Source organism: Schistocerca piceifrons, chromosome 10 (assembly GCF_021461385.2).
Source record: "Schistocerca piceifrons isolate TAMUIC-IGC-003096 chromosome 10, iqSchPice1.1, whole genome shotgun sequence".
Lineage (NCBI taxonomy): Eukaryota > Metazoa > Arthropoda > Insecta > Orthoptera > Acrididae > Schistocerca > Schistocerca piceifrons.
The window spans coordinates 109,757,028-109,829,116 of record NC_060147.1 but is presented as its reverse complement, the minus strand read 5'-3'; the positions used below and the strand labels follow the sequence as shown (position 1 = coordinate 109,829,116).

At 45.3% G+C, this 72,089-nt stretch overlaps 1 long non-coding RNA gene and 1 other non-coding gene across 2 annotated transcripts; one reads left to right on the top strand and one right to left on the bottom strand.

The window, feature by feature from the left end:
* Window positions 1–17,078: 17,078 nt before the first annotated feature.
* Window positions 17,079–17,153, bottom strand: Trnas-cga. The gene has a single exon. It is a non-coding gene; the product is annotated as a tRNA-Ser (tRNA).
* Window positions 17,154–39,739: 22,586 nt separating this feature from the next.
* LOC124718789 lies at window positions 39,740–64,170 on the top strand. Its single transcript, XR_007005903.1, has 3 exons — window positions 39,740–39,794; window positions 42,508–42,635; window positions 64,063–64,170. It is a non-coding gene; the product is annotated as an uncharacterized LOC124718789 (long non-coding RNA).
* Window positions 64,171–72,089: the final 7,919 nt, after the last annotated feature.

The window sequence follows — 72,089 nt, the reverse complement described above, 5'->3', positions numbered from 1 at the left end:
GCGAATCGGTTCGTTGTGGGGATGGTCTCCGTTCGTCTCTTAGCCGGGTTGGCTAAGTCCTTGGCTAATGCGATGCTTCTGCGCCGTTTGTTGTGTACGACGTAAAGTCCCCCTCTGCGTGTAGGGAGTCGTTGTCGTTGTCTGCTGGAAAGGCCGCTGCCATTTCCGCGTCGTCGACCGTTTGGTGGGAGTGCTGTGATTCGACATCAGAGTCCACAGATGGAGATGCCAGACAGGTGTCGTTATCCTGCTCTTGTGTTTCCCGTGAATAGCGGATAAGGCGTTGTATGTCCTTCAGCGTTTCTTTGTCCTCCTCCCGACTTATATCGAGCCTTCTGGTGTAGTCCTGGCGGTCGTCTTCATTGCTGCGTCCGTCGTGATGTGATGTATGGCCGACGTCCGAATACGGTTTCGTCGTGTGGTGTGTAGTTTTCTGCTGTCGAATAGCGCCTGTCGATCGTCGTTCTATCCTGTCATGAACCGGTGCCGTAGCCTGGGTCGTCAACCTGGGATCCGTCCTGTGTGGAGCGGCCGCTGGAGCGTCCGGCGGGCCAGGCCCAACCGACCGACTAGCGGCCGACTCCAGCGCGTCCGAGGCGGCTGCCCCGGCCGCGCGCGCATCGTCCTCGCTCGTCGGCATCGCGAACTCGACCTGCTTTCGAGGCAGAATGAACAGTGTCTTGAAGGTAGGATATAGGATGAACATCAACAAAAGCAAAACGAGCATAATGGAATATAGTCGAATTAAGCACTATGGGACAACTGCTGAGGCCATCAGTCCCCTAGAACTTACAACTACTTAAACCTAACTAACCTAAGGACATCACACACATCCATGCCCGGGGCAGGATTCGAACCTGCGACCGTAGCGGTCGCGCGGTTCCAGACTGTAGCGCCTAGAACCGCTCGTCCCTTCCGGCCGGCCTTCTCGGTTACAAATAAAACAATAAGTATGTCATTGTTTTTGGAAATTCGACTCCTGCGAGGGTTAAATAGAGGATGAAAAGTTTTAAGAAAATATTTCGATAATTTAAGAAAATTTTAAAACTAAATGTATGAAAATTTGTATTTCACTTCTCTGTTGAAATTAAGAAATATGTGTTAGGAAATGAAAGTTTCTAAGGAAATACTACCACGATAACGGAAAAGGCATGATACAGGAAAACTTGAGCTCCAGCTACCAGAATCGCTTTCTCGTCGGAAGTATATTCCGAAAAGACCATGCTTCTATGGCCTTACATAGCGTGAAAAGTTTAGGTTTGCGGTTTGTCAACAACATAAAATTTCGGTTAAAGAAAAGAAAATCTCTGCTGATACAGTCTACTCGAGTGGACTCGTTTAAATCAAAAGACGATGGCTGATAAAGAAATTACTAATGGAAAATAACGAGTAGTGAAACGCAAATGAAGCTAAAGTAATGACGCAATTTGTTGCATCATATATCGATTACGATCTCACAAAAGTGAATAATATAACGTATTACGATCACTGCCCCGCCAAATGCCGCATTTGCGGTGTTTACATGGCACTAACGAGAACTGCCTTACCACGCGATCTACTGAACTGTTAGCGCCGTTGCATTAACAACCAAGTAACTAGCGCTAACACCGCTGTGCGGCGCTAGCTGTACATCCCAGCTACGACGACAAAGAAAATTATATCAGAGAGCTCACATAATGTAACTGCAGATATTATTTTATAATAAATCATTTAAGGGCTTAATAGGTAAGTGTCTCAGTTTCCTCGGGAATGTGTTAAGTTATTATCGATCATAAAATTAATCTGTGCTCATTCAGTTGGCGTTAGCTGTTGCCAATATAAAATCACCTTCAGTCAACTAGAGGGCATGGTTATGGCAGTCATAATCGTGGCTAATTCATCACATGGTAGTCATGGACGTTTATAATTCATCACTAAATTTTTGAAGGCGCATGCGTGCGTCCAACTATGTATTAAAACGAAATGGAATTCTCTGTTTTATGGAGCTTTGATCAATGTTATTGCTTGTGGAAGTAGAAAGTGCCCCCAACGGGGTTATGAATAGGAATGCTTCCTGTAAATTGTATGCTTTTTCTTTCCGAATCGCTTTTTTGTTGGTATGAACTGCACGCAATGTTCTCATTACCGTACACGCTCCTGACAGCCGTGCCACAGTTGTTGTTAAGCATTTGCAAATGTGCACGCTCCAGCTCAGCAAATCGATATGGCAGTCATAGTCGTTTCTAATTCATCACTAAATTTTTGGAGACTCATGTGTGCGTCCAACTATGTATTAAAACTGAATTGCAACAGCAAGGAACTCACGTGTTGTACGAAAAGTGTGATTCAAAATCTTTGGTGAAGGTACGTTTGTAAAACAAATAAATTACACTTTCGACGTACCTGGTAGCTTTCAAGAGATTTACATCCAAAGTTTCTGACACATACGCCCATTTTATTCGTTAGTGTTACTGCCCTCAGAAATTTAAGCCCCTGAAAAAACTTTTTTAGCTATTACAATGGTGTTTCACAATTCGTATTACACATTTACAGAGGCTGTGGAGGAGACTTGGTAGGTAAAGTTTTACACAGGAATCCATGTCCGGAAACGTCATCCAATGACGTTAGAGAGTGTCAAAGCTATAGACTCCGGCGCCTGTAAATGTATGCATATACAGTGTGATGACGTTACACACTTTCTAGAACAATGGAAAAGGATAAATGCATCTGTTTTAGGTAAGGGTCACTGTACTGGAAACGGAAATTATAAGCGAAAACCGTTCTGATACATATGACAATGGAGTACATGTACTGGCATTGATGTTGTTAAGATTGCGTGACAGGCAGAGGTGATAGCATGGACCAAAACAGGAAAAAAAAGAGCTGTAAACACGGGCTCTAAAGCTGCGAGAAGTTTTCGCTACTATGAACCAGATCTGCTCTATTGAATAAGGTATGCATTTTAGAGACCATGTTTACTGAACATTTCTTATTTTCGTCCATACTACCTTTTACGGCTTAAAGTCAAGAGCGGCACGCCAGTCGGGAACGACAGGGAAGAGAAGGCTGTGGGAAGAAGTCAGCCAATCGCACACTGACCGACCTCCCTTCCAGGACGACAACGCTCCAGCAGCGGCCCCTATGTGAAGAGGACATAAGCGCTGCGCCCGACCGATGACGGCCCACTTATATAGCAGCATCAACGATAGCCACTTGGATAGCAGCGTCGAAAGCAGTTCAGGACACACTTTTGTCATTTAGAGATCAGCAGTCACTGCAAAGACATTATTTCGTATGTCGCCCTTCGCTTGCAACACATCTGTGTAATTGCCGAAGTTAAGTATCTGCATTTGTCTTTTTGTAATAAAACTCATTAATACGAGTTGTTTGATTGTTTGTCCAGCGAACTGAGTAGGCAGGCTTCCTAGACACAAGACTACAATCTAAGCGACAGCAGCACCGTTACATGTATTTCACTATCAGAGGTATCGTAACAGTTTTCACTTATAACTTTTGACTCATTTGTTTCCAGTACAGGAATCCTTACCTCAACATGATAAGCTGATACATTTATACTTCTCTGTCATCTATCTCTCTATCTACCTATCTATCAAGCTTGTAACATCGTCGTGGAATCACCCTGTATGTACATACACTAATGACCCAGAACATTATAGCTCAAATGGCTCTGAGCACTATGGGACTTAACTTCTGAGGTCATCAGTCCCCTAGAACTTAGAACGACTTAAACCTAACTAACCTAAGGACATCACACACATCCATGCCCGAGGCAGGATTCCAACCTGCGATCGTAGCAGGCGCGCGGTTCCGGACTGAAGCGCCTAGAACCGCTCGGCCACCGCGGCCGGCGACCGTTTGCACTACAAGTGGTTGATGATATCGCTGTTCCTGTGGCAGACAACGCTGCGCGTAATTCTCGACTTCAGGCAGTGCGCGTGCTGTGTCACGACAGTTGAACATCCCGTGGTCCACTGTACGAAAGGTGCTTCGGAACATTCTCAAACGGTATCCGAAAAACATCCATATCGTACAGCAGCTTGCGCCACAGGACCCACAACGACGTGTTGACTTCGATCTGCACTTTCTTGCAAGGGGCCTGGCCCTGGAGCATGCTATGGACAGACGAAGCTCATTTTTCTCTGGTGGGTGAGGTGAACACACAGAATAGCCGAGTGTGGGGATCTTCACCTCCAGTTACTGTGCATGAAGTTCCTCTGTACGGTGAACGTGTGTGGCTACGTTCATCATTGGCCAATTCTTTTTTGAACAGACTGACGCTCAAGGACCAAACATGTGCAGTGTGACTGGCCAGCGTTAGTGGGATATGCTTCGCCAGCATGTCATACCCGCCCTACAAGAGAGAGACGCATTGAGTTCAACAGTTTTCATGTAAGATGGGGCCCTACTGCACATCGTTTGTGAAATTCACCTGCTTCTCCGAAACACATTAGGAAACGATCGAATTACCAGCCGATCCTTTCCAAATGCTTGGCCGGTACGATCACCTGATCCCACTCCCTGTGATTTCTGGTTGTGGAGCCACCTGAAGGACAGGGTTTACCAAGGGAACATTCACACACGTTCTGATCTGAAGCGCAGCATATCGAGAGAGCTAGCCAGTCTACCTACGAACATACTTCGTTCTGCCGTGCCGATTGCAATCCTGCCCTTCTGGAGACTGACGGGCGCCATATTGAATCTCTTTGTAGCAGTAATGGTACTGGTATGTAATGGTATGATGTACCGTAGCAGCACATTAAAAGTGTTTCAAATGGCTCTGTGCGCTATGGGACAACATCTGAGGTCATCAGTCCCGTAGAACGTAGAACTACTTAAATCTAGCCAACCTATGGACATCACACACATCCATGCCCGAGGCAGGATTCGAACCTGCTACCGAAGCGGTCGCACGGTTCCAGAGTGAAGCGCCTAGAAAAGCTCGGCAACGCGGCAGGCGTGTTTCAATTCAACCGATTCTGCATTATTTGTCTTCGACATGTCCTTGACATTAATGCTATAAAGTTTGGTCCTCGTACAGTAATTGGTTTCGAGTTATAACGTGTTGAATAAGAAAAGTTTAATTATAGTGGTGGTGGTGTGTTGGGGCTTATGGGCGCTCAACATCGAGGTCATCAGCGCCCTGACACACATTAAAAGGAACTAATGTGGACAGACTTAAGAAAACTAAAGCACACACTCAAAGAAAGCAGGAAAAGAAGGAAAATGCTACATAAGAAAGTAAAACCTAAGGAAAGGGGAAACATAGCAACAAGAATGTCACAGGAAATTGTTATTGGCTGGCCACTTACATAAAATATGGGCGAGCTTGTCACACAGTAAGCAAATTAAAATCCCCTCCCTAAAATCTTTGTAAAAACATTTGACAGGGCACAGAACTTTAAAACTTTAACCACATTCGTCCGAGTGTTGCCTAAAAGAGATGGCAGGTCCGCTGGCAAGTCAGCCGCGGCCCGCTGGTCAGAAAATAAAACACAATCCAATAAAACGTGGCGCACAGTGACCTGGACGCCACAAGCACCACACATTGGAGGGTCCTCTCGCCGGAGTAGGAAGCCATGCATCATAGGGCTGTGGCGTATCCGAAGCCGAGTGAGGAGAACCTCGTCCCGTCGACGGGGCTGAAAGGAAGTACACCACACACGCGTTGTGGGCTTTACTATACGGAGCTTATTGTCAGTCACTTCCAGCCACTCATCCTCCCACCGACGCATGACCCGTGAGCTCAACAGCGAGGTGAGTGCGTGCAAGGGGATAGCACACTGAGATACTTGTGGGGCGAGACACGCCTCCTTGGCTGCGAGATCTGCCCTTTCATTCCCAGCAATGCCGACATGCCCCGGAACCCAGCAGAAAACTACAACCTTCCCCAGTCGCTGTAGTCGGAGGAGGGCATCCTGGATAGTCTGGACAATTTTGTCTGCCGGATACAAACGTTGCAATGAGTGAAGGGCACTGAGTGAATCGGAACAGACAAGAAATTTAGGAGAGGAACAATGTCTCATGTGCTCCAGTGCCCGCAAGATCGCAAACAATTCTGCATCAACGACAGTAAAAGTCTGAAGCCGTCGGACCTTGAGGACACGATATGGAAAAACAACTGAGCAACCAACAGAATCCCCTTGTTTCGACCCATCCGTAAAAACAGTTACATAGTCGTAGTGCTCAGATAAGATGGCAGAAAATGCTGCATTAGAAACGGTGGCAGGAGTGCAATCTCTCTTGTACTGCAATAAATCTAAAATCACTCCAGGCTTCTTCAGTAACCAGGGTGGCAGGCGGTTAAAACCTTGGATTTGGGGTTGTACAGACTCCACACCGAGGGACTCTAGTACACGGATCCCAAACGGCAACGTAGCCCGGGGACGGCGGGAAAAAAGGCGGTCCAGAGGTGGATGGGCAACAAGACGTTGAGCAGGCGAGCTGGGAGCTGCAAGAAACTTACAAGCCTGGCGCACCAGCAGGAGCTGCCGCCGGATGGTAAGTGGCGGTTCGCCAGCCTCAGCACAGAGGCTGGGTACGGGACTGGTCCGATAAGAATTATAAGCGCCCGGTATCTGAGTCTGTTCGAGCAGCACGAGCATTTCGGAAACTGCACAACTTGTTCAGTGTTCGAGGAGTGCTGCGGTGTGTGTCTTCAATACGTGGGGAAACCAAGGTGAAGCTACGTCCAGACATCGCGGAGTTCAGTGGCCACCTCTCAGCACAGATGTCGGACGTCGTAGGCTGGGCAAACTGGTAAAATAGGACAGGCAGCGAACTGTGGTGGAACTGACAATAGACTTTAATGCTGCGCAGAGTACAAGTGTGTCTGAACACACAGTGCACCCAACATTGCTAACGATGGGCCTCCGCAATCGAAGACCCGTGTATGTGCCAATGTCAACACGACGACTTCGACAACTCCGGCTGGAATGGGCACTGGACGATGGCGAAGTACGAGAGCTTTGCACGGTCTGATGACGACACATTCTTCATTATGATAATGGGAGGGTACGAATCCGTCGCCTTCCAGGGGAACACCTCCTCGACACATGTTCTGCGCGATGGAGACAATCTGGCGGCGGTCCCGCTATGCTCTGGGGAACATTCGCGTGGGCTTCCATGGGTCCAGTAGGCACCATGACGGCCAAGCAGCATCGTACACTCGTTGCAGACCACGTACACCCCTTTATGACGACCACCTTTCCCGACGGCAGTGGCATTTTTCAACAACGTAATGAGCCATGTCATAAGGCCCGGAGTGTGATGGAGTGGTTCGAGGAACACAGTGGCCAGTTCCAGTTGATGTGCTGTCCCCCCCAAGTCGCCATATGTGAAACCAATAGAACACATCTGGGATGTGATTGAACGTGGCGTCAGAGCTCATCACCCCCTTCCCCGTAATTTACGGGAATTACGTGTGTGCAGATTTGGTGCCAACTCACTGCAGCGACCTACCAACGCCTCGCTGCTTCCATGCCACGTCGCAAGGCGTCCCAGATATGCAGAATAATGTTTGGTGGCCAGCGGAAGTGTTTAAACTCAGAAGAGTGTTCCTGGAGGCACTCTGTAGCAATTCTGGACGTGTGGGGTGTCGCATTGTCCTGCTGGAATTGTCAGACTGCACAATGGACTTGAATGGATGCAGGTGATCAGACAGGATGCTTACGTACGTGTCACCCGTCAGAGTCAGATCTAGACGTGTCAGGGGTCCCATATCAGTCCGACGGCACACGCCCCACACCGTTACAGAACCTCCACCAACTTGAACAGTCCCCTGATGACATGCATGGTCCGTGATTCATGAGGTTGTCCATAAACGTCCATACACGTCCATCCGCCCGATACAATTTGAAACGAGACTCGTCCGACCAGGCAACATGTTACCAGTCATCAGCAGTTCAATGTCGGTGTTGAGGGGCCCAGGCGAGGCGTAAAGCTTTGTGTCGTGCAGTCATCAAGGGTACACGACTGGGCCTTCGGCTCCGAAAGCCCATATCGATGATGTTTCGTTGAATGATTCATGGCCCAACATTGAAGTCTGCACCAATTTGCGGTAGGGTTGCACTTCTGTCACATTGTAAGATTCTCTATAGTCGTCATTTGTCCCGTTCTTGCAGTATCTTTTTCCGGCCACAGCGATGTCAGAGATATGATATTTATCGGATTCCTGATGTTCACGGTACACTCGTGAAATGGTCATACGGGAAAATACCCGCTTCATCGTTACCTCGGAGATACTCTGTCCCATCGCTCGGGTGCCGACTATAACACCACGTTCAAACTCCTTGATAACCTGCCACTGTAGCAGTAGTAATCGATCTAACAACTGCGTCAGGTGTGAGCCCCTACACGCTCGCACAAGCATGGTGACCAACTCAAAAGGTCTACTGTCACCTCTGCATTGTTAGTATTTAGAATCGAGGAGATCGCAGGAGCGAGGAACTGCGATGTTATCCGTACGCCTGGGTAAGGTTACCCATTAATACGGGCGCATCTGGGTGATAGAAGTGGTCGAAAAAGCTCGACAGAATCAAGCTTGAAAGAAGAGCGGTTTAAAGGGCAGAGGAAAAAAAGTGCCAAGGTTCAAATGGCTCTGAGCACTATGGGACTTAACTTCTGAGGTCATCAGTCCCCTAGAACTTAGAACTACTTAAACCTAACTAACCTAAGGACATCACACGCATCCATGCCCGAGGCAGGATCGAACCAGCGACCTTAGCGGTCGCGCGGTTCCAGACTGTAGCGCCTAGAACCGCTCGGCCACCCCGGAAAGTGCCAAGGCAAGTGTCAAGGGAAAAAAAACCTCTGCGACAGTGTCAGGTTGGGTAGTACAGGCAGTACCGGTTTCTAGATATCTGCGACAGATCGTGCAAGGTAAGGTCATGTTGGCGGTTGGGTATCATGCATCAGTACCATAAAAGCAATGCCAGATTGTCATGGAATGATCAGTCCTGTGGAGGAGGTGAGCGCTGGGCCGACGATGTCTCCTGGGCCAGCTGCTGCTGCTGCTGCCGCTGTGGCATAGCCATGTCGTTGTAGGTTTGTCAGTTTGATGGTCCTCAAAGGAACTGTCAGTGTGTATGGCTTCCCTGCGATTGCCAGTTCTCATGGCAGAGGCTCAGCTAGCAAGCTAGTCAGTGGCTAATGTGCAGAGGCTCGCCTCATTGTGTCGTTTGTGTAGTTACGAAGTTAGAAGGTTAGTCCCTAAGGAGTGTCTTTGTGCGCTTGTGTTTCCATCTATGGTTGTGACCGTAGCTGCCCAGGTGTAGGATGTGAGGATTGTTCGAATGACTTGTTTTCTTGTACAGTCGTCTGGCGAGTTTTTTGAATACCTCCTGGAGAGTCTCCAATCGGTATTCTCGGTGAAGGTCCGCTGTCCGTGTGTATCGGGGAGCATTGCTTATGATACGTAATACGTTGTTCTGTATTTTCTGGAGGCGGTCTAGGTTTGTGGACGCTGCGTATCCTCAGACGGGAGCTGCCGTATGTCATCAGCGGTCTAATCAGTGTCATGTGTAATGTCTTGGACACTCTCCTATTCAGTGTACTATTCCTCTTGAGCATAGGACAGTTTGAGCATCGCGTTTGCCCTGTTGGTCATGTGTTGTATGTGGTCCCCCCATGTAAGCTTCCGGTCTAGCCAAACACCGAGGTATCTGACTTTCGCAGTGAAGCGTATTGGGCTTGCATGTAGTGTTATTGGTCTGCAGTTTTGGTGTTTGTGCAGTAATTTCGGCCTGCGAGTGAACGGAACTGCCTCTCACTTGTCGACGTTTACTTTAATACGCCACTTCTCCAACCAAGGCTCGACGGTTCTGAGTGCTGTCTGTAGTCCGTTATTAATGTTTGATGGTTTCCAGCCTTGCGCAAGGATGGCTGTGTCATCCGCGTAGATGGCAACCGTCGTGTTTTTAACAACTGCGCCACACACTTGTTATCTATATAGACGCTGCCGACCGCAGCGCCGTGTTCTGCCTGTTTACGTATCTCTGTATTTGAATATTCATGCCTATACCAGTTTCTTCGCTGCTTCAGTTTATAAACATTAAATTTCTCAGACTACACAGGAATGTCTGAAGACTCTATCCAGTGAAGCGCCCAATTGGATACTTCACGCACATTCTCGATGCCACTGGGGAAACATCTTATAGGACACTCATTTAAAGTGGCTCGTTGTCTGAAAGTCACCACACATACTATGAATCGAAAAGCCTCACTTGTGCATTTTGTATCTTCTCATCCCTTCTTCAGCCTGATAGCTGTTCAACTGTACCTACATTTCCACAGGACGCTGAAAGCCTGGAACCTTGACAGTTGGGTTGTCAGTAAGTTCTGGGTTTCCGTGGTTTACGTCACACATTTCCACTAAGAATCGTGGCTGAACCCCGTGGAGAGCATTTGCACTCTTGCTTGATATGTTGGTCTTCCGGATTTGAGGCGTTTGCTATGCAACGAGAGTAAGTCTTCACAAAGAGGGATTTATTCATTTTTAGAAACTCGGCAATGGTTGTAGAGAGCTGCCTTTCGACGATGGTGAGCTGGATACAAATTAGACAGTACTGGCAGCCATAATGTAATTTTATTATTTCCTCCCTCATACATCTCATGAATTAACCGCCTTGAGAGAATCGGAGAAATTAGAGCTAATACTAGAGCAGTGGATCCCAGCCTTTCTTAGACCTTTACCCTGAGTGCAACTAGACATTAGTTAGTACCCCCGGCATCCGCCCCCCCCCCCCTCTTCCGTCTGCCCCCCCCCCACCTCCCCCACATTATCACCAACTTTAGCACTTAATTAAACTGCTGGATTAAAGACCTTTCTTGGAACACTTTTATTTTTAAAATGATGAAAGATGGATCATATTTTGTTTGTGTTTGTGTTTGTGTGTGTGTGTGTGTGTGTGTGTGTGTGTGTGTGTTAGAATGAACGACGAAGGAATTCTAGCTGCATCGCTAGTGCTACCCACAACGCCTTCTCAGGTAAAAATCCACAGTGAGGGCAGACACGTGTTACCAAACATGCTTCCCCTGCATTACTCCTCTCCATTGTGGCACTTGCTGGACCTGCACACTGCAATGCCATTTAAAATCAACCAAGTTGAGATGTGTGCACTATAATTACTGTACGTAAATCATTAGGTTGCTGCACGCCTTACTTCTGAACTAGCAGAAATTGGAAGACTTCTTCTGTTAATGCTTTGTGTCTGACCATAGCCACTGATAGTATCAGTAATAACAACAACAACAACAACAATAATAATAATAATAATAATAATAATAATAGTGCTTACAGCAGTATAGTAGCTCTTATGAAGTATCTTCTGTGTCGTACTGTCAATTCAGGATGAAGATCGAAATTCGAGAGACCCGCGTACTGGCGAAAAAGTCGTTTAGCTTGAGGAGGAAGATCAGAGAGACTATAGAAATAGCCAAGCGACCCGACAATGTGAATAGAGAAGACGGGCGCCGACTCCCGGCGTCTTGGCTGCCAGCAGTGACAGCTCTGCAGAAGGACAGCTCTCGCAGAGCAACAGGCGCGCGTTAGGCCAAAGCTTTGGAGGGTACACAAGAGTGCTGACGCGCCCTACTCGATACCAGGCAGTTAGTAAACAACGCTACGCTGTAGTCGCCGCTCAGTTCCCTATTCGCCGATTTCCACCAATGGGCAAGCAGTAAAGGAAACTCCAACAGAAAACGCCTGTTTCCACCAATGACAACACGCAATACAAAGGGCAATACAATGAACTCCCACAACCCTTCCTCCGCAAGTTCACATCCAATGACAGCACTCCTTCATAGTATATTAGTATCCAAACTAGTGCTCATTCAGGCGTTAGCAATACACCCTGAGGATGGCGCCTTGCAACAGTCGCCGAAACGTCGGAATTTTATAGACGACAATGCGGCCTCAAACCCAGAAGCATTTTACTGACTGTGACAACGGCCACGGAAGCCTACGTTTACATTTAATTTATATATCTGTTTCGAAGCGAGTAATAAAGCAATTTCTGGACTACTGCAGGTACTATCTGAAACTTGCAGAAGACAGTTTTCTCAGATGTTTAGCATTGCTTATGTATATGGCTCACTTTTATCATCAGGGATATGCGGCACAAAATGCGAGATATGTGTCTAGAGGATGGACTATATGAGAAACCTATGACCTCTACCGCATTAATGCTACTAACTGAGAAAAAGTATTTATTGATAACTTTAGAGTCTTAGAAAATTGTGACGACCTTTTGAAAATAAATTAGTTTCGTGACTGAAACAGAAACGAATCTTTTAGTTTTTACCCCTCAGAAAATTTCATTTTACCCCTCAGGAGATAATCAGGTTCAAAAAATGGCTCTGAGCACTATGGGACCTAACTGCTGAGGTCATCAGTCCCCTAGAACTTAGAACTACTTAAACCTAACTAACCTAAAGACATCGCACACATCCATGCCCGAGGCGAGACTCGAACCGGCGACTGTGGCGGTCGCGCGGTTCCAGACTGTAGCGCCTAGAACCGCTCGGCCACTCCGGCCGGAGAGGTAATCAGGCCCCAGGTTGGGAACCACTGTACTAGAGATTATTGACAGTCGATCTCCCAATACAGCATTCACGAATGGAGCAGAGAAGGAGGGGAAGAGATATTGGTACTAGAAGTACCCTCCGCCATACACCGTAAGGTGGCTCGCGGAGTGTAGATGTACCGCGTGATCAAGAAGTCAGTATATATTTGAAAAATTAATAAACCATGGAATAATGTAGACAGAGAGGTAAAAATTGACACACATGCTTGGAATGACATGGGATTTTATTAGAACAAAAAAAAAAGTACTGCTAGACGCGTGAAAGATCTCTTTCGCGCTTCGTTTGGTGATGATTGTGTGCTCAGCCGCCACTTTCGTCATGCTTGGCCTCCCAGGTCCCCAGACCTCAGTCCGTGCGATTATTGGCTTTGGGGTTACCTGAAGTCGCAGGTGTATCGTGATCGACTGACATCTCTGGGGATGCTGAAATACAATATCCGACGCCAATGCCTCACCATGACTCCGGACATGCTTTACAGTGCTGTTCACAACATTATTCCTCGACTACAGCTATTGTTGATAAATGATGGTGGACATATTGAGCATTTCCTGTAAAGAACATCATCTTTGCTTTGTCTTACTTTGTTATGCTAATTATTGCTATTCTGATCAGATGAAGCGCCATCTGTCGGGTATTTTTTGAACGTTTGTATTTTTTGGTTCTAATAAACCCCCATGTCATTCCAAGCATGTGTGTCAATTTGTACCTCTCTATCTGCATTATTCCGTGATTTATTCAGTTCTCAAATTTATACTGACTTTTTGATCACCCGGTAGACGAAGTCGTGTGTCGCTGGGACGCCGCTGACCTCGCCGCCCGTGCCTGTGTCCAGGTGGCGGCCCTGCAGGGGGACGCGCTGATGTCATCGCCAGTGGGCGTCAACACCAAGTCGCCGCTGGCCATCGCGCGCCACATGTGGAGGCAGACGGTCCCGCTGTTCAAGCCGCCTTACCTGCTCTACACCGTCGTCGCCTGCTTCATTCAGTTCGGGCTCTACGCCAGGTGGGTGTCGCCTCCAGTTAACGTAGTCGTAAGTGTATGATCCAGTCCAGGGGGCAGGTAACTAACAGGCCCTATTGCATCACGAAGACTTCATCAATTTTTGTCGTAAATGTCACGGCTTTAAGCTACTCGACTATTCGAGTCTGTAAGAGTAGCGTGCATTACGCTCCAGTACAGTTTGAAGACCTGGTCGATATTAGTGTCCCATTGACGTTTCATTCAAATGTGATAAGCCCTGTGTGCACGCAATTCCAGAGTCCAAGAATATGGAACATGTTCTCACGTGTCTCACTGACTCAAACGCTCGTTTTATGACACAAGCCAGTACATCTACACTACTGGCTATTAAAATTGCTACACCACGAACATGACGTGCTACTGACGTGAAATTTAACCGACAGGAAGAAGATGCTGTGATATGCAAATGATTAGCTTTTCAGAGCATTCACACAAGGATGCCGCCGGTGGCGACACCTACAACGCGCTGACATGAGGAACGTTTCCAACCTATTTCTCATACACAAAAAGCAGTTGACCGGCGTTGCCTGGTGAAACGTGGTTGTGATGCCTCGTGTAAGCAGGAGAAATGCGTACAATCACGTTTCCAACTTTGATAAAGGTCGGATTGTAGCCTATCGCGATTGCGCTTTATCGTATCGTGACATTGCTGCTCGCGTTGGCCGACATCCAATGACTGTTAGCAGAACATGGTGGGTTCAGGAGGGTAATACGGAATGCCGTGCTGGATCCCAACGGCCTCGTATCACTAGCAGTCGAGATCACAAGCATCTTATCCGCATGGCTGTAACGGATCGTGCAGCCACGTCTCGATCCCTGAGTCAACAGATGGGGACGTTTGCAAGACAACAACCATCTGCACGAACAGTTCGACGACGTTTGCAGCAGCATGGACTATCAGCTCGGAGACCATTGACGCTGCATCACAGACAGGAGCGCCTGTGATGGTGTACTCAACGATGAACCTGGATGCACGAATGGCAAAAAGTCATTTTTCGGATGAATCCAGGTTCTTTTTACAGCATCATGATGGTCGCATCCGTGTTTGGCGACATCGCGGTGAACGCACATTGGAAGCGTGTATTTGTCATCGCCATACAGGCGTGTCACTCGGCGTGATGGTACGGGATGCCATTGTTTATACATCTCGGTCACCTCTTGTTCGCATTGACGGCACTTTGAACAGTGGACGTTACATTTCAGATGTGTTACTACCTGTGGCTCTACCCTTCATTCGATCCCTGCGAAACGCTACATTTCAACAGGATAATGCACGACCACATGTTGCGGGTGCTGTAAGTCCTTTCTGGATACAGAAAATGTTCAGATGCTGCCCTGGGCAGCACATTCTCCAGATCTCTCACCAATTGAAAACGTCTGGTCACTGGTAGCCTAGCAACTGGCTCGTCACAATACGCAGGTCACTACTCTTGAAGAACTGAGGTATCGTGTTGAAGCTGCATGGGCAGCTGTACCTGTACACGCCATCCAAGCTCTGTTTGACTCAATTACCAGGCGTATCAAGGCCGTTATTACGGCCAGAGGTGGTTGTTCTGGGTACTGATTTCTCAGGATCTATGAACCCAAACTGCATGAACATGTCAGTTCTAGTATAATATATTTGTCCAATGAATACCCGTTTATCAGCTGCATTTCTTCTTGGTGTAGTAATTTTAATGGCCAGTAGTATATATCTATATGACTATTCCACAATTCACTCATTATTGCGTGGCGGAGGATTCATTGATTCACTTTCACACCATATCTCTACCATTTTTTCTTTGCCGTACGAAAACACCATTTCTCACTGTGACTTGTAAAACCATGAAACCTGGTGTGGGACCTGCGCATTGTGCACTCTGGAATAGGCAGCTCCCCAGGTATACCCAATACATGTGTACATCCACTGCTCGCATACAAGCAGAACCTACTCTCATCGTTCAAGACAACAGAGCAACATGACACTCTCCAGTTGACTCTTTCATGATAAGAGAGTAGCTGTGCCCGGCGATATCCTTGTGATAGGCCAGCCAGAGTAATGCATGATCAGAGTCCTATTGCGTATAGGTTGGGCAGAGGAATGCATGATCAGAGTCCTATTGCATATAGGCTGGCCAGGGGAAAGCATGATCAGAGTCCTGTTGCATATAGGCTGGCCAGAGGAATGTGTGATCAGAGTCCTGTTGCATATAGGCTGGCCAGAGGAATGTGTCATCAGAGTCCTGTGGCATATAGGCTGGCCAGAGGAATGCATGATCAGAGTCCTGTTGCATATAGGCTGGCCAGAGGAATGTGTCATCTGTGGCATATAGGCTGGCCAGAGGAATGCATGATCAGAGTCCTGTTGCATATAGGCTGGCCAGAGGAATGTGTCATCAGAGTCCTGTGGCACATAGGCTGGCCAGAGGAATGCGTGATCAGAGTCCTGTGGCATATAGGCTGGCCAGAGGAATACATGATCAGAGTCCTGTTGCATATAGGCTGGCCAGAGGAATGCATGATCAGAGTCCTGTTGCATATAGGCTGGCCAGAGGAATGCATGATCAGAGTCCTGTTGCATATAGGCTGGCCAGAGGAATGCATGATCAGAGTCCTGTGGCATATAGGCTGGCCAGAGGAATGCATGATCAGAGTCCTGTTGCATATAGGCTGGCCAGAGGAATGCATGACCAGAGTCCTGTTGCATATAGGCTGGCCAGAGGAATGTGTGATCAGTCCTGCTACCAGACAGCACTTAATGGTTATGATTACACAGCAAGTGACACATTTGCCAGTGTTTCTTACTCGTCTGATGTTCAGTTGGCCATTGCTGTTGGCATCAATCTGGACCTGTGTCTGCCATCCAGAGCCTTGTGTACAGGTGTGGATGTGTTCCACAGACCACTGTTGAAAGCAACGATACGCCACCTATACATTGTGCCCAACATGTGCTGCAGCCGATCAATACGTCCATCCATCTTCCTGCAGGCCCACAATGTAATCCTGTTCAGTTCAAATGGATGAAGCTGTTCAGTAGGAGTATGTACTCGTCGCCAGTGCATGGCTCTACCCTAGCGTGAATGATGCAAACACTACTCATCTCTAAACATTGGCAGTTACAGCCTGTAGAGTGAAAACAGAAGGGGCCACAGGTAGCCCTTCTGATCGCTGATAACCATAACTAGAGAATCACTAACACTGCATTCACTCAGTATCCACATATATCAATGAGCGTGGTCCTTGAGGGTCTTTCATGTACATCTACATTGACACTGCCAGAAGAAAACGCAAGACTCAATCATTTCTTAGTGTCCAGCACACCAGAAGAATGGAGCATCTCGGCCCTACAACTTCCCATCCTGAATTGAACCGTTCATATCATATGGTGAACACTGGATCTGTAAGCACAGGTTCCTGCTAATAGCCCCAGTCTACCAGCAACAGTTTTGGACGTTAAACACATATATTCTTGAAACTTCCTGGCAGATTAAAACTGTGTGCCAGGCCGAGACTCGAACTCGGGACCTTTGCCTTTCGCGGGCAAGTGCTCTACCAACTGAGCTACCCAAGCACGACTCACGCCCAGTCCTCACAGCTCTACTTCTGCCGGTACATATATTCTTGTTGGAGCACAATAATGTCCCCAATCTTTCCAATCTTCAAGTGTCACAGCTATGCATAACAGGGAATACCGTGATGCCAGCAATAATACTGATCTGACGTATACGTACGATTTTCTCTGGCAGCCACACCTTGGCCTTTGAAGGGTCATCGTTTCAGTTCCGAGGAGTTTGTTGAAATGGCTATTGGCTGATACTGTTGCAGTGTTCGCTTTGTGTCAGATTTCACATGATGTGACGATGCACTCTCGCATCACAAAATGGTTCACACTTTGGCTCCAATCGACAGGCAAACAGGTTTGCATTTAAACTTAAATCTTCTGACTGTTCCTTCATCATCACAGAACTGAGAAATGTAGCTGATGCGAGAGATTCACCTGAACCAAATTCAGAGCGCTTTGCATCAAAATCTACAGCTGCAGCTGCTGTGCAATGATGGGAGCAAAGTGTTGAGAGAATTCTTCGGCGAGATCTTTAGGTGCAACATTCCAGTACAGTGATCACACAAGAACTGAATGTCAGCGATTTTTAAATTTGTATGATGCTGAGTCGAGACAATGTTCTGTTTGGAACGAAGGCAGAGACAGACAAATCTGCGGTTCCTGGCAGTCCTTTCTATTCTGCATCAGAGTTTCCGTTTTCAGATTGTAGCCTGTGGGCACGAAAATGTGATACTGTTTCTTTTTGCTTCAAAAATACCATTATAATCAAGTAAATATTACCAGAATGAGATTTTCACTCTGCAGCGGAGTGTGCGCTGATATGAGACTTCCTGGCAGATTAAAACTGTGTGCCCGACCGAGACTCGAACTCGGGACCTTTGCCTTTCGCAGGCAAGTGCTCTACCATCTGAGCTACCCAAGCATGACTCACGCCCGGTCCTCACAGCTTCACTTCTGCCAGTACCTCGTCTCCTACCTTCCAAACTTTACAGGAGCTCTCCTGCGAACCATGCAGAACTAGCACTCCCCGTCTTGGAGACCGAGCTCCTCAAACTCTTAGAAGATCCGGAATTTAACGCCTTTAAATGCAGTGCGGTATTATGCAGTGAACTGAGTCACCCCCCTAAACATCAAGGTGACGCGGAGACGGCTACTCTGCATTATATATGGGGTGAAAATGGTGTTATTTCTCTGAGCACATCGATTGCTGAGTTGTACCGAGAATCCACCTTGAGCGCTATTATGGCCCGATTTTCCGAGATGGAAGCACGTGGATCCGCTAAAGCGCTCAGCAGTATACCACACCTCGACATCCATATACATGTCTATGATCCAATGAATGGAGGGTCCAGTTATATTAAACTCCCTATAGATATTAAGAAAAAGCAGGCGTGCATTAATGTTCAAAATAAGTATGATAATGCGTGTTTTGCATGGTCAGTCCTGGCTTGCGAGAGAAATTACAATTACAATTACAAACATCATCCCGAGCGTCCCAGCAGTTACAAAGTCAAAGATATTAAGAGACAGTACAACTTTGATGGAATAGAGTTCCCTTTAAGAATCCAGGACATATCTAAGTTTTAAGCTCAGAATACCGCAATATCGGTCCACGTTTGTGGCCTGGAGAGCAAAAGCAAGTCAGATGAGCAGAACAAGCATACAGTAGTAGACCCCCTCCATTTCTCAAAATTTGCATGTGAGCGAGAGTTGCATGTCAACATGCTGCTCTTCTCCGAACGTGATAATTATCACTACGTCTGGATCAAAGACATGTCCCGACTCATTTCCTCCCAGTTAAGTAAAAATGAACATAAACAACATATTTGTATAAGGTGTTTGAATTATTTTTCGTCTCAAGAGTTATAAGCGACACATCTATTAGATTGTGCATGCATGGACCCGGTACGTGTTGTTATGCCCACTGAGGAAAATAACTTCACTAAATTTAAAAATGCTCACCACCAGCAGCATTGTCCTTTTGTTGTGTACGCCGATTTTGATGCTTGCTGGCTCCTATTACTCGTTGTGAAGGGAACCCCTTAGCCTCACACACAACCTTCACACAAAAACACTTACCTTATGCGACTGCGTTCCAAGTTGTATGCGCATATGATTGTAAACTTAATAGCTATCAGTCTTATGTAGGGGGCGATCCGGCGGTTTGGCTTCTCACTGAGCTTGGAAAACTTTCATGGCAGGTTCACAAGCTCTACAGCATCAATATTCCCATGACCAAATCAAAGGAAAATGATGACTTGTATGAAAAGGCTGTTAATTGTCATATTTGCGGGCTGGCCTTAGATAGAAAAGCTGAGACTCCTCGTAGAGACCATTGTCATCTTACGGGTAAGTTCCGCGGTGCAGCCCACAAAGCATGCAACTTGAAGAAACAATCCGAAGTGACGCGATAATAGAGGACAAACATTAGCCGCCACAGGAACGTAGGTGGAACCAGGGTAATAATAACTGGAAACCAACCAATAAAAATGGAAGGGATCAACCAGTGCAGAACGCGGTGCAGCCCACAAAGCATGCAACTTGAAGAAAAAATCCGAAGTGACGCGATAATAGAGGACAAACATTATCCGCCACAGGAACGTAGGTGGAACCAGGGTAATAATAACTGGAAACCAACCAATAAAAATGGAAGGGATCAACCAGTGCAGAACTGGAGAGTGAGTGAAGACCGCAATCCAGAACCTACACAAATAATCAAAATACGTCCGGCGAACCCTGGCCGTATGCAAACTGCGCAAAACAGACAAGAATGACTAGGGCGGCACACTCGGCAGCGGAAGAACGCGGCCGGGAACAAAGTAGTGTATAATTAGATTAGATTTTGTGATTTGTTGGCGATGTTTATTTGTATTAGTATAGGCACTGTTTTATTTGTGTTTTGTGATTATTTGTTTTATGTTGTGTGTATTTATTTTCCTATTTTCATGTGCTTGTCTTATTTTGGCATGGATTGTGTGTATATTATGTGTTTGATGTTAAATTTTGTTGTATGGGGACCACTGGGTCGCTTAGTATAGAAAATTTGCTTCAGCTATGACACAAACAATATTTAGAAGTATTAGATTAATTATAGAAGGGGTTATCTTATGTAGATAACTTCCTATACAAAATTTTATGGCAAGGCTATTGGACAGGAGAGCTTTCAGGATAAAATCTGGCTCTGTGGTGGATGGATTTGGGCTGTGTTGAGCGTGTTGTGATGTGGTAGGTGGATATTGCGTCCCACCGAATGTGTTGCGTTTCTTGAGACGAGTGCAGGGTATGACGTCCGATGCGGTAGTGTTCAGGACCCACCCGTTGCGTTATCGGCGTATGGTGATTGTGGGTGTTTCGGGTGATAATTATGAGGTGGTCTGTCCGACGCAGTAGTGTTCGAGACGCACCTGTTATCTCAATTGTGTTGATAGTGTGAGTACGGTGATCAAAACGACTATCCGGTGGCCAGTCAATCGAAATTAGGCGATAGGGACGCATCAAACATGGATAATTCGTAATCGGTGCGATGAGGATGTTGTGTGAAAAGACGAGTTTTGAGCCGTCATAGAAAGACGTAAATCAGGTGGCTGGTCGCACGCAATAGCGTGATCGACAGAGCTTATTGATGATTTGGGCCGTAGGAGTGTTGTAGAGACGTATTAGCGACGCTAGCCGAGTCTAGGCTTAACTATTTGAGTTAAGCAGAGACGCTAAAACAACACGCCAGTCAGTTTAAAGGATGATAATGAAGGTCACCACAAAAGATAGATGCTCTCAAGTCCAGCCATGAACCTTGACCACTATCACTGATTTTTACTTGTTGTAGCGTGTAAAACTAACTCTTGTTTTGTTCAACAGATAAGCATGACGTTGAATTGAGCCTGCCGTTACAGACAGAAGCAGACTAGGAGCGGAAGACCAATGCCATAATCAGTCAAACTAGCGTCGTCTTCAGAATTAGACTAACTGTTCTAAAACATATTAATCTTTAACACCATCAGTGGTTGAATTCGTTGTGTGGTGAGCAGATCGAGCGTCTTCATCACACAAGTTGCTGAGTGGGACGGAGAGCACGTAAGAATGGCGTCATCAGCTGAGCTGTATGGGAGCCAAACGAAATCAAATTGAATGATGGATGAGTCTGCGAAACGTAATCCGAGTGGTCCTATACTTTCGGTTCCTCTGAGAAGGTAAATATGCGGTTAATTTCTTCGTTGATTACAACACCGAACAGTTGGTGAAGAGAGTCTTATTGCACTCCAAGTAATAGTATTACAGGGAGGGAGATATTGCTGCTGTCATGGAGATCAGCCAGTGGCATCAAAGTTATAGTGTAAATTGAGGATATATGGGTAGGTACGAGGCTGGACATTACTGAAATAGACTGAACAAGGCTGTTGGCAGTTTAAGTACAATACATTCTATCTCTGTATTGACATCTTTGGCCGCAACAGTGACAGTGTATCATTTACTCACTGTGGATGCTATGATGAATTTAGCAACTGTAGAGGCAACACACTGCGTATTTCTAAAGCATCAAACACACATGCACCTCTGTGGTATACTCTGTTGTAAGGGACTCGTCTTGTAGAAGATGGTGGATACTAGGAGAGAGTTTATATACGAGGATTGGAAATTTAACAGTGGAAAAACTATTTACTTACAGCTCGTACAAAATAAATATGTCTTTCAAAGTTTTATTGACCTTCAAAGTAGTCTCCAGCATAGTGTATAACCCTTGCCAGTGATGCTCTTAGCAGTGTCACATGTGTCGACAGTTCGAGTGGCGCGGTCTGTTAATCGATGAGTTGCAGCAGTCGTCAAGCAAATGCCGTGAAGTGTTTCCTTCAGTCAGAAATCGAGTTGAACTCACGAGGACTTACGTCAGGGGACCGCAGTAGGTGGTACAGCACTCAGCAGTCCCATCAGTCAAACAAATCAGTAACAGTTCGCACTCTATGTGCTTGAGCATTGTTCTGCAAAATGATGGTCAGGTCCCGCAGAAAGTGTCATCACTTCTGTCTCTAAGCTGCTCGTAGGTTGTGTTCCAAAATATGTAGTGCTTTTAGTCGATATTTATTATTTCACAGAGAAATATTACATCGTCGTCATCGTCATCATTATCATCTTTTCCATACCCCTCCTCCGGAAGTAAGTACCATCTTGGCAGTGATGGTAGTGGTGACGGCGATGCGGAGCTATCGTGGATAGCTTCTGAAACTAAAATCAATAAATAAATAATTAACATCAAAACAAAATGAAATTAGTTTTGTGCATCACATAGACAAAGAATCAGTTATGCACCGAATTTTCTGTGTATTAGCATACCCTGTCATAGATACCTGGCTATTTCGAGTCAGACAGTATCGCTTTTGTAATGAATCGCTTTTGTAATGAACCTCGCTTGTAGTTATCGGTACTCATAACTGCGACGAGCACTAAACAATACTACTTGTAAGCCGTATATTTAGGAATGAAGTACCATCGACATTAATGGAAAACGAAGATGATGTATAATTTGACCGATATTTCATGGCTGTAAGCTGTAGGGAATAGAATAATCGAATCAAGCACGTTTAATAGATTGAATCGAGGCCTCGTAAGCCATTAGCCGGCTGCCGAAATATTAATGCGTGAAGCACGTAACTGCCATCGTCACAACTTAGCAAAAGATTTGGCAGGGAGCCGAGAACTTTCAGGCCGTGTGTAAAATCGGTAAGCGAGTCTAAGGATTCCAATCAGTTCCTTGTTGACCAGTCTGGTGCGGCAGTTGAAGATAGCAAAAGCCGAACCTAAGTTTAAAATTTCACGTTTAAGACATCGTTCAAGCATGAAAACCGCACAAACATGCAGTCTCTTGACCTTCGGACGGACCCCCGTATGGAAGATGTGTAACTGACATAAGGAAGTACCGTCAAGATTTGAAAAACAGACAAATCATCTGGTCCGGATGGCATTCCTGTTAGATTTTAGAAGGAGTACTCAAGGGAATTGGTCCATCACCCCGCCTCTCTCTCTCTCCCTCTCTCTTTCTTTCTCGTCCAACACGAAGATCGAAACGAATGGTATAAAGGAAAGAAAGAAAGCGCGGGTCACTCCAGTATACAAGAAAGATGAAGGAACAGACCGCAAAATTACAGACCAATATCCCTAACTTCGGACTGCTCCCGAATCTTTGTACGTATTCTCAGTTCGAATATAATAAACATTCTTGAGGCTAAGCTGTTTATGTTGATGAACCAGCCTGATTTTAGAAAGCATCATTCGTTCAAAACTCGGCATGCCTTTATTTCACATGATATATCTAGAACTATAAAGGAAGGTAACAGGTGGATTACATATTCTAGATTTCAGGAAGGTGTATGACACGATCTCCTATCGCAGCCCGTTAACGAAGGCACGGGCATATTTAACAGGCTCAGAGATAAGAGAGTGGCTATATCCAATATGCAGCCCAGTGCAATTGGATAGCTGCTATTCTCTTTATACTTAAATGATTTGGCGGGTCAATAGTCTGCCGACGATGCAGCGGTCTACGATAAGTCATCAAAGCTGAGTGACTGTAGGAGGACACAAGACGATTTAGACAAAATTTCCATTTGGTGTGATGAATGGTCGCTAGCCTTAAATGCGGAAAAAATGCAAGTTAATGCTGATGAGTAGGAATAATAAACCAGTAACTTTCAGGTGAAGTATTACTATCGTCCTGCTTACTTCACTGGTGGGATTGATCCGTTCCAGGTCATGTTGAAGAATTTCGGAGAATGGCTTCTAGATTTGTTACCTGTAAGTGCCATGGAGCTGCTTTCAGAACTCAAACAGAAGTCCTTGGAGGACGGTGTTCTTTCCTAGGAACTGTAAACACTAAATTTAGAGACCCTCATTTCAAGGTAACTACCAAACGACTCTACTGCAGCTAACATTAATTGCGCATAAGGACCACGAAGACCAAATACGAAAAAAGTAGACCTCATATGGAAGCGTCCAGACAGCAGTTCTACCATCACTCTATTTAAGATTAATTGTACATGGGGCCCATTGAACTTAAAGAATTCGAAACATGCAATGCCGTAGACGTATACAAAGGAAAAAAAACAACTCTGATAATAACTTCTCTGTAATGCAGTAGAAACACGCATACATGAAAAACAGGAAATACACCCGTCTCAAAGTTAGCTAATATCGACTCTGGCAGCTTGTAGGTGTAGGGTAGAGTTTCGATGTTTCTGTCGCTGGTTTCGAGTGGTTCTGCGAATTTTTTTCTTGGCAGGATAACACCAGTTGTATGGTATCGTCAGTTTCCGCGGCGTATTGCGATTTTATGTCGTCCTTCTGTAGTGCTTTGCATATAGTTGTGTAATTAGGACCTATCTTTGTGATTAATTACGCAATTAGGATCGATCTTTGCGTCAGTTTCTCGACCAAAATAAATAAAGTACGCTAACCTAACCTTCCTCTCCCGCATCTAGACAGGTTTCATGTGTTGGGGGTGCACTTGAGCATTCCGTCCAGGAGCACCAGTGTTCGAGTCCCAGAAAGGGCTCCGGCATTTTTAATTTCCCATCAATTCCATGTGTGTCTGGTGGTTTAATTGTGTTAGGTGGGAGCACTTGGCCTTTCCACCCAGGAGGAGCAGGGTTCGAGTTCCAGAAAGGGTTTCTCTCTCTATGTCACAACCCCGCGCCGGTAATAACGACTAGAGAGTCAACACTTGCCGGATACACTGCGTGCGACCTTGTTGCTGTCTACTAACGATGCTTAGGAAAGGACTCTCTCTATGTCGCAACCCGCTACGGTAATAACGACTAGAGAGGCAACACGTACCGGATACATTCGGTATTTTGGAATGGTGCCGGCTGTGTCCCAATACTCTTCTTTACTGTTATAGGTTTCTATTATCACTCGTGTGTAGAGCAGGTATTTGACATCATAGATTTTGTCACTGTCTTTTCTGGATGGGAGGGTGACTCGGTACACAGGTTGCGGTATCAATTGTTTCGACTTCTCGTCGCGTTCCTTAAATTGGTAGACTTGTAGCACTTTGAAGCCTTTTTCCTTGAGGCCATAGGAAAGTTGTTCTTCGGTAACTTCCGCCGGAAGGCGTTTGACAACTACTTTCAGTTCCCTGTCGTCTGGTGCTTGATGTGTAAAATAGGAGAAGTTGTGGTTCGTGAAGAATTTTATTGCACGCCTTTGGTCTTCGAAGGACTCAAAGCGGTATTTGATGCGGTCCTTTTGGTATATAGCTTTAAGGTTGCCCTCTAGAAGTCCGTTGAGCGTTTCATTGAGGTGAACGTAATCCTTTGTGTAATAAATTGTGACTGGGGGCACTTTGCGAAGCACATTCTTGTCTCTGTCCACGGCTTCGGCGGCATTAGAAGTTTGTCCCTGCGGCTTGTTGGTGGTTGATGGAGGCGCAGCTTGAGGTGTCAGTGGGGCGAATCGGTTCGTTGTGGGGATGGTCTCCGTTCGTCTCTTAGCCGGGTTGGCTAAGTCCTTGGCTAATGCGTTGCTTCTGCGCCGTTTGTTGTGTACGACGTAAAGTCCCCCTCTGCGTGTAGGGAGTCGTTGTCGTTGTCTGCTGGAAAGGCCGCTGCCATTTCCGCGTCGTCGACCGTTTGGTGGGAGTGCTGTGATTCGACATCAGAGTCCACAGATGGAGATGCCAGACAGGTGTCGTTATCCTGCTCTTGTGTTTCCCGTGAATAGCGGATAAGGCGTTGTATGTCCTTCAGCGTTTCTTTGTCCTCCTCCCGACTTATATCGAGCCTTCTGGTGTAGTCCTGGCGGTCGTCTTCATTGCTGCGTCCGTCGTGATGTGATGTATGGCCGACGTCCGAATACGGTTTCGTCGTGTGGTGTGTAGTTTTCTGCTGTCGAATAGCGCCTGTCGATCGTCGTTCTATCCTGTCATGAACCGGTGCCGTAGCCTGGGTCGTCAACCTGGGATCCGTCCTGTGTGGAGCGGCCGCTGGAGCGTCCGGCGGGCCAGGCCCAACCGACCGACTAGCGGCCGACTCCAGCGCGTCCGAGGCGGCTGCCCCGGCCGCGCGCGCATCGTCCTCGCTCGTCGGCATCGCGAACTCGACCTGCTTTCGAGGCAGAATGAACAGTGTCTTGAAGGTAGGATATAGGATGAACATCAACAAAAGCAAAACGAGCATAATGGAATATAGTCGAATTAAGCACTATGGGACAACTGCTGAGGCCATCAGTCCCCTAGAACTTACAACTACTTAAACCTAACTAACCTAAGGACATCACACACATCCATGCCCGGGGCAGGATTCGAACCTGCGACCGTAGCGGTCGCGCGGTTCCAGACTGTAGCGCCTAGAACCGCTCGTCCCCTCCGGCCGGCCTTCTCGGTTACAAATAAAACAATAAGTATGTCATTGTTTTTGGAAATTCGACTCCTGCGAGGGTTAAATAGAGGATGAAAAGTTTTAAGAAAATATTTCGATAATTTAAGAAAATTTTAAAACTAAATGTATGAAAATTTGTATTTCACTTCTCTGTTGAAATTAAATATGTGTTAGGAAATGAAAGTTTCTAAGGAAATACTACCACGATAACGGAAAAGGCATGATACAGGAAAACTTGAGCTCCAGCTACCAGAATCGCTTTCTCGTCGGAAGTATATTCCGAAAAGACCATGCTTCTATGGCCTTACATAGCGTGAAAAGTTTAGGTTTGCTGTTTGTCAACAACATAAAATTTCGGTTAAAGAAAAGAAAATCTCTGCTGATACAGTCTACTCGAGTGGACTCGTTTAAATCAAAAGACGGTGGCTGATAAAGAAATTACTAATGGAAAATAACGAGTAGTGAAACGCAAATGAAGCTAAAGTAATGACGCAATTTGTTGCATCATATATCGATTACGATCTCACAAAAGTGAATAATATAACGTATTACGATCACTGCCCCGCCAAATGCCGCATTTGCGGTGTTTACATGGCACTAACGAGAACTGCCTTACCACGCGATCTACTGAACTGTTAGCCCGTTGCATTAACAACCAAGTAACTAGCGCTAACACCGCTGTGCGGCGCTAGCTGTACATCCCAGCTACGACGACAAAGAAAATTATATCAGAGAGCTCACATAATGTAACTGCAGATATTATTTTTATAATAAATCATTTAAGGGCTTAATAGGTAAGTGTCTCAGTTTCCTCGGGAATGTGTTAAGTTATTATCGATCATAAAATTAATCTGTGCTCATTCAGTTGGCGTTAGCTGTTGCCAATATAAAATCAACTTCAGTCAACTAGAGCATCTAGAGGGTTGGATCCGCTCCTTCGAAAGCGTCAGATTGCAAAGCCTGGGCTACTCTCAGGGTGGAATCTCCGTCTTCGAAGATTGTGTGTGTGTGTGTGTGTCTGTCTGTCTGCCCGCTGCTGTCGCTGTTCGTTCGTTCGTTCGTTCGTCCGTCCGTCCGCCTGCTGGCTGTCCATCGCCGTCGTCGCAACCGCTGCCGCCGCCGCCGCCGCCGCCTGCTGTTCGTCCGTCTGTTCGCCGCCGACGCCGACGCCGCCTGCTGTTCGCCACTGCCCATCGCCGACGCCGACGCCAACGCCGCCTGCTGCACGTCCGTCTGTCCGTCGCCGTTCGTCTGCAATGAGTACTCCCACCTCCACCGTCATCTACACCTCCCCCTCCCCCTCTCCCACAGTCACTTCCTGGAGTGTCGCCTCTGGCCTCCCTCCTTCCACCTCCCCTTCCCTTCCTCCACTTACCCACCCCCCTATCTCCTCCCCTGCTGTATACCCACACCTCTACACCCTTCCTCCAGCCTCCACACCCTCAACAGCTCCCACTACTACCCCCGCCCTCACGTACGCCTCTGTTGCCGCCTCTGCTGCCGCCCCTCAGGTGGTTGGCTTCCCCTCTCTCACCGACCCCGTCGCTTCGTCTTCTGCATCTCCCGCACGCATCACGTTGCGCCGAGCCACCATCGCCACCACTGAACCAGCTGCTTCTCCCGGTGCCTCCACTACGCCACAGGGATCTGCCACCCGCCACCTCCCTCTCCTCCCCGTCCCTCTCCCCTCCTCCCAGCCTCCAGTCTCCAAAAAACCCCAAAAGCGCGTCCTTACCGACTCTGCTCCCGCCATTTCCCACAAAAAATCAACGCCACCTCCCCCTCCCCCTGCCGTCACCATGGACACCACCCCTCCTCCTGCCACCCCTACCTTGGCCCCCACCCTCCACACCCTTGTCCTGTCCACTCCCGATCCTAAGTTCCTCGACGCTCGTACCCTCACCAAGGAAATACGAAAGTACTTACCTGGTGCTCCCATCTCCCAACTCATTCCCCGCAGGGACTCAGTCCTTATCAAGTCCCCGTCCCCATCATTTCACACAGACCTCCTGCGAAAACTCCCACGAGTTATGTTTGGCCCCCACGCCTCTCTGACACCCTTCCTTTCCGCTTCCACTCCTCGTCAGCCCCAGCCTCCCCGTCGCCCCCCCACCTACACCGCTGTGATCACCAAGCTCAGCCTGGTGATCACAGAGGATGAAGTGTTGGTAGAACTGAACTCCCACCCGGACTTGGAAATCCGCTCTGCTCGCCGTATCCACAATGCCTCTGGTCCCACCTACCTCATGCGGGTATTCTCAGAGTCCGCCCCGTCCACAGACCATCTCCTCACCCAGGGTGCCCTGATATACCACCGTCGCCACCCTGTTGAATCCTCCAAATCCCCTCCCCAATCCTACCGTTGCCAACGGTGCCTGATGTACAATGACCACCTGACTCCCAACTGCAAAAACCCCCCCACCTGTCCCCATTGCAAGGCCTCCCACTTTCTCAAGAACTGCCCCAACCTCGCTGCTCCTCCTTCCTGTAATACCTGCAATGGCCCCCATCCCACATACTCCCACAAACGTAAAGCTAAACCCCCTCCAGCCACCCCTGATCTTACAGTCCCAGTTCGTCCCGTCGATCCTCCTGTCCATCCTAACAATTCCCTCCGTCCACCCCCCACGGCCGAGGACATCATCCGGTTCATTACCGTTGTACTCCAAAACATTCACCCTTTTCAGCGCCCGCACACCTTCCAACAAATATCCCTTGCTGCTCGCTCTGTTTTCCACCTGAACACCTTCGCCACTTACTCCCACAACCAAGCCCACTTCACCTTCACCCGCCTCGACACCCTAGTTTAAGTCTCTTCCCTTCCCTCTCTTCCCCCCCTCCTTCCCGTCATGGCGCGGCACGAGTCTCGCATCCTCTTCCAGAACATTCGCTCCTTCCGCTCCAACAAATACCTCCTCATGCACACCCTCTCCCACCACCAGGTCGACACCTTCCTCTTGAACGAAACCTTTCTCCAGCCCCACCATTCTATCCGCTCCTCCCCCTATATCCTCCACCGCACTGATGCTCCTGGTCCTCGTGCGCAGGGTGGAGTCGCGATTGGCCACCTTAAGCATATCCCCGTCCGGCCACAACCTCTCCTCAATGACCCCACTGAACACCTTATCCTTAGCGTCTTCTTCCCCTCCCTCACCATTACCTGTGCCACCATCTATGTCCGCTCCACTGCTCCTCTCCCTTATGACTTCATCTCACACGTTGACCACACCTTCTCCACCTACGTGATTGCCGCCGACCTCAACGTCCATAGCCGCACTCCTGCTGCCCTTCGGCGGTGGCATCAGTTCCTCTCCACAATCCAGGGTGACCTTGTTCCCATTCCCCAGCACACCCGACCCGAAAGTAACACCACCCCCGATGTTGTCATTGCCTCCGCCAACCTCCTTGGGCGTATCACTGTCGCCGTCCTTGACCCCACAGGTAGCGATCACCTCCCTGTCCTTCTCACCACAACGTCTGCAAACCGCCCCCCTCCAGCTCCGCAACCTGCACCCCCTCCCAAGGTCGTCCATGACTATCGCCGTGCCAACTGGGATGCCTACCGGGACTCCATCTCCACCCAGGTCGAGAGCCACCCTCTTACCTATCGCCATCCTGACGACATCATCCGCGCCTCGTCCTTCCTTCAGACGGTAATTACTGACGCCGTGGAGGCCCATGTTCCTACTAAAACCATCCACCCACACCGTCCCACTCTCCCTCCACGGGCTGTCCTCCTCCTCCGTGAATCCCGCCGCCTCTATCGCTCCTTCCTCCGCACTCGTGACAGGGATACACTCCAACGCCACCGGCAAATACAGCGACACGTACGGAACCTTATTACAGCAACGAAACGCCGGGACTGGCGCCAGACCTGCACACGACTCAATGCCACCCTCCCTATCAACTCCTCCAAGTACTGGTCTGCCTTCCATCGTCTTACTGGTTCCCTTTCCGCTCCCCACTACCCCCTTCTCCATAACGATCGCCCCCTTCCAGACAACCTCAGTAAGGCCAACCACTTTGCTTCCCACCTTTCCGAGGTCTTCTCCATCCCCGATGATCCCCACTTTGATTATTCTCTTTTCCCCACTGTCATGGAACGTGCTGATACCTCAGTCGCTCCACTTGCTCCTAGTCTCCAGTACTTGGGGCAGTTGCCCCCCTCCGACGTCAACACTCCCATCACAGCACAAGACATTAAACTTCTCCTCCAGTCCAAATGCAACACGGCCCCTGGTCACGACTGTGTCACCTACCGTCACCTTCGAGAAAGCCCCTATTCCTTCCTAACTGTCCTCGCCCATCTCTATAATGTCATCCTCTCTACTGGCTTCTACCCTGACCTGTGGAAGACCTCCCGCGTCCTCCTCTTCCTCAAACCCAACAAACCCCCTTCTACCGCCTCTTCCTATCGTCCCATCTGCCTCACCTCCGTCTTCAGTAAGGTCCTTGAATCCATCCTCTCCCACCGTATCCATCGGCACCTTGCTCAACACCACCTCCTCCCCCTTACCCAGTGTGGCTTCCGACCCTCCTTCTCTGCTGACGACCAACTCCTCAACCTTGTTCACCTTCTGTCCCTCCAGCTCAACTCCCGTCGCTCCGCCATTTTTGTTTCCCTTGACCTCCAAAATGCCTATGACCGTGTATGGCATCCCGGTCTCCTCTTTAAACTCCAAACCTACGCCCTGCCTCTCAATTTTGTCCGTCTGGTCGCTTCCTTCCTCTCGCACCGTCCTTCCTATGTCACCCTCCACAACACCAACTCCCGTCTCTTTTATCCCACGGCTGGCGTCCCCCAGGGTTCTGTCCTCTCCCCTCTCCTTTATCTCTTGTATACAGCTGATATGCCCAAGCCACCCCCACCAGTTCACCTTCTCCAATATGCTGATGACACCGCCTTCCTGGCTCTCTATCCTACCCTTCAACGGTCTCAACGTACCCTCCAAACCCACCTTAACCAGTTCACCACTTGGTGTAACCAGTGGCTCCTCCGTCTGAACCCCTCCAAAACCCAGGCAATCATCATAGGCCGTACCACTCGCTCCTTTCGCCTCCAAGATTTCTACTTCACCCTTTATGGTCGTCCTATCCAACTCACCCCCACCCTGAAATACCTTGGCCTCACCCTTGACCGACACCTCACCTGGACCCCTCATCTCCTGACCATCCAGCAGAAAGCCCATTCCCGCCTCCGCCTGCTGAAACTCCTGTCCGGCCGGACATGGGGATTGCATCCTTCTACCATCCTCCACACCTACAAATCCCTCATCCGTCCTCTCCTCTGTTATGCCAGCGTCGCCTGGATCTCCGCCCCCACCCGCTTTTACAAGGCTCTCCAAATCCTTGAACGCCATGCGCTCCGCCTTGCCTTCCGTATCCGCCTTCCTTCCCCCACACGGCTCCTGTATGAACTGATCCCCTTCCCCCACCTCCTCTTGTTCCTCCAACATCTCCGCATCCTTTACATTGTTCGCAGGGTTGATCCCCCCCACCCTCTGGTTTCCTCCTTCCTCTCCACCCCTCGCCCGTTGCCGCGCCTCTATCGCTGTATCCCTCCCTCTCTCCACCTCCACACCCTCCATCTCCTTCATCAGGGCAATTTCCAACGCCTCCCCCTCCCGGATGACGAACTTCGCCGTGACATATACCCTTCCTTCCAACTATAACCCGGCCTTGTTCCCCCCCCCCTCCCCAGGGCCCCCTTCTCCTCTTTCCTCCTTCTCCCAGAGCGGATTCTCCTCCATCCCCCTCTCCCCTGAGACCCTGCACCCCATACTTGCCTCTCTCCTTCCCACATCCCTCCCTACCTGGCCCTCTTCCGAGCGACCCCCATTCCCCTCCCCCATCTCTTCCCCTCCCACCCTTCTTCAGGTCTCCCTCATCTCCTTGAACCTGGCAGATCCTCTGTATTGATCATCCTCAGTGTGCCACGTCAGTGTTGTGTTTCGTGCTATTTCTCGTGTGCGTCCAGAGGTGTGATTTTAATTGTGTACTGCCTTGAGGTTCGCCGTCAGTGTGCTATGCCATCCGTCAACACCTTCATACTCCAGTCATACTGTGCCTTGTGTTCTTTTAATCGTCGCAGAGTGTGGCTTTTTGTGTGTGCTACTTTTAAACAGTTTTTTTTTTTTATCTCCATTTTACAGTCACCCCGTTTTTTTGTATATTGCCTTCCATGATGTTCTCCCTTTTGTATATCTATGTTCGCCTTCTTCTCTCCTTTGCTGTTTTTAAATGTCTTCTATTGTTTTGTTCTATGTCTTTCGGCTGAAGAGCAGCGCATATGCTGCTGCCAGCCCGCCCCGATGGGGAATTGAAATACAATAAAGAAAAAAAAAAAAAAAAAAATCAACTAGAGGGCATGGTTATGGCAGTCATAATCGTGGCTAGTTCATCACATGGTAGTCATGGACGTTTATAATTCATCACTAAATTTTTGAAGACGCATGCGTGCGTCCAACTATGTATTAAAACGAAATGGAATTCTCTGTTTTATGGAGCTTTGATCAATGTTATTGCTTGTGGAAGTAGAAAGTGCCCCCAACGGGGTTATGAATAGGAATGCTTCCTGTAAATTGTATGCTTTTTCTTTCCGAATCGCTTTTTTGTTGGTATGAACTGCACGCAATGTTCTCATTACCGTACACGCTCCTGACAGCCATGCCACAGTTGTTGTTAAGCATTTGCAAATGTGCACGCTCCAGCTCAGCAAATCGATATGGCAGTCATAGTCGTTTCTAATTCATCACTAAATTTTTGGAGACTCATGTGTGCGTCCAACTATGTATTAAAACTGAATTGCAACAGCAAGGAACTCACGTGTTGTACGAAAAGTGTGATTCAAAATCTTTGGTGGAGGTACGTTTGTGAAACAAGGGAACTACACATTTGACGTACCTGGTAGCTTTCAAGAGATTTACATCCAAAGTTTCTGACACATACGCCCATTTTATTCGTTAGTGTTACTGCCCTCAGAAATTTAAGCCCCTGAAAAAACTTTTTTAGCTATTACAATGGTGTTTCACAATTCGTATTACACATTTACAGAGGCTGTGGAGGAGACTTGGTAGGTAAAGTTTTACACAGGAATCCATGTCCGGAAACGTCATCCAATGACGTTACAGAGTGTCAAAGCTATAGACTCCGGCGCCTGTAAATGTATGCATATACAGTGTGATGACGTTACACACTTTCTACAACAATGGAAAAGGATAAATGCATCTGTTTTAGGTAAGGGTCACTGTACTGGAAACGAAAATTATAGGCGAAAACCGTTCTGATACATATGACAATGGAGTACATGTACTGGCATTGATGTTGTTAAGATTGTGTGACAGGCAGAGGTGATAGCATGGACCAAAACAGGAAAAAAAAGAGCTGTAAACACGGGCTCTAAAGCTGCGAGAAGTTTTCGCTACTATGAACCAGATCTGCTCTATTGAATAAGGTATGCATTTTAGAGACCATGTTTACTGAACATTTCTTATTTTCGTCCATACTACCTTTTACGGCTTAAAGTCAAGCGCGGCACGCCATTCGGGAACGACAGGGAAGAGAAGGCTGTGGGAAGAAGTCAGCCAATCGCACACTGACCGACCTCCCTTCCAGGACGACAACGCTCCAGCAGCGGCCCCTATGTGAAGAGGACATAAGCGCTGCGCCCGACTAATGGCGGCCCACTTCTAAAGCAGCATCAACGATAGCGACTTGGATAGCAGCGTCGAAAGCAGTTCAGGACACACTTTTGTCATTTAGAGATCAGCAGTCACTGCAAAGACATTATTTCGTATGTCGCCCTTCGCTTGCAACACATCTGTGTAATTGCCGAAGTTAAGTATCTGCATTTGTCTTTTTGTAATAAAACTCATTAATACGAGTTGTTTGATTGTTTGTCCAGCGAACTGAGTAGGCAGGCTTCCTAGACACAAGACTACAATCTAAGCGACAGCAGCACCGTTACATGTATTTCACTATCAGAGGTATCGTAACAGTTTTCACTTATAACTTTTGACTCATTTGTTTCCAGTACAGGAATCCTTACCTCAACATGATAAGCTGATACATTTATACTTCTCTGTCATCTATCTCTCTATCTACCTATCTATCAAGCTTGTAACATCGTCGTGGAATCACCCTGTATGTACATACACTAATGACCCAGAACATTATAGCTCAAATGGCTCTGAGCACTATGGGACTTAACTTCTGAGGTCATCAGTCCCCTAGAACTTAGAACTACTTAAACCTAACTAACCTAAGGACATCACACACATCCATGTCCGAGGCAGGATTCCAACCTGCGATCGTAGCAGGCGCGCGGTTCCGGACTGAAGCGCCTAGAACCGCTCGGCCACCGCGGCCGGCGACCGTTTGCACTACAAGTGGTTGATGATATCGCTGTTCCTGTGGCAGACAACGCTGCGCGTAATTCTCGACTTCAGGCAGTGCGCGTGCTGTGTCACGACAGTTGAACATCCCGTGGTCCACTGTACGAAAGGTGCTTCGAAACATTCTCAAACGGTATCCGAACAACATCCATATCGTACAGCAGCTTGCGCCACAGGACCCACAACGACGTGTTGACTTCGATCTGCACTTTCTTGCAAGGGGCCTGGCCCTGGAGCATGCTATGGACAGACGAAGCTCATTTTTCTCTGGTGGGTGAAGTGAACACACAGAATAGCCGAGTGTGGGGATCTTCACCTCCAGTTACTGTGCATGAAGTTCCTCTGTACGGTGAACGTGTCACCGTATGGTGTGGCTACGTTCATCATTGGCCAATTCTTTTTTGAACAGACTGACGCTCAAGGACCAAACATGTGCAGTGTGACTGGCCAGCGTTAGTGGGATATGCTTCGCCAGCATGTCATACCCGCCCTACAAGAGAGAGACGCATTGAGTTCAACAGTTTTCATGTAAGATGGGGCCCAACTGCACATCGTTTGTGAAATTCACCTGCTTCTCCGAAACACATTAGGAAACGATCGAATTACCAGCCGATCCTTTCCAAATGCTTGGCCGGCACGATCACCTGATCCCACTCCCTGTGATTTCTGGTTGTGGAGCCACCTGAAGGACAGGGTTTACCTAGGGAACATTCACACACGTGCTGACCTGAAGCGCAGCATATAGAGAGAGGTAGCCAGTCTACCTACGAACATACTTCGTTCTGCCGTGCCGATTGCAATCCTGCCCTTCTGGAGACTGACGGGCGCCATATTGAATCTCTTTGTAGCAGTAATGGTACTGGTATGTAATGGTATGATGTACCGTAGCAGCACATTAAAAGTGTTTCAAATGGCTCTGTGCGCTATGGGACAACATCTGAGGTCATCAGTCCCGTAGAACGTAGAACTACTTAAATCTAGCCAACCTATGGACATCACACACATCCATGCCCGAGGCAGGATTCGAACCTGCTACCGAAGCGGTCGCACGGTTCCAGAGTGAAGCGCCTAGAACCGCTCGGCAACGCGGCCGGCGTGTTTCAATTCAACCGATTCTGCATTATTTGTCTTCGACATGTCCTTGACATTAATGCTATAAAGTTTGGTCCTCGTACAGTAATTGGTTTCGAGTTATAACGTGTTGAATAAGAAAAGTTTAATTATAGTGGTGGTGGTGTGTTGGGGCTTATGGGCGCTCAACATCGAGGTCATCAGCGCCCTGACACACATTAAAAGGAACTAATGTGGACAGACTTAAGAAAACTAAAGCACACACTCAAAGAAAGCAGGAAAAGAAGGAAAATGCTACATAAGAAAGTAAAACCTAAGGAAAGGGGAAACATAGCAACAAGAATGTCACAGGAAATTGTTATTGGCTGGCCACTTACATAAAATATGGGCGAGCTTGTCACACAGTAAGCAAATTAAAATCCCCTCCCTAAAATCTTTGTAAAAACATTTGACAGGGCACAGAACATTAAAACTTTAACCACATTCGTCCGAGTGTTGCCTAAAAGAGATGGCAGGTCCGCTGGCAAGTCAGCCGCGGCCCGCTGGTCAGAAAATAAAACACAATCCAATAAAACGTGGCGCACAGTGACCTGGACGCCACAAGCACCACACATTGGAGGGTCCTCCCGCCGGAGTAGGAAGCCATGCATCATAGGGCTGTGGCGTATCCGAAGCCGATTGAGGAGAACCTCGTCCCGTCGACGGGGCTGAAAGGAAGTACACCACACACGCGTTGTGGGCTTTACTATACGGAGCTTATTGTCAGTCACTTCCAGCCACTCATCCTCCCACCGACGCATGACCCGTGAGCTCAACAGCGAGGTGAGTGCGTGCAAGGGGATAGCACACTGAGATACTTGTGGGGCGAGACACGCCTCCTTGGCTGCGAGATCTGCCCTTTCATTCCCAGCAATGCCGACATGCCTCGGAACCCAGCAGAAAGCTACAACCTTCCCCAGTCGCTGTAGTCGGAGGAGGGCATCCTGGATAGTCTGGACAATTTTGTCTGCCGGATACAAACGTTGCAATGAGTGAAGGGCACTGAGTGAATCGGAACAGACAAGAAATTTAGGAGAGGAACAATGTCTCATGTGCTCCAGTGCCCGCAAGATCGCAAACAATTCTGCATCAACTACAGTAAAAGTCTGAGGCCGTCGGACCTTGAGGACACGATATGGAAAAACAACTGAGCAACCAACAGAATCCCCTTGTTTCGACCCATCCGTAAAAACAGTTACATAGTCGTAGTGCTCAGATAAGATGGCAGAAAATGTTGCATTAGAAACGGTGGCAGGAGTGCAATCTCTCTTGTACTGCAATAAATCTAAAATCACTCCACGCCTCTTCAGTAACCAGGGTGGCAGGCGGTTAAAGCCTTGGATTTGGGGTTGTACAGACTCCACACCGAGGGACTCTAGTACACGGATCCCAAACGGCAACGTAGCCCGGGGACGGCGGGAAAAAAGGCGGTCCAGAGGTGGATGGGCAACAAGACGTTGAGCAGGCGAGCTGGGAGCTGCAAGAAACTTACAAGCCTGGCGCACCAGCAGGAGCTGCCGCCGGATGGTAAGTGGCGGTTCGCCAGCCTCAGCACAGAGGCTGGGTACGGAACTGGTCCGATAAGAATTATAAGCGCCCGGTATCTGAGTCTGTTCGAGCAGCACGAGCATTTCGGAAACTGCACAACTTCTCCAGTGTTCGAGGAGTGCTGCGGTGTGTGTCTTCAATACGTGGGGAAACCAAGGTGAAGCTACGTCCAGACATCGCGGAGTTCGGTGGCCACCTCTCAGCACAGATGTCGGACGTCGTAGGCTGGGCAAACTGGTAAAATAGGACAGGCAGCGAACTGTGGTGGAACTGACAATAGACTTTAATGCTGCGCAGAGTACAAGTGTGTCTGAACACACAGTGCACCCAACATTGCTAACGATGGGCCTCCGCAATCGAAGACCCGTGTATGTGCCAATGTCAACACGACGACTTCGACAACTCTGGCTGGAATGGGCACTGGACGATGGCGAAGTACGAGAGCTTTGCACGGTCTGATGACGACACATTCTTCATTATGCTAATGGGAGGGTACGAATCCGTCGCCTTCAAGGGGAACACCTCCTCGACACATGTTCTGCGCGATGGAGACAATCTGGCGGCGGTCCCGCTATGCTCTGGGGAACATTCGCGTGGGCTTCCATGGGTCCAGTAGGCACCATGACGGCCAAGCAGCATCGTACACTCGTTGCAGAACACGGACGACCCTTCATGACGACCACCTTTCCCGACGGCAGTGGCATTTTTCAACAACGTAATGCGTCATGTCACAAGGCCCGGAGCGGGATGGAGTGGTTCGAGGAACACAGTGGCCAGTTCCAGTTGATGTGCTGTCCCCCCCCCCCCCCCCCAAGTCGCCATATGTGAAACCAATACAGCACATCTGGGATGTGACTGAACGTGGCGTCAGAGCTCATCACCCCCTTCCCCGTCCGCCCCAGTAGCTGAGTGGTCAGCGTGACGGATTGCCGTCCTCTGGGCCCGGGTTCGATTCCCGGCTGGGTCGGAGATTTTCTCCGCTCAGGGACTGGGTGTTGTGTTGTGTTCATCATCATTTCATCCCCATCCGGCGTGCAGGTCGCCCAATGTGGCGCCGAATGTAATAAGACCTGCGATATGGCGGCCGGACCTGCCCCGCGAGGGGCCTCCCGGCCACTGACGCCAAACGCTCATTTCCATTTCCACCCCCTTCCCCGTAATTTACGGGAATTACGTGTGTGCAGATTTGGTGCCAACTCACTCCAGCGACCTACCAACGCCTCACTGCTTCCATGCCACGTCGCAAGGCGTCCCTGATATGCACAATAATGTTTGGTGGCCAGCGGAAGTGTTTAACCTCTGAAGGGTGATCCTGGAGCCACTCTGTAGCAATTCTGGACGTGTGGAGTGTCGCAATGTCCTGCTGGAATTGTCAGAATGCACAATGGACATGAATGGATGCAGGTGATCAGACAGGATGCTTACGTACGTGCCACCCGTCAGAGTCAGATCTACACGTGTCAGGGGTCCCATATCAGTCCGACTGCACACGCCCCACACCGTTACAGAACCTCCACCAACTTTTTGGTCACTTCTTGACACTGACTGGCGTCCTGAACTGGGATGGTTTACAACAGACATTTGTCCATTTTTAAAATTTGAAAACCGCTCTTAGACTCTGGTTTTACTTAGGGCAGCATCCTCTCAAGCAGTCTTAAGCATTACAATAGTTTCCAAGGCCGATTTCCCCAAAAGGAAACAAAATTTCACAGCCACGCGTTGCTCTCGACAATCTGCCATCACGTTTTTGCCGAAATGGAGAAAGTTGCCTTACTGAAAAAAACTCTCACGGGCGAACCAATGCAGTCACAGTGACACAGCTGCGCACATTGACTCGCGTGCCGTGACGGTAACGGACACCTGGTCGAACAATGGGCTCCCCCACTCTTCCTCTCCACCGCAGCCCAATTCCCGTTACTTTTGCCTCCCCCCCGACGCCCCCCCCCCACCCCCCCCGCGCGCCATCGTATTGTGGGACCTCTATTATTTCATTCTTTGGAAGCTGCACAGTGATGTACAGGTTTAGGTGTAGACCCACCATTCCCCAGAACTACTGACGGGTGCCGCTGCCGTTACAGCAGTGTGCCTGACGGTGTCCGGGGCGTGCGGCGTGGCCGTACTCTGGGCGCAGTCCGACCTGGAGGTGCTGCTGCTGCCGATGGCCTTCATCGTGCTCTCCGGGATGTGCGTGTCCGTCGTCAACGTCGTCGTCGACGATACCGTCCCCACCTATCTCAGGTAAGCCACCACAGTTCTTGCCAGCACTTCCAAATGTGGTGCACAGATTTCATTTTCTCTTCGAGTGCATATGAGCGACACGAACAGGGTCAGTCCAACAAGCACTGAGGAACTGTTTTGTGTACGTTTACAAGTATCTGTACGGTGATCACCATTTGAAAAATAAGAGTTAAAGGCAGTACTAAGCAAAGGAGAGAAGGCTGAAACGTGGAAGGAATTAATCATAAATATTGTCAAGTCCTTTACACTGAAGCGCCAGAGTAACTGGTATTGGCATGCGTATTGAAATACAGAGTTATGTAAAAAGGCAGAATACAGCGCTGCGGTCAGCAACGCCTAAATAAGGCAACAAGTGTCTGGCGCAGTTGTTAGATCGGTTACTGCTGCTACAATGGCAGGTTATCAAGATTTAAGGGAGTTTGTACGTGGTGCTATAGTCGGCGCAACGAGCGATGGGACACAGCGTCTCCGAGGTAGCGATGAAGTGGGGACTTTCCCGTTCGACCATTTCACGCGTGTACCGTGAATATCAGCAAACCGATAAAACATCAAATCTGCGACATCGCTGTGGCCGACAGTCCATTGGTAGGTTTCTGAAGGTGTGTAATATAAGATGTCTACGCACAGTTGATGTAATTCACGTAAATAATGGGCTACCAATTTGCGTACATGGTGATGGCTCCCAATAGCCACGCAGAAGGATTTACATTGGGCGAATTTGCTCGCCGAGACATCAATGTGCGTTCACTATAATGCTCCTCAGACCACTGTAGCACGATTCTGTATCTGAAACATGGACAATTATACTGCTGAAAGATGACATCGCCTTCAGAGAAGACATCAAGCATGAGGGGATGCAGGTATGCACAGCTGTCAGCATGTCTTTGATTACTACCACAAGTCCCTTGCAAGTGCAGAAAACGTCCCCAGTAGCACAATACTGCTCCCACCCGCCTGCATCCATGCATGTTTCGAACCACCGTTCACCTTGATGACGGAGTTCATGGATGCGACGATAGACTTGTGTAGCAAAAATATGTAATTCATGCGAAAAGCCAACACGTTTCCATTGATCTATGGACGGATCCCTATGTTCTTGTGCCCACTGCAGTCATAATTGATGATCTCGTTGAGTCAGCATGTGAACATGTAAGGGTGGTCTCCTGCGCAGGTCCGTGTTCAACAATGTGCGATGAAAAATGTGCTCTGAAACACTTGTGCATCCACCAGCATTGTGCTCTTTCCACAGAGACGTTACAGATCGCCATCTACCCTACTTTACAGAGCAGACAATTCTCCGAACATCAAATTCTGTGAAGAGTCAGGGGCGTCCAACTATTTAGCGTCTAGTGGTAGTTTCAGTGTTGTTCTACGTCTTTCTATAGATGCTCACGACACCAGCACATGAACGTTCGACCACCTTCGCTGTTGTCGAGATACTCATTCACGAGCTATGCACAATAATAACCCACCCTTTCTCAAAGCCACTGAGCTCAATTTATTTATCCATTTGCAGCCCATACCTTCGCTAGGCTGATGCCTATCCATGTCTGCTTTGCTTATGTACTTTCGTTACTGAGTCACGTGCTCGGAAGGCCACCATGCGGCATCCAACGTCATGGTGGACAGCGATCATTAAGTTTTGGCTGATTAGTGTATTTTCGGTACCACTAAGCCTGCCACCACTAGCCACACCAATGCAAGAGGCATGTATGGGTAGAGCACCACTGGTATTCCAATGTTTGCGTAACCATTTTAACACAAAACTGAAATTTTGAGGAATTTGGATACTTACTCGTATGTGACCTGTATGATGGGGCTGGCACCGGCATACTGCCCCAAACATAAATTTTATCGTTTAAAACTGCAGTATGTCAAAGTCTGCAAATCGGACAAACTGATCGTATTGCAAATTCAAGCTGAGCCTATGCAGGCAATAAAGGCACATACACTTTCTCCTATCGAATCGATAGCAAGGTAAGTTAATACTAGAGACCAGCTGTTCTAGTTTACAGACTTGACTTTAATATAAGGCCTCTCTATTCGGCAAGTGGGACGTAGGTTGGTCAGAGTGGCGCACGGTAAGGTTTTTATGCCAGCTCGGAAGGCCCCCCCCCTCCCCCAAATTCTATAAGTCCCTCCAGATCCTTGAGCGTCACGCACTCCACCTCGCCTTCCATATACGCCTCCCGTCCCCCACGCGGATCTTCTATGATCTCATTCCTTTCCCCCATCTGCTCCTCTTCCTCGATCATATCCACATCCTCTACACCTCCCGCCGCCTTGATCCCCCTCACCCCCTGGTTGCTCCTCTCCTATCACCGCCCCCTGCCACGTCTTCACTGTTGTATCCCCCCTACCCTCCATCTCTACACCCTACACCTCCTTTCCCAAGGTGGCTTCCATCAACTCCCCCTCCCGGATGGTGCCCTCTCTCCCTCCATTTATCCCTCCTATCAACTCTGATCCTCACCCCTCTCCTTTCCCTGGGCTCCCTCTTCCTCCCCCATTCCATCCTGTGTTTTCTCCCCGCCTACCCTCTCCCTATCTCCTTCCCCCCCCCCCCTCGAGTCCTTTTGTACTCCCCTCTTCTGCCTTCCCCTGCATAAACAGCCCTCTCTCTCTACTGATTATCGCGTATCACCGAGTGAACATGTTTTACCTCTCAATTACCAAAATTATAGAGCTGTTGGTGTGCATTTTCTTATTGCAGAGCCATGGCGGTGTGCCTGTCGCTGTGTTTCGGCCGCCTGGGCACCTTCATCACATCTCTCATGCTGGGTGCCCTCATAGACTCCAACTGCGTCCTCGCCATCGCCATCCTTGGAGGATACGTCGTTGGTATGTAGACGTTAGTTGAGTATTTGGATGTCCTTTGGACCATAAAAGTGTCCTCTCACTATGACAGAGAATGAGTTAGTTTCACAATTATATATAGTACATGTTCTCAGAAGAAAATAACGCAACATGTTTACCAAAGTGTTTATTTATATTTTCACGTACAGTATGACCATTAACAAAATCGTCAAACTTGGTTCAAATGGCTGTGAGCAGTATGGGACTTAACATCTGAGGTCATCAGTCCCCTAGACTCAGAATTACTTAAACCTAACTAACCTAAGGACATCACTCACATCCCTACCCTAGGCGGATTCGAACTTGCGACCGTAGCAGCAGCGCAGATCCAGACTGAAGTAAATTGTGTTCCAAAATATTTTCTTAAAGAATTTACTGTATTTACTAGCGATTCATCAAGAACATTAACACAATTAATCACACTAGGGGAGCGTGGAAGTAGTTGCCAGGAAGTAACTGATGGAAAATGAAATTACTTTTAACAAATGTGAATTTTATTCCTAAAAGCTTTTTCAAAAACAGATTTAAAATTATAAGCAGAAAAGCAACCTCGAAATATCAGTTTAGAATTTTATTTAGAGGCAGAAAGAACAATATTAAGAGTAGGAGCCTTCGGGCTGAGAAGCTTGCCTGCTCCCTTTTAACACAGCCGTAGTCATGACCACTCACAACAACCTCTGAAAGAGTACACTGGTGCAAATCTGCAGCACACCAGATTACTTTAAACAAAAAAATTGTAACAACTCACACAAACACCTAAACTAGGCACCCCCTAAGAGGGATGGAAATGGTACAACACTCAAATTATTTGCCACCGAAAGTGCAATTTGTTTTTTTTATTTTTTTTATTTTTTATTTGAAGGACTCTTACGGTGGAAGGGTGGCAACCTTATAACCTAAAATGACTATTTAAATAAAACCCATAAATGCAAACTTACATAAAATGTACAACATGCTCTACATTACACATATACCACCTCGCAAGATGATAGGCAAGATAAAAACATATTTCAAGAATTCGGCCTTTAAGCAATAAATTCGTTAACACCGAATCCGACCTGACAGAGGCAGCTTTTAAGGTACGGCAGACCGACAGTGGGGTGGGGTTCAAAATGGTTCAAATGGCTCTGAGCACTATGGGACTTAACTTCTGAGGTCATCAGTCCCCTAGAACTTAGAACTACTGAAACCTAACTAACCTAAGGACATCACACACATCCATGCCCGAGGCAGGATTCGAACCTGCGACCGTAGCGGTCGCGCGGTTCCAGACTATAGCGCCTAGAACCGCTCGGCAACCCTGGCCGACAGTGGGGTGGGGAGGGGGGGTTTAAAACAAGTAGTGTTTAACAAGTAAATGAAACAACATATCTCCAATCACTTAACTTCTAATAAACTGCGATTTCTGGCGAAGACATGGCGCAGCACCCCCAACGCTCTCCCGAACCGTCCACTTCCAGCCGCTTCAACGGACGCAGGAAGACGCGCCGATCTCCCGTCTCACGGCGTCGCAGCTCGCACCGGCCAGCCCGATGTCGTGGTTTCGCTCCTGTTGCTCTCGTGTGAACCTCGAAGCCACAACCCCTTTCTATACGGCGCTGCCCACTGGACTCACGTGGGGACCTCACATGCGCCGACGCTCAAGACGGACACGTCATCTCGTGTCTCAGTGCGCGACCGACCAACCGACCGATCCAACCGACAATGACCATTGCCTGAGCAACTCGAGTAGACTGGTGGCCTAACACATACTAGCACTCCAGACGAAAAACAGACATTGACTGCCGCACAAATGCGAACGAGTGACAGACCAGCAACCGGTGACGAGTAACTGACCCAGACACTCTCCGCCTGACCAACCGACTAGACTCGCCGAGACTGACAGACTACACTGGCTGACCAACTGCCTCCGACTGACTGACCCCATTCCGATTTTTTTTTCTTTATTGTATTTCAATTCCCCATCGGGGCGGGCTGGCAACAGCATATGCACTGCTCTTCAGCCAAAAGACATAGAACAAACAATAGAAGACATTTAAAAAGAACAAAGGAGAGAATATGGTGAACATAGATATAAAAAAGGGGGAACATCATGGAAGGCAATAGACAAAAAACGGGGTGACCGTAAAATGGAGATATAAAACTGTTTAAAAGTAGCAGACACAAAAAGCCACACACTGCGACAATTAAAAGAACACAAGGCACAGTATGACTGGAGCATGAAAGGTATTGATGGATGGTGTAGCACATAACAAACACTGATGGCGAACCTCAAGGCAGTACACAATTAAAATCACACCTCTTGACGCACAGGAGAAACAGCACTAAACACAACATTGATGTGGCACACTGACGATGATCAAGACAGAGGATCTGCCAGGCGCAAGGAGATGAGGGAGACCTGAAGAAGGGAGGGAGGGGAAGAGATGGGGGAGATGAGCGGGGGGCGCACTGAAGAGGGCCAGGTAGGGAGGGATGTGGGAAGGAGAGAGGCAAGTATGGGGTGCAGGGTCTCAGGGGGGAGAGGGGGGGGGGGGGGAAGGAGGAAAATCCGCTCTGGGTGGGAGAAGGAGGGAAGAGGAAAAAAGGGAGCCCTGGGGCCCCCTTCCGAGCTCATAGCGCCCCTTAAATGCACGTGAACAGGCAACCTTTCCCCTTTCACACCAGACGGAGACACCAAAGCTGCGATTGCCACAGCGGCGCCACCGCCAGAAACGGAGGGCGACTGCTTTACACTACGCACTGCAGCGTGCTCTTCAAAACAGCAATTTTTACGACGGCCACAACGGCCGGCTAATCGACGAACTGCTGGGACGAATTCCTGGCTGGAAATGGAGGAACAATGGTCGTGTGAACATCTGTCTGGAAATGCGTGATTGCCACGGTAGATGGTGCTGACGGATACAAGTTCCTCTGACCGTGTGCCATGTGTTCCTCGTGTGTTGCAGACTGTGTGATTGGCAGAGCGTACTGTAAACAGCAGAATGGTCCAGTATCCATGTCAGAAACAAGCCGAGATGGTGTTTGTGTATGGCCCAGCAGGTGGAAACGGTCGAGATGCAGCACAATTGTATCAAAACAAGTACCCTCAAAGACACCAACTACATTGAACAACATTTCAAGCCCTTTTTGGACGCTTGTGTGATCATGAGTCTTTTCAGATAGACGAACATGCAGGGAGGCAGTGGACTGTGTGTACAACAGTTTTGGAGGACCAGATTGTACAGGATATTGAGATGAGCCCCAGTACAATCTGCTGGCAAGTGGCCTGCCAACATGGTTTAAGTCAAAGTACGATTATGTGTATCCTGCATGACAACCGCTACTATCCGTATCACTTGCAATGAGTGCAAGGTTTATCAGCAGCCGATTTCATTCTACAGAAGGGTTTTTGTCGATGGTTTTTTCGCCAGGCGATCACAGTTGTTGGATTTCTGTCATCAATCCTCTTTACCATCGAAGTAACCTTCACCAGAACTGTCATCATCAATCTGCATAATCGTTCTGTGGACTGCAGACAATCCTAGGGGAATGATGAGACATCTTATGAGCATCGGTTCAGCTACAATGTGTGGGCAGGGATTCTTGGGGACCACATACTTGGACCAGTTATCATTCCACAATGCCTCGGTGGAGGAACGTACCTAGAGTTGCTGCAGAGTACTCTGTCTGGGCTGCTAGAGAATGTGCCTTTGGCAATAGGACAGTTTATGTGGTTTCTGCATGGCGGAGATCCACCCATGTCTGCATTATCGCTCGCAAGCACGTCAACAACATCTTCCCCAGACACAGGATAGGACACGGAAACCCTGTAGTTTGGCCAGCCAGATCACCGGTTCTAAACCCTCTGGATTTTTACCTCTGGAGGCATCTGAAAAGTGCTGTGTATGCTGAACCAGTTCCTGGTGTGCAGACCTTTTAACTGCATGTTTGTGACACATGTCATTCTAGAGATTGGAACATGCGAAAAAGTGCAGTATCCATGAATGAATGTGTGAACATGTTCATTGCATCCCGTAGAGCTCACTATGAACATCTGTTGTGACAAGGATGCGACACAGCTCTGTACTGTGTACAAGGATGGTCTGTTGTCATTGCATGCTCACCATCCATTTCCAGACACGTGTTCATAGGATCTGTTTTCCTCCATTCAGTCAGGAACCCGTTCCGGCAGTTGATCAGTTTTATTAATGCTGACCCTGTGTTCACATACAGTGATTTATACTTAACTATGTTCAATGTACCATCTCTCCCTGTCTCAAACACACACACACACACACACACACACACACACACACAAAAAAAAAACATCAAAACATCATACTACTTAATGTTCATAAATCCTTCACTGGAGTGCAGGTAGTTGTAAAGCAGATACAATTTGAGTTTGTATCCCCAAAATTCTTTACATCATTGGTAGATGGCCAAAGATTTTTATGGCTGAATACCTCACTCCTTTCTGAGTCACTTTAAGGCTAAATGAGGCATAGTATTAATCATTTCTGCTTCAAGTATTATATTTATGAACACTACTGTTGTTTTCCGCTTACAATTCAATATTAAAATGAACTTCATAAAGCAGTTTATGTACTGCAAGGCTGATGTCAGTACATAAGAGATTTATACATGAACCTTACACACTGTCTTTAACAATTCTGTTAAATTCAATTCAACCTAATTTTGAATTTAAGGTGTTGTCACAGGAATGTAACTCAATAGACTCACTTCACTGTAATTGGAACTCTCATAATTGGGCATAACACTCATGTGTTGGAACACAGTGTCCATCTACTAAGTACTCAACATGTTTGTTTTCAGCTTTGAATATAGTGACAAAACCAAGAGAAAATCATTCACACTGAACTAAATTATACTGACTGGCACAGACCGTACTCCAAATACGACTGTACAAAGAGCGTCCTTACAAAGACTGCTTGTGTGGTCTCTGCCAAGCCATATTAAATACCTTCACAATTATCATATGTACTTTTTACATTACTGAGAAGATTATATTGACAAAATTACAAATAAAAATTAAAGTTTTGCAAAAAATTATTCATGTCATGAATTACAGTAAATTATTAAGTTTTTATTGTTATAATCTGAGTTTGACGTATGTTACAATTTCGTGAGAAATTATATTTTGAAGCACTCATTAACAGTACCTTTAAGCAACATTACAGCTTACTTACACTGAGATGACAAAAATGATGGGGTAGTGATATGCACATATCCAGATGGTGGTACTATTGCTTACACAAGGTATAAAAGGGTTGTGCATTGGCGGAGCTGTCATTTGTACTCAGGTGATTCATGTGAAAAGGTTTCTGACAAGATTATGGCCACAAGAATGGAATTAACAGAACATGGAACGTTCGTTGTAGCTAGATGCCTGGGACATTCCATTTTTGGAAATCGCTAGGATATTCAGTACTATGAGATCCACAAAGTCGAGAGTGTGCCGAGAATACCAAATTTCAGGCATTATCTCTCACCATGGTCAATGCAGCAGTACTTGCGTAGAGTTGTGAGTGCTAAAAGACAGTCACCACTGCATGATATAACTGCAGATATCGAAGTGGGATGAATGACGAACATATCTGTTAGGGCAGTGCTGCAAAGTTTGGTTTTAATGGGCTGTGGCAGTAGGTGACTGACTCAAGTGCCTTTCCTAAAGCATGACATTGCCTGCAATGCTTCTCTTGCGCTCCTGACGATATCGCTTGAACCCTAGATGACCGGAAATCTGTGGGCTGGTCAGATGAGTCCCGAATTCAGTTGGTAAGAGTTGATGGTAGAGTTCTAGTGTGATGCAGACCCCACAAAGCCATGGACCCAAGTTGTCCACAAGGCACTGTGCAGTCTGGTGGTGGCTCCATAATGGTGTGGGCTGTGTTTACATGGAATGAACTAAGTCCTCTGGTTCGACTGGATTGATCATTGACTGGAAATTGCTATATTCAGCTACCTGGTGACCATTTTCAGCAGTTCATGGACTTCATGTTCGCGAGCAACAATGGAATTTTTATGGATGACAATGTGTCGTGTCACAAGACCTGGCACTATGCCAGGTAAAAGGAGGTCCAACACAATATTAGGAGGTATCCCATGACTTTTGTCACCTCAGTGTACTTTGTACATTTTATTACTATCATAATTCCATTGTATGTGTATGAACTATGTTCTGTTGCAAGCATTTCTTCTGGTATGAGAAAATGTTAATAGTTGATTTTAGCACTATTAACATGTTGGCGATTTGGATAACAAAATCAAATAATTGGATAAAAGTTGCACAAGTGAGAAACAGAAGTTGAATTAAAATCCACACAACAGTAAAAATATGAATACTTAAATCAGTCAGTGCACACAACATACACATAGAATATATGGTTATGGTATTGAATATGTTATTTGACATGGTGTCAGTAGGTACAGTAAATATTACCCTCCTCTGCTACATTCCATGTCCTCATTAAATTCTTTTATCTAAGAAACACATTTTTTTCTAAATTACAAGTTACCACAAAATATAGTGCCATATGACAGTAGTGGATGAAAATAGGAGAACTAAGTCTATGTACTTACATTTTGATCTCCAAAATCTGATATCGCCTATAGTGCAAAAGTTGCAGAGCTTGCACATTTAAGATGATCTGTAACATTTGACTTCCAGTTGACATTATTAGCAATGCAAGCACCTAAGATCTTAGAGTACTCTGTTTCATTTAATGACTTACATTTCTCACAACGTGGTAAGGCCCTGTGCAGTATTGAACTGCATGTATTGTGTTTTATCTAAGTTCACTGGCAGTTCATTTGTAGTGGACCAGTCATTAATTTTCAAAGGAATATTATTTACATATTTGTGTGTTGAAATTACTCAGTTAGGCTTGGTTATAACACTTGCATTGTCAGCAAAGCAGACACTGTAAGGACTTCACAAAACTATTTTAGCATCATTTGAGACATCCATGCTAGAGAGTTGTGTGTGTGTTAGGGAGGGGGCAGGGGGGGGGGGGGGGGGGGGGGGGGAGTTTTACTTGTAAATGACGACCGTAGGTTAGTTGTTTGCATTCAGGCCCTGTCTAATACATCTACATTGATACTCCTGCAAATCACACGTAAGTGGCTGACATAGGAGTCATTGAAGCTACTTAGCAATAATTCTCTATTATTACATTCTCAAACAGTGTGCAGAAAAAACAAATACCTATGTCCTTCCGGTGTGAGCTCTGATTTTCCTTATTTTATTGTGATGATTGTTTCTCCCAATGTATGCTGGTATCAATGAAATATTTTCACATTTGGAGAAGAAAGTTGGTGACTGAAATTCTGTGAGAAGATCCTGCCACAACAAGACACATCTTTGTTTTAATGATGTCCACCCCAAACCCTGCATTATATCAGTGACACCCTCTTCTGTATTTTGTGATAATACAAAACGAGCTGCTTTTCTTTGAACTTTCTCAGTGTACTTCATTATCTGCTAAAGTGAGTGGGGTGGTGCAGTGGTTAGCACACTGGACTCAAACTTGGGAGGATGACGGTTCAAACCTGTGTCCGGCCATACTGATTTAGATTTTCTGTGGTTTCTGTAAATCACCTCAGGTAAATGCTGGGGTGGTGCCTTTGAAAGAGCATGCCCGACTTCCTTCCCTAATCCGAAGGGACTGATGACCTCATTTTTTTTTGTTTGCCCCCCCCCCCCCTCTGCCCCCCCTCTAAAACAACCAACGAACCTGTCTGGTAAGGATCCAAGCCCGCGCATCAGTATTCCAAAAGAGGATGGACAAGTATAGTGTAGGCCCTCTCTATAGTGGATCTGTTATATTTTCTAAGTGTTCTGCCAGTAAAACGTATTCTTCGGTTTGCCTCTCACACAACATTTTCTGTGTGTCCTTTCCAATTAAGTTATTTGTAACTGTAATGCCCAGGTATTTAGCTGAATTTATGGGCTTTAGATCTGATTGATTAATCATGTAACTGTAGTTTAATGGATTCCTTCTAGCACTCATGTGGATACCTCACACTTTTCATTATTTAGCATCAACTGCCAATTTCCAGGCCATACAGATATCATATCTTAATCATTTTGCATTTGGTTTTGATTTTCTGATTACTTTGCTAGACAATAAATGTCAACATCCTCTGTAAACAGCCCAAGACAGCTGCTCAGATTGTCTCCTTAATCATTTATGTTGATAAACAACAACAGAGGGCCTATAACACTATCTTGGGGAACTCCAGAAATCGCTTCTGTTTTACTCAACGACTTTCTGTCAGTTACTGTGAACTGTGACCTCTCTGATAGTAAATCATGAATCCAATTGGATAACTGAGATGATATTCCATAAGCACCACTTTGATTACAAGCCACTTGTGAGGTACAGTTTCAAAAGCCTTCTGGAAATGCATACCTTGTAGATAGCACTCAACACTTCGTGTGAGTAAAGAGCTATTTCTCTTTCACGAGAATGGTGTTTTCTAAGCCCGTGTTGATTATTTGTTAATAGACTGTTCTCTTTGAGGTAATCCATAATCTGCATGTATGCGGATACTCTGCAAATCGTACTTAAGTGTCTGGCAGTGTTCAAACACAAAGTATGTTCCAAAATCATGCTGCATATTGACATTAAATTATATGGGCCTGTAATTTAATGGATTACTCATTCTGCCTTTCTTGAATATTAGTGTGACCTGTGCACCTTTCCAGTCTTTGAGTACGGATCTTTCGCCGGACGAGTGGTTGTATATGTCTGTTAAGTAACCCATCCATTGCAGCATCTGGAAATGCTGCCAACAACAAATGCAACGAACAATAACATACAAAATGAGATCAAAAAATAAAAAAAGTTCTCAGGGCATTAGGCTACCAAACCACTGGTCTGTGTTTGATTCTTGGTCATGGCATTTATTTTCATTCGATATTTTTTTTTTTTTTTTTTGGTGTGTCTGATAATATTCTGATAATGAGAATACCTTTCTTTCCCTCTCTTTAAATAAAACATCAGCAGGTGTCATTAATAATGTAATAAGTGTCTGCCCCCTGTAGCTGAGTGGTCAGCATGACAGAATGAATGTTAAGGGCTCGGGTTAGATTCCCAGCTGGGTCAGAGATTTTCTCTGCTCAGGGACTGGGTGTTGTGTTGTGCTGATCATCATCATTTCATCCCCATCGACGTGCAAGTTGGCAAAGTGGCATCAAATTGAAAGACTTGCACCCGGCAAACGGTCTACCAGACAGGAGGCCCTAGTCACATGACATTAAATAAGTTATTTTCATCACACTACATGATGCACTATGATAGGACTTTTGTAGCTAATGATGCTCAACTGACCTAACTGTGAAAACGATACCACAGAAATGTACCTCTCTTTGTCAACTGTGTGACGTTCATTTTTCAACAGGTAAAGAATTTCATTGCACAGCTTCAAAGTTAGGTGATATCACAGCAAAGCAGAGAATTACAAGACAGAGTGGATGCTATCTAAATTCATGCATTGGTCTGTAGCCAGTTGTAGACATGTACCTTTCAAGAAATCCTTTTATACGCATGGTACACATTCAAATTGATAATTAATAGATCTGACTCTAACAGTGTGAAACATACGTTTTTCCATGAAAATTGTATCATAAAGCATGTCAATGCAGCGAGCTTTGGTCTGTGTGTTGTGCATGGTGTGAGAAATATATTTCTATGATAAGGTTCACCCCACTGATTGTGAGAACATTCACAATGAGACAGTTAGTGAGAATTAAGCAATCAGTCAATACATTACATATACTTGCTTGATTATTAAATGTATATCCCAATGTTTTACTTAATAAAAATTGCAAAGAAAAGTCATCCAATTATCAGGTACAGTTGGAGAAAAAAAGCAAAAGAAAAAAGAAAGGGAAAGCACCCATGAATCAAACACAGACCAGCAGTTTGGTAGTACAACACCTGTAGATTAGTTCCATAATTAGTAGACATCTCATTTTGTAGTAAACAAACTAAAGTTTGATTGGCGTAGTGCATCAGTACCCCATTCCACCACCAGGGATGCGAGCATACTGCACTGTCAAAATGGCTACCTTTGCTGGTGCATATTTTGGGTATCTGGATATGCTTGAAAACTTTTTAATTCCATAGATCGATGAAGATGAATGAGATGGTATGGTTTACTATTAGCAAGATGATGCACCATCTAATTTTCTTGGGAAAGTTTGAAGTTTTCTCAGTAATCGCTCCCAGATTGCTGGATTGCCCGTGGAGAGCCAATTGCATGGCCACCTTGCTCCTCAGACTTGACACCACTGGATTTATTTCACTCAGGTTTCATTAAAGACTACGTGTATGTCCCTCCCTTGCCAAACAATTTAGCCAAACTGAAAAATCAAATCTATGCTGCTGCTGCACAAGTTACACCCAATTTGCTGCAATGAATGTGGGGATAAATTGCTACCACTGGGATGTTTGCCACATCACAAATGGTAGTCACATTGATCCAAAATGACGCTTGACATTTTCATGTGAAGCTTGGGTTGTTTGCTGGAAAATGACACATTTACCAAGTCTATCACTTATCTCAGTAAATTTCTATATGATTCTAAAGCTGTAAAGTCCTTGTTGGGTCACCTTGTATATTAATACAACATGTTTGTTCTTAGATTATCCTTCAATGCTATGCACTGAAAATAGAATTTTCCATGATAGACTTTGACCTTCATTTTCTTCAAAAACACATGTCTGTTTATTTTCAATATAGAACATCCTTGCAAAATGTGGCCAAAATCAGTGACACACATGTCAGACCCTCCCCTTGTGACCTTATTATTGAATCAAGGGATCATGATTGCATCTCTTAAAGATTAACTGAAATCAGTAAATCTGTTGTCCTACATAGAAATTTTGGTTATAAGAAAAAAAGATTGTAATAGCCTCTATTTTCATTTGTGCAGAGCTTTTATTTGTTATTAACTGCAAATGCTGCAGTCAAGAGCTTTTTTATAAGTAATGAAAGTAATTAACATAAATTAGCTGCCCATCATGGTTCATAACTAAACTGAGTCGCAAAATTTTGACATGGAAGGAGCATCAGAGGAAGTAAAAGGAAATTTTGGAAGAGCAATAAGAAAGCATGGGGAACAGATACCAGTGCTGATGATCATAGATGGCATAGCCAATGTGGCTGAATGTATGGAACATTAAAAATATATCTAAAAACAAAGATGATGTGACTTACCAAACGAAAGCACTGGCAGGTCGACAGACACACAAACAAACACAAACACACACACAAAACCCCAGCCTTCGCAACCAATGGTTGCTTCATCAGGAAAGAGGGAAGGAGAGGGAAAGGCGAAAGGATGTGGGTTTTAAGGGAGAGGGTAAGGAGTCATTCCAATCCCGAGAGTGGATAGACTTACCTTAGGGGGAAAAAAGGACAGGTATACACTCGCATGCACACACATATCCATCCGCACATACACAGACACAAGCAGACATTTGTAAAGGCAAAGAGTTTGGGCAGAGATGTCAGTCGAGGCGGAAGTACATAGGCAAAGATGTTGTTGAATGACAGGTCAGGTATGAGTGGCGGCAACTTGAAATTAGCGGAGGTTGAGGCCTGGCGTATAACGAGAAGAGAGGATATACTGAAGGGCAAGTTCCCATCTCCGGAGTTCTGACAGGTTGGTGTTAGTGGGAAGCATCCAGATAACCCGGACGGTGTAACACTGTGCCAAGATGTGCTGGCCGTGCACCAAGGCATGTTTAGCCACAGGGTGATCCTCATTACCAACAAACACTGTCTGCCTGTGTCCATTCATGCGAATGGACAGTTTGTTGCTGGTCATTCCCACATGTGGCTCTGCCTTTGATCGTGTACACCTTCCGGGGTACAGGACTGGAGTAGGTGGTGGTGGGAGGGTGCATGGGACAGGTTTTACACCAGGGGCAGTTACAAGGGTAGGAGCCAGAGGGTAGGGAAGGTGGTTTGGGGATTTCATAGGGATGAACTAAGAGGTTATGAAGGTTAGGTGGACGGCGGGAAGACACTCTTGGTGGAGTGGGGAGGATTTCATGAAGGATGGATCTCATTTCAGGGCAGGATTTGAGGAAGTCGTATCCCTGCTGGAGAGCCACATTCAGAATCCGATCCAGTCCTGGAAAGTATCCTGTCACAAGTGGGGCACTCTTGGGGTTCTTCTGTGGGAGGTTCTAGGTTTGAGGGGATGAGGAGGTGGCTCTGGTTATTTGCTTCTGTGCCATGTCGGGAGGGTAGTTGCGGGATGCGAAAGCTGTTTTCAGGTTGTTGGTGTAATGGTTCAGGGATTCCGGACTGGAGCAGATTCGTTTGCCACAAAGACCTAGGCTGTAGGGAAGGGACCGTTTGATGTGGAATGGGTGGCAGCTGTCATAATGGAGGTACTGTTGTTTGTTGGTGGGTTTGATGTGGACGGACGTGTGAAGCTGGCCATTGGACAGGTGGAGGTCAATGTCAAGGAAAGTGGCATGGGATTTGGAGTAGGACCAGGTGAATCTGATGGAACCAAAGGAGTTGAGGTTGGAGAGGAAATTCTGGAGTTCTTCTTCACTGTGGGTCCAGATCATGAAGATGTCATCAATAAATCTGTACCAAACTTTGGGTTGGCAGACTTGGGTAACCAAGAAGGCTTCCTCTAAGCGACCCATAAATAGGTTGGCGTACGAGGGGGCCATCCTGGTACCCATGGCTGTTCCCTTTAGTTGTTGGTATGTCTGGCCGTTCATACCCGTGGTCTAGGGGTAGTGTCTTTGTTTCATAATCAAAACGTCTTCGGTCCCAGGTTCGATACCCCCCCCTGCCTAAATTTTGATAAATAATCAGCATTGGCGGCCAAAGAATTCCGGCATAAGAAGTCAGCCTCATTCTGCCAACGGCCTTGTCAAAGAGGGCGGAGGAGCGGATAGACGTTCAGGGCACTCTTTTGTCCTAGGAGTGGGAAATTGCCCCTAAAGGCGGAAGAATCAGCAATGATCAACGACATGAGGATGCAGAAGGTAATGGAAACCACTGCATTAAAGACACATAACGTGTATCCACAGGACATGTGGCCTGTAATTGAAGAAGTATCATGATGATCTCTCCATTGGCAAAAGATTCCAGAATAGTCCCCCATTTGGATCTCTGGGAGGGGACTGCCAAGGGGAGGTTACCATGAGAAAAAGATTGAATAATCAACGAAAGGATAACGTTCTACGAGTCGGGGCATGGAATGTCAGAAGCTTGAACGTGGTAGGGAAACTAGAAAATCTGAAAAGGGAAATGCAAAGGCTCAATCTAGATATAGTAGGGGTCAGTGAAGTGAAGTGGAAGGAAGACAAGGATTTCCGGTCAGATGAGTATAGGGTAATATCAACAGCAGCAGAAAATGGTGTAACAGGTGTAGGATTCATTATGAATAGGAAGGTAGGGCAGAGGGTGTGTTGCTGTGAACAGTTCAGTGACCGGGTTGTTCTAATCAGAATCGACAGCAGACCAACACCAACAACGATAGTTCAGGTATACATGCCGACGTTGCAAGCTGAAGATGAACAGATACAGAAAGTGTATGAGGATATTGAAAGGGTAATGCAGTATGTAAAGGGGGACAAAAATCTAATAGTCATGGGCGACTGGAATGCAGTTGTAGGGGAAGGAGTAGAAGAAAAGGTTACAGGAGAATATGGGCTTGGGACGAGGAATGGAAGAGGAGAAAGACTAATTGAGTTCTGTAACAAGTTTCAGCTAGTAATAGTGAATACCCTGTTCAAGAATCACAAGAGGAGGAGGTATACTTGGAAAAGGCCAGGAGATACGGGAAGATTTCAATTAGATTACATCATGGTCAGACAGAGATTCCGAAATCAGATACTGGATTGTAAGGCGTACCCAGGAGCACATATAGACTCAGATCACAATATAGTACACAAGGGAGAATCAATACGCAAAGAAGTGGGATACGGAAGTACTAAGGAATGACGAGATACGTTTGAAGTTCTCTAACGCTATAGATACAGCAATAAGGAATAGCGCAGTAGGCAGTACAGTTGAAGAGGAATGGACATCTCTAAAAAGGGCCAACACAGAAGTTGGGAAGGAAAACATAGGTACAAAGAAGGTAGCTCTGAAGAAACCATGGGTAACAGAAGAAATACTTCAGTTGATTGATGAAAGGAGGAAGTACAAACATGTTCTGGGAAAATCAGGAATACAGAAATACAAGACGCTGAGGAATGAAGTAAATAGGAAGTGCAGGGAAGCTAAGATGAAATGGCTGCAGGAAACATGTAAAGACATCGAAAAAGATATGATTGTCGGAAGGACAGACTCAGCATACAGGAAAGTCAAAACAACCTTCGGTGACATTAAAAGCAACGGTGGTAACATTAAGAGTGCAACGGGAATTCCACTGTTAAATGCAGAGGAGAGAGCAGATAGGTGGAAAGAATACATTGAAAGCCTCTATGAGGGTGAATATTTGTCTGATGTCATAGAAGAAGAAACAGGAGTCGATTTAGAAGAGATAGGGGATCCAGTATTAGAATAGGAATATAAAAGAGCTTTGGAGGACTTACGGTCAAATAAGGCAGAAGGGATAGATAACATTCCACCAGAATTTCTAAAATCATTGGGGGAAGTGGCAACAAAACGACTATTCATGTTGGTGTGTAGAATATATGAGTCTGGCGATATACCATCTGACTTTCGGAAAAGCATCATCCACACAATTCCAAAGACGGCAAGAGCTGACAAGTGCAAGAATTATCGCACAATCAGCTTAACAGCTCATGCATCGAAGCTGCTTACAAGAATAATATACAGAAGAATGGAAAAGAAAATTGAGAATGCGCTAGGTGACGATCAGTTTGGCTTTAGGAAAAGTAAAGGGACGAGAGAGGCAATTCTGACGTTACGGCTAATAATGGAAGCAAGGCTAAAGAAAAATCAAGACACTTTCATAGGATTTGTCAACCTGGAAAAAGCGTTTGACAATATAAAATGGTGCAAGCTGTTTGAGATTCTGAAAAAAGTAGGAGTAAGCTATTGGGAGAGATGGGTCATATACAATATGTACAACAACCAAGAGGGAATAATAAGAGTGGACGATCAAGAACGAAGTGCTCGTATTAAGAAGGGTGTAAGACAAGGCTGTAGCCTCTCGCCCCTACTCTTCAATCTGTACATCGAGGAAGCAATGATGGAAATAAAAGAAAGGTTCAGGAGTGGAATTAAAATACAAGGTGAAAGGATATCAATGATACGATTCGCTGATGACATTGCTATCCTGAGTGAAAGTGAAGAAGAATTAAATTATCTGCTGAACGTAATGAACAGTCTAATGAGTACACAGTATGGTGTGAGAGTAAATCGGAGAAAGACGAAGGTAATGAGAAGTAGTAGAAATGAGAACAGCGAGAAACTTAACATCAGGATTGATGGTCACGAAGTCAATGAAGTTAAGGAATTCTGCTACCTAGGCAGTAAAATAATCAATGACGGACGGAGCAAGGAGGACATCAAAAACAGACTCGCTATGGCAAAAAAGGCATTTCTGGCCAAGAGAAGTCTTCTAATATCAAATACCAGCCTTAATTTGAGGAAGAAATTTCTGAGGATGTACGTCTGGAGTACAGCATTGTATGGTAGTGAAACATGGACTGTGGGAAAACCAGAACAGAAGAGAATCGAAGCATTTGAGATGTGGTGCTATAGATGAATGTTGAAAATTAGGTGGACTGATAAGGTAAGGAATGAGGAGGTTCTACGCAGAATTGGAGAGGAAAGGAATATGTGGAAAACACTGATAAGGAGAAGGGACAGGATGATAGGACATCTGCTAAGACATGAGGGAATGACTTCCATGGTACTAGAGGGAGCTGTAGAGGGCAAAAACTGTAGAGGAAGACAGAGATTGGAATACGTCAAGCAAATAATTGAGGATGTAGGTTGCAAGTGCTACTCTGAGATGAAGAGGTTAGCACAGGAAAGGAATTTGTGGTGGGCCGCATCAAACTAAAAAAAAAAGTCTGGCCTTCGAAAGTGAAGAAGTTGTGGGTCAGGATGAAGCTGGCTAAGGTAATGAGGAAAGAGGTTTTAGATAGGGTGGCAGCTGATCAGCGTGAAAGGAAGTGCTCCATCGCAGCGAGGCCCTGTACGTGCGGAATATTTGTGTATAGGGAAGTGGCATCAATGGTTACAACGATGGTTTCTGGGGGTAACAGATTGGGTAAGGATTCCAGGCATTCAAGAAAGTGGTTGGTGTCTTTGATGAAGGATGGGAGACTGCATGTAATGGGTTGAAGGTGTTGATCTACGTAGGCAGAGATACATTCTGTGGGAGCTTGGTAACCAGCTACAATGGGGCGGCCGGGATGATTGGGTTTGTGAATTTTAGGAAGAAGGTAGAAGGTAGGGGTGCGGGGTGTTGATGGGATCAGGAGGTTGATGGAGTCAGGTGAAAGGTTTTGTAGGGGGCCTAAGGTTCTGAGGATTCCTTGAAGCTCCACCTGGACGTCAGGAATGGGATTACCTTGGCAAACTTTGTAAGTAGTGTTGTCTGAAAGCTGACGCAGTCCCTCAGCCACATACTCCCGACGATCAAGTACCGCGGTCGTGGAACCCTTGTCCGCCGGAAGAATGACGATGGATCGGTCAGCCTTCAGATCACAGATAGCCTGGGCTTCAGCAGTGGTGATGTTGGGAGTAGGATTAAGGTTTTTTAAGAAGGACTGAGAGGCAAGGCTGGAAGTCAGAAATTCCTGGAAGGTTTGGAGAGGGTGATTTTGAGGAAGAGGAGGTGTGTCCCGCTGTGACGGAGGCTGGAACTGTTCCAGGCAAGGTTCAATTTGGATAGTGTTTTGGGGAGTTGGATCATTAGGAGTAGGATTAGGATCATTTTTCTTCGTGGCAAAGTGATATTTCCAGCAGAGAGTACGAGTGTAGGACAGTAAATCTTTGATGAGGGCTGTTTGGTTGAATCTGGGAGTGGGGCTGAAGGTGAGGCCTTTGGATAGGACAGAGGTTTCGGATTGGGAGAGAGGTTTGGAGGAAAGGTTAACTACTGAATTAGGGTGTTGTGGTTCCAGATTGTGTTTTGTCGAATTTTGAGGTTTTGGGGGGAGTGGAGCAGGAAGTGGGAGATTGAGTAGATGGGAGAGACTGGGTCTGTGTGCAATGAGAGGAGATTGAGGTTTGCTGGAAAGGTTGTGAAGGGTGATTGAGTTGACTTTCCGGAGGTGGGAAACCAGGAGATTGGATAGTTTTTTGAGGTGGAGGGTGGCATGCTGTTCTAATTTTCGATTGGCCTGTAGGAGGATGCTCTGAACAGCCAGTGTGGATGTGGGAGAGGAAAGACTGAGGACTTTTATTAAGGATAGGAGTTGATGGGTGTGTTCATTGGCTGAGTTGATGTGTAGGTGAAGGATTAGGTGGCTGAGGGCAATGGATTGTTCAGTTTGGAACTGGTATAGGGACTGATGGAAAGAAGGGTTGCAGCCAGAGATGGGAACTTTAAGTGTGAGGCCTTTGGGGGTAATGCCAAATGTCAGACAGGCCTGGGAAAATAAAATATGGGAGCGTAATCTGGCTAGAGCGAAGGCATGTTTGCAGAGGGAATGCAAATAAAACTTAATGGGGTCGTTGTGGAGATGTTGTGATGGCGACATGGTATTAGAAGGTGTAAAGTGTGACATGAGGCTGAAATGAAAATGAAAATATGGGGAGAGATAAAGGTGAACTGGAAAGCAACTGGAGATCTGGTGTGAAAAAAGGCGAAAAAGTGTTGGTATAAGCAGAGCTATGTTGATCCTGTGGTGAACTTGGGTTGGTAAACAACGATGTGCACAAAGGTTAGGTGGTTGTGTTGCCTCCAAAACACGTTAAAGGGTGGAGAAATTCGGGAAAATTTCGAAAAAACTACGTGCAAGTGTATAAAAAGGAGTGGTTTTGTGGTGGCAGATTATGAAAATGAGGCTAACAATAGTCTGACGAAGAAATAATGACGTTAAAACCTGTAGGAAGCCGCTAAAAATGATTAGTGATGTGGGAAAAACGGAAATGGACATAAAGCAAAAGTTATTAGAACTAGCCGAAATGGTTGTTTAATAGGTGAAAGGAACTGTTTTTGAACTGGAAACATTAGTGTTGAAAGCGGAAAAAAAAAATCCACTTTCAAGTCACATCATCTTTGTTTTTAGATATATTTTTCCCACGTGGAATGTTTCCCTCTATTATGAACATTAAAAATACGTGCATAAAGGAACTGACGAATTGCTGAATGTAGAACATAGCCTCAGAAGAAACAAAGCAAAGACGAATGAGGCGAAGAGAGGTAGAAAGCAGAGCAGTGACTCACTCAAAATCGTGACTGTGAGCAACACAGTAGTGGAAGGAGTGAAAGAATTTTCCTGTACAGGGAACAAGATTAAACATGGTGGTTTGAAGGAAGAAAGATGTCAGCTGTAGATTAGCACACGTCACATGTAGAAATGAGGAAGAATTGCCTGAAAATGTACACCTGCTGCACAGTGTTGTACGGAAGTGAAGTGTGGACCATCGGAAATCCAGAGGAGAAGAAACCAGAAGCATTTGAAAGATAGGCCATTGAAGAATGTTAAAAATTAAATGGTCAGATTAAAAATAAAAATAAAAATAAGAATGAAAGGACATGTTAACCGGACATCTGCTTCAGCATCCAGCAATAGCTGACATGCCACTGGAAGGAACAGTAGAGAAGAAAACAGTTGGGGTGGATGGATAGTAGAATATTTAGTACTCTAAACAAGACAATGTTGGGTGTAGTAGTTACATAGATGTTCAAAATTTAGCTGGGATGATATTAAAACAGTTAATAGACTAAGAAATTGAGAAAGAAAAACATGGCTGCAACTGGGTATCACTGGGTACTTTTGAAATCAGTTGTTATTTATGCTCCCCTCTAGGAACACTGGCTGGCAATGGCATGTTGCCGCTCTTTCACACTTTGACTAAAATAATCCAAAAATAAATAAAAATTATTGAAATTAACAAAAGCTACTACCTTCATTTGATGAGACATTTGTTTTGATTGAATTTGTTGGCCTTTAGGTTACACCATAGAGCCAGCACATGCTCTCATACTTAAAAAAGATATACAGGTATTTACATAAAATCAGTATTAGAATGCACTGAACTCTCACTAATCTTGCCCTCAATGATTAGGCCTCTCAGTAATATGGCCCCCTTCTGGCATCTAGTCATTCAAGTAGAAGTGATTTGCACAACAATGAATTACTGTGCACAACAGTGTTTGTTAGTTTATTACCATGTTAAACAATGCTACACTGTTTGAAATGGTGGCTTTCTTTATAGTTCAGTAGCATTGCTTCTATAAGGAAACATGTTACATTAGATCTCAAGCAAAGCTCAAAACTTTAGATAAATTAAGTCAAGGTTCTTCACAGAAAGTCATGGTTGCCAAGTACAGTGTTGGATGAGCAACTATTTATGACATCAGAAAGAAAATTGATGCTATTTGACAGCATGTAAACCAAATGGAGAGCGAGTTGTGAAAATGGAAGGTTATGCGAAACTGTGAGAATAATGAACTGGCTGTAGCTATTTAAAGATGGTTCATACAACAACGCATTAAAGGAATTCTTGATAATAAAGAAAAAGCAGTTGCATTTAACAAACAACTTGGTGGAAGTAACTTGTCTGCAGCAAGTGAGGTTTGCCTGCTGAACTAGAAAAAATGACACAGCATGCAAAAACTGACGGTCACTGGGGAAAGTTGGTCAGCTATTGAAAAAGATACAAAAGCAAGGAAGACTATTTACCTGCTAATGCCTTGTACAATGCCAATGAAATGGCCATCTCCTACAAAATGCTTCCTTCAAAACTTTTAGCTGCCAAGAATGAGAAGCAACGTAGTTTGTACAACCAACAGAGACAGCACATAATATTAATGACATGTTGTAATGCAAGTGGGAGTTATAAACTATCACTCATGATGATTGGGGGCCTCAACATCCACATAGACGTAAATAGATTACCAGTGCAAAATTGAGCTCAGAAGGAAGCATGAAAGGACATTTTCCCGATGATTACACAAAACATTTGTAGCTGCTGTGAGAAAAAAGCTGAAGAAGAAAAAAAGGTTCTTCTGAAAGCTATCCTTCCAGCTGACAATCCACCCAGTGATCCTCCTGATGTGACTTTAAGGTCCAATGGTACACAAGCACTGCTTCTTCCACCCAACATGACAGCCCTAATTCAGGCCATGGAATTTTGAAATCAATGAAATATCATAGTCGACATGCACTTCTTGTCTTCTTGTCGAATGAATACAAAAATGAATTCACCAAGTATATGTCGAAGGTGTGGGAAGAAGTCAACTTACACAACTATATTTTCCAAACATCAGAAGCATGGCATAAAGTGGACAATACTACCATAATGAAGACCGTGGGAAAGTGCAGCCAGCCATTGATGCAGATCTCGAGCCAGCACTGAGCGACAGCAGTGAGTCAGTTAATTTGGAATCGTTGGCTACTGACATCTTCTGAAAGGTCCCAGCAGGTAGGGAAATTGATAAAGTGACTGAACAAGGAAAACTGTGAAACAGATTGAACATTAACATTGGCTTACACACACTCAACACAGAGGTCATCAGTGAGACATTAATGGATGATGAAATAATTAAAAGGTATGAAGGAAAGTAATGATGAAAGAGATTAAGAAGAGGGCATATACAGCGTGACAATTTCTCATAGTACTGTTGCTGAAGCATCTTCCTGGAGACATTATGCAACAACAGGATACATGAAGTACCAATTTAATGCTTGTAAACCAGTTGCATGATAAAGCACACCACTGTTGGGTACCATCATTCTGACAACTAAAAATTTGGGAAATCTTTCATAGTGGGCAATAGCGCTGTATATGTACACACTCAAGAACCAAGTTTTGTATGAAAATGAATGTTTCTTTGGATTTAGTAAAGCACAGTCTCTATCTACTCAAACTAAATTTCACACACTTTCAATAACCTGGCGCTTCCCCAATGTGGCACCCATATGTGCAGGGAATGGCCCGACTAGTCAGAGTTTAGTGTATTTATTTGTTTGCATCATGCGCACACACACACACACACACACACACACACACACACACACACACACACACACACAAATTGTGCTTTGCAGAAGGCTTTACTCCAGACACAGACCACTGCAGTTGTGTGGTTTGTCACTCATTCCCAGCAGATACATAGAATATTTCCTACTTTGCCTTTCATGTAGGACAACCTCGGCAATGAGTCCAAACTGAGTGGCAGTTTGTGTGCCTTTTATTACAACGTTTGCCACTCGACTGCACTATGCTGAATCACAAACTAATGGAAGGTCCTTCCCCTTGTTTGCAGCATGTGGCATTGCATCAACATTGCTGCCATCAGAAGCAAAGTTGAAGGAGCTACGTGGCTGAGGGTGTCCACACCAGCATCGGTTGTTCTTTCTCCAGAAGTTCTGTTGTACACTTCTTGCAATTTTGTGAACTCAAATGCTATATTAAAATTATACATATTATTTTTGTTACATTCTAATTGTTTTAATCAAGTGAAAATCCCTTTTTTTCTTTCATTTACATATATTTCTTATTATTAGTTTTCTGCATAAGGTCACAGTGTTTTTTGTTTTGCTTGTTGGAATTCCACTTGCTGTGAGTTTATTTGTCAATTCTCATTTTTTATTTGTGGTTCACTGTTGCTGTTTCAGTTTACATGTTCCCATTTTGTCATTTGGAGATAGTGAGTGGAGCTGTGGATGCTAGGGAATGGAGTGCCAAGTGAAGAAATCGGAACTTTTCTGACATATTCTTCTGTTTCAGTTCAGTAGAGGGGTGACAGCCAGAAACACTTGTGCCATGTATAGGGATAACACCATTGCACTGTTTTAAGGAGGATCGTTTCTCACTAGTGACCCTCCATGTTCAGGAAGACCTTCAAAGCTTAGTGAAGATCATTTAAATGCATTAATCCACAATGACCCACATCATTGTACTCGAGAACTGGTAAATGTGACAAACTCTAATCAGTCCACCATCATGTGACAGTTGCACACAATGAAGAAGGTTCAGAAATTGGGTGTATGGGTACTGCATGCTCTCAGCCAAAAATCGTGCAAATCAGTGGGTGGCAATATGTGCATCTCTGCTTGCTCATAATCAGCTGCCCCATTAACAACACTGACCATTCCTATCCTGTGTAGATACCAGTGGCAAGAAATAGTGTCTTTATGGTAACGTGAGGAAACGAAAGGAATGGTTGTGCCCAAACAAAAGCAGCAACTCCTGGTACAAAGACATGCATGCATCCACAAAAGACAATGTTACGCATCTGGTGAAACAGAAACTCGTACAGAACTAAAAGTTGTTTGCCCAAGGTGTACACATCAGTGCTGACATTTATTGTCATCAAATGAGACGTCTTGCAGGCACAATCTAAAAACAATGACCAGGAACACTGCGTGAAGTGATCCTACTCAATGATAATGCCATCCACATTCTGCTAGACTAACAAAAAACACGCCATAGAAGCTGAGTTGGGAAGTCATTCCACAACCACCTTATTCACCATAACTTGTGCCTTCAGATTTTCATCTTTTATACTCTCTATCGAACAACCATTAAGGAACTTCCTTTTCGGATGCACTCCGAACATGGCCCGATGACTTCTTAGCCTCAAAATCACGTGATTTCTATGATTTCGGAATCGAGAAGTTACCACAGCACTGGCAAACTCTTATAAACAGTGGAGGAGAATATATTATTGATGACTAAAGTCTGTCATGTGTACATGTTGTGTTTATTAAATTTATGGAGGAACGTTGCAAACTTATGCACCAACTCAGTAATATAATTTTTATGATTATGGTAATAATAATAATAATTATTATTATTTTTATTCTTCAAAATTCCTCTAACCTTACCTGCATCATTATACCTTCCACATATCTATGTTCATTATGGTGTTTTTTAAAAATATATTTATATTGTGATTAAATTATTATTCTCTTGTGGAGATTCAGAAATCTGTTGTGAGTTTTGCACCGCTTCTTGCCTGGAAGAGCAAAGACTTTTCAAAAACTTAAGTACTGTATGTGATAGTTTATTTGTCACCTCAAATCGTTTGCAGAAGGCGTAGCGTTCTCAAGATTAAGAACAGAGTTCGCAATGCCCCTTAATTTATTTGTGTCGTGATCATGTTCAATCATGACTGGATATGAGACATAGCAACTAGGAACAGAGAAGCCTAAGGGACCAGACAGAGCTGGAAATTTTCTTTGCTATACTACACCACACGTTAAAAGAAATTGGATTCAAATCACAAACAAGGTAAATGGCAATGTGCCTTCTGCCTTAACTACGACATTTGCCGACATGCAGTCGGTCCCTGTTAGCTGTATGAAAACTATAAAAACACCGATATTACTGTTGCCATTAATAGGAGATGGATAGCATGGTAATACTTTAAGTAATAAGCAGGCACTACAGAATTTGAGAGCACAATAACCAATTTAATTAGTCAGTATTGCTAACAATAGGCTCTGTACAATTTCAATTTTCTATCTTGCTGGCTGTTTCTTTAAATAAAGTCCTTTAACATCTTCAATATTTCATCTTATATGCACACATAAATTCTTACATAGCACTGCAAAATAGTAATATTTTATAATAACTAATTAGTGATTGCGGACCACGCCACATATGCATCCTCCATCTTTAAAAAATATATCAGGACTATCATAACAGAAGAGGATTACAATTCTTCAGCTGTCAAAAAATAAGAAACACAAAATATCGCTATCAAAACAGTTTATGAACAATTCGTATTCTGCGCTGTGGCGCGTAAGATATTCTTTGAAATATCAGGTGGTCGCTGCTCAGCGACGATCTAAGAAATTTTTACACAAATTATATGGCTTTTATGAGCCTGCATAGTTACATTATCGAATGCAAGTTTAGTTAAGCTATCGAAACAAATACTAATATTAACTGCCTCCCATGAGGAGGGGAGGAATATCGGAGGTATTACTTCCGTCCTCTTGTCACACGTGATATTAGTGGCTTTCAATACATGTCAGTTGCTGAAATTGAGTAGTCATATAGTACTATACACTTGACGTTTCATAAATATACCATAATAGAGAAAATATTCATTGTAAAGACCATTAGTAAAAATTGTCTTTGTGCATTTCAACTGCAGCTGTGTTTTGGTCACAATAAAGAGCTATATACCGGGAGCTCAAAAAGTCAGTATAAATTTGAAAACTTAATAAACCACGGAATAATGTAGATAGAGAGGAAAAAATTGACACACAGATTTGGAATGACATGGGGTTTTATTAGAACAAAAAAAAAGTATTGCTAGACGCGTGAAAGATCTCTTGCGCGCGTCGTTTGGTGATGATCGTGTGCTCAGCCGCCACTTTCGTCATGCTTGGCCTGCCAGGTACCCAGACCTCAGTCCGTGCGATTATTGGCTTTGGGGTTACCTGAAGTCGGAAGTGTATCGTGATCGACCGACATCTCTAGGGATGCTGAAAGACAACATGCGACGCCAATGCCTCACCATAACTCCGGACATGCTTTACAGTGCTGTTCACAACATTATTCCTCGGCTACAGCTATTGTTGAGGAATGATGGTGGACATATTGAGCATTTCCTGTAAAGAACATCATCTTCGCTTTGTCTTAGTTTGTTATGCTAATTATTGCTATTCTGATTGGATGAAGCACCATCTGTCGGACTTTTTTTTAACGTTTGTATTTTTTGGTTCTAATAAAACCCCTTGTCATTCTAAGCATGTGTGTCAATTTGTACCTCTCTATCTACATTATTCCATGATGTATTCAGTTTTCAAATTTATACTGACTTTTTGATCACGCTGAACATTAAGTGGAGATGTCAGGCATTGTCGCAGAAAAAAACGTTCATATAGATAGAAGTACCTATATAATCCTAAAATGCTTACAAACTATGAAATTGACATGACATTTTCATTATTCTTTCACATGTTTTCCAAATTTTCAATGTTTCTACAAGTTCGATAGGCTCGCATTTATTTCATCGTAATATTTTTTTGTTCTAATAAAACCCCATGTCATTCCAAATCTGTGTGTCAATTTTTTCCTCTCTATCTACGTTGTATATTGGTTTGGGGATCACACTGTGCCATTGAATTGTTTGTCAATAATTGCTCACGATGGGAGTCCCTTTTCTACCATTTCAATGAATGGAGTTTGCCATTCTCCATCAACTCGTGGAATGGTTCAAATGGCTCTGAGCACTATGCGACTTAACTTCTGAGGTCATCAGTCGCCTAGAACTTAGAACTAATTAAACCTAACTAACCTAAGGACACCACACACATCCATGCCCGAGGCAGGATTCGAACCTGCGACCGTAGCGGTCACGCGGTTCCAGACTGAAGCGCCTAGAACCGCACGGCCACACCGGCTGGCAACTCGTGGAATATGGAACCTAAATACAGAATACTCTGCGTTAGTATTACTTAAAATTATCTGTTTATTTACAGTGGGTTCAGGATGGGTAAGGATCATTTCTTTCCTTCTTTTATTCCGCACTGATTTTTGCTCTTGTTTATGACAGTGGTTAAGGCAAATATCAACGTCGTTCTGACCGTGACCGAAATTTATTCTAGTCGTGACCATTTTATTCCTTGCTTAATACAAATCGTTCTCTTTCAGTCTCTAAAATATGATGTTTGCTATGTACATATAGAACAATGTCCTTCAAAGTAGTATCAAGTCTCAATTATTGTCGCAGCGAGCCGCCCGGACCCGGCCATTAAAGTTTCACCCTATATTTCTCTCATACGCCGCTGCACAGCAATGTTGACAGTCAAACACCGGCCAGTACCGCGCGCGCAATCGTAGATTGGGTGGGTATGTGTTGTGTCGTCCGCCGATGACGTGCTGCGTTTAAAGCAGATTGTTTGAGGATTGCTGCTGTTGCTTTAGCGAGGAAGCCTGCACGAAGTCATCTCGTCGTACCACTTCTCAACTGTCCGTAAAGGACTCACAGGTAAGTGAAAAGAAGTTATTTTGCTGGTTTGCAAGGGCTGCATGACGAACGATACTTATTCACTGACCGTTGCACACGTTAAAAATAAAACTGATACTCACAAGATGTGGTATAAAGAGTCGTGACACAAACTCGCTTTTCGACGCACAAATTCATCACTTTCACTTTGATAGGCGTTCTTGAACTAAACGTCACCCTTCATCTCACTTTCTCTTTGTAAAAATAACACTTTCACAGAAGGATGACAAGATACCTTGTCTAATAATATTTACATAGTTTGCTTACACATACATACATACATACATATTCTTAATCTAGTGGTCACGTCCGGTTCAGAACAGCTGTCTATCATTTCCTTTATGGCACTCTCTTGCCTACCAGTTAAAATTAAAGTCTTCCGCTTAAGTCTATGGTTCAAATGGCTCTGAGGACTATGCGACTTAACTTCTGAGGTCATCAGTCGCCTAGAACTTAGAACTAATTAAACCTAACTAACCTAAGGACATCACTCACATCCATGCCCGAGGCAGGATTCGAACCTGCGACCGTAGCGGTCGCTCAGTTCCAGACTGTAGCGCCCAGAACCGCACGACCACTACGGCCGGCGCTTAAGTCTATTTTTCAATCTCCTCTTATAAACTCAACTACCAGTTTCATTTATTCTTTACCGTCAAATTCTTATTACATTTTAAATTGTCTCAAAGACAAACTAATTGACTTCCTCTTTGAGAACATGTCTCTTTTCATCACTCTTTTGTTTATGTGTTCATTAACTTATGTTTACTGTGTTATTTTAATTGAGGACAGCCTCCAGACAGAGAGACTGCCTCCTTTTCCATGCGGAATACTATTCGCTTACAGACGTATGGGCGATCACTAACTAATTGGGCGTTACAAAGACAACAAGCTCAATTGCATGCCAAACAATTGGCTTGACTCTAATTGCCTTCAACAAGTAAAATTTAACTGACATCGTAGCGAACACACACGCTTTTCATATGAGTTGCTTCGCCCAGATAGTACAAGTAAACCTCTACGAGCTGATCCTTGGAATAGGATGTTTGAAGGATTATCAGGAGTCGGTATTTTGGATAAGATTTTATGAAGGATCACAAAAAATCAGCATTTAAATATTCTGGACATTATAATAATTATCATACTAAACAGGAAACATTTATATGCGAGCGCTTATGCTGCTGCAATTGCTTTCTGCATGTCATTCACTTAGAAAATATAATTGATTCATTTACATGCCTCTATGCATGTGCTTGGTTGACCAGTTATTTACTTAGTTACTTGACTCTGTAGCCTTCTACAAGAAGCTGTCATCCATTTTTTTGCGTCATCGCTCTCCTGTTATTAATCGCTACATTTAGCCATGCGGCTGGCATTTCTTAAGTATAATATTTCCATGGAACATATAATATAGCGTTATCTTTATCCCTTCTTTTTCTTTTGCGTCAGCATAACTTATCTGCCATAGACTTTAAAACTCTGTTCCTAATGAATTTTTCCACATATATTACTTCTTCTAAGCATCGCATCTTACACTTGTTGTTTCGTATAATATAACTTACTCTCTCTTTTTTAGGTAGCACTGTATGATGACCTCCAGGCGTATTAACTACTGGCTTGTCATTTTTCTTGAGTTATCATTCGACGTCGACGACTTACCTTGTTCTCTGATGGTGCTTTGTAATTGCCTCGTACTACTAACAAATGTAAATTTCTTGTTTTACCATTGTGGAATTTTCTTAAGTCACTATGGTGGAACAGACTTTACTAAGCTTTCCAGTCACGGGGTCGGCTAGCAAGTAACTTCCTGACAATAACATGCGGGCCTTCGTAAACGCGCTGCCACTTACGATTTTTCTTTCATAGCTTCGATGGTTTAAAATGATTCCTTAGTAAGATCCTGTCACCTTCCCTATATTCAATAACCTTATTTACCCCTTTGTCAAATGCCCTCTTACGGAGGTTTGCATACGTTGTCAGTGAAAGCAACACCTGCCTGATTTTGGTGTATAATCTAGTTTCTTGGTCTTCCACCTTAGGAAGAGGATTGATCCATTCGTTTCGCTCTTTGTTGGCTGACATGAGTTCATGCGGTGTGAAGCCTGTTGACAAGAGTGGAAGATTATTAATAATCTCTTCAAACGGAGTAACAAATTCGACCCTCTTGGTCTGCCTGTTAGGAACATAGGTCCTAATTAATCGATTAAATTCCTCGAGGTCGGTAAAAGGCTATTAAAATGTCCTGAATGCTTTGACGAGCGAGGAATTCACGCCTAGTACGACAAATGAAGGTCGAACCATTGTCGGACAGCATCGGCTAGAGTACGCCGAATCGTGGGAAATAATCACTTTCTAAACGCCTTACAATTGGCCTGGCGCAAGAAGATTTTGCTGCATACAATCTAATGTGTTTTGTGAAATTGTCGAGAATGGCTATTAGATACTTTGCACCTCCCCGTCCAGTCGGGTACGGTCCAGCCATATCAATATTCAGGAGTTGATTTGGTTGTTTTCCGAAGAATAAGATTGAGGGGAATCAACGAAGAAATATTTAGTGCTTTTGGCTTCTGGAAGATGATACAATCTCTTAGCAACTTATGTACTTCGTGATGCAGATTTGAAACATAACAATATGAAGAAATTTTTCTTTTACATTTCTCCGGGCCATAGTGATCCCAGAAAATGTGTGTGTGTGCCTCAATAGATGTTCAGCAAAACCTTTTGAAATACCTACGCACCATCTTTTGATAGGTCCGGAAGTTTTGTGAAATAGAACCAGATTATGCAATTTATAAAATCTCGACACTTTATGATTAGGCTTTTCTGTGAGGATCTGCTTAACTTTTCTCGATTTTGGATCAGTATCTTGGAGAGCTCGGATATCTTTACACAACTGAGAAAATATTTTCTGTGGATCGGGTCTTTCATTAAGAGAATCCGGTAATTAGACATTTGTTCCACTAACTCGCTGGTTTCAGGCAATCCTTCTGGTGATCGGGATAAAGCGTCGGCAATGATATTGTCTTTTCCTTTACTATATACTACTTGAAAATCATATTCCTGTAGAAACACCTGGTTAAGCGGGGTTGTTGAAGCTTACAAGTTTGGGGAAGAAAGAATGCCTGATGATCAGAAGAGACTTTGATCTTCTTACCATAGACGTAGTAGTTAAATCTTTTAAATGCCCAGATGATAGCAAGGGCTTCGAGCTCCGTAACAGATTACGACTTCTCACATTCTGATAAGACTCGACTAGCAAAGCTGATTATTTCAACTTGCACACGTCCATCAATGATGTCGATTTGGAACAAACAGGATCAAATGCCCAC